The 72089-nt window shown below is 35.5% G+C and overlaps 1 protein-coding gene across 1 annotated transcript; it reads left to right on the top strand.

Annotated features, from left to right (window-relative positions):
- The first annotated feature begins 20152 nt into the window (after positions 1-20152).
- Positions 20153-67552, top strand: LOC142149647 (uncharacterized). Its single transcript, XM_075204963.1, has 4 exons — positions 20153-20451; positions 56260-56444; positions 67088-67384; positions 67488-67552. Exons 1-4 carry the CDS (start codon positions 20153-20155, stop codon positions 67550-67552), a joined length of 846 nt encoding a protein of 281 aa, XP_075061064.1.
- Positions 67553-72089: the final 4537 nt, after the last annotated feature.

Below are 72089 nucleotides of genomic sequence, written 5' to 3'. Positions count from 1 at the left end.
TTCTATCTAGTAGATAGTTTCAGCAGCTCTTCTTAGTACTGGGATTACTTCTATGACAGACAGAGCTATCAGTACTGAATATTTCTATAGGTACATTGTACACTGCCCTGTTTTACACTACATGTGCTCCTATTGGTCTATGTTATAGCCTCCGTGTTCCTTACCTCTTACTTTTCAATTATTATCTTATCTCCCTCTGTTATGATAACTATATACTCAGACAGGGTTATTTAGTAATTGTTGAATGTAAAATGCTGTTTCTGCACCCGATAACAACCAATCAGATCATCACCTTTGTTGGTTTAATCATAGCAGGCTGCTAATAGTTGATATCAAGTTGCTATGGGTTACAGCACATCCTTGTTCTTCACACCATGATATAAAATAAGTCCCAAGGAGGACACATTGTTACCCAGGGTACCTGTAAAGGTCATTGAAAAGTATTTCCTCTAAACTCTATAGTGATCGTCACCAGACATCACTGACCTGTATATAGACTGAAGGACCATGTTCACACAATATCTGTAATTACGATATTATGCTCTGACAACTGGTTATATCACACTTGATGTTTAATAAAAATCTGATATTGATAAATGTTGAGATTCTGTTTTTGATTGTGGAACTAATATTTAGTCCAGTAATAATGAATATTATACACTCTGCTACATTTTAGATGATGGAACCAGGGGTGATAATTAGGTGGTCATCCTTGCTGACAACTTGGCAACCAGTAATGAAAACACAGCAAGGACACATTAGTAACAAACAGCAAATGTATTAGCTATGTGTTTTTTTTGCCTTAACTGAAATATAAACACAGGATCTGATTCATCAAGGAACGTAAATGTCGATTTTTTTGCGTCTAATCCGAAAATTTAATCTGCACATGCCAAGAACTGGGCCATATGCAACTAAACACAGCAGTGTTTAAAGAGCTCTGTGTAAGTCACCTCTTTTTCCAACTGCAAGGTACTCAGATATCAATCCATGTTCGTGAATGCTCCCACCAATATTAAAAGTAACAAAAATAATCCATTAGGCAACATTTAGAAGCAAAAAAACTTCCACTGTCCACAGTATACTTGTTTTTGTACCTTATTTTCATACGGTCAACTGGCTTCTGTGAAGCTGAAGAAAATGTGTGTATAGTAAAGACCACAGTGAGCGTTAGTAATTGATGAGCTGAAAAATTAATACACTTACCAACGAGTATATATTCTGATGCGTTTTGTCACCTCTTTGGGGGCGGTTTCATCAGAGGTTGGTGAAACCGTCCCCAATGAGAAGGAGCTAATGTGAGCTAATTGAATATCTTTAGTTAAGAGGAGTTTGAATATGCGTATTTTGCAATTTCCCATTACAAAGTTTCACTTGCCTACACTAGGATCTATATATTGTGTTGTTAGATATGTATGATTATTTTATATTATTTAAAATTGTTATATATTATTAAAATCAATAGATTGGATGTTATACTACTTTATTCATTTCAAATAGCGCTCTTCTATTTTTTATTCTCAGTTTGACCTTTTTAGCAGTAACAGTATCTGCATATTATTGTAGCGGCGGTTAATGAAGCTCCCTAAGGAAGTAATCCCGTTAGTGCCCTATTGGTTGTTTTTTCTTTTTCTTCTATTTATGCACCTGCCTACACATAGGGACTTGTATATTTTTTCTTTAAAGCGGTGGCCTATATTTTCTTTTGTTTGCACATACACAGTGGGCTTAATTGTTCTGGCTGCACTCCTTGGTGTAACTGATCTCTAAAATGGTTTTGTTCTCTGTGGACAAAGCAGGGTGACCCCACTGGAGAGCCACAAAATGCAATTGGTAACAAATACAATTCCTTTCTTCTGCAAATATCCACAAAATATACATACACTGTATAGTAACATAACATGGCGTACACACGTATGATTGTACGCATCAGTTCATAAGGAACATAATACTGGCTATTGTGTTATAAAGTTAGTTATCTAGTTGATTCCTTGTAATTCAATGTTTATGTTTGTATATTGTCTACCTAGTGGTTACTGAAAATAAGGCAGTTGGGAGTCATAGATAATGTGGGCTTATTGTTTAATCACTGGGACTTAAGGAGCTTTCCAGATTGTGTGGGTTGGAAGGCAATTTGATTATGTTCTCAGTGAGCCCTATTAACTTGGGACTGATTGGACAAGTTTAGAAACAAGTCAGTCCAGAAAATATTGGCGCCATATAGTTCACTATGGGGAATATTACTACAGCAGGGTATAAAGCTAGGGTGCATACTGTCTGAGAGTGTGCTACTTCATTGGAAGGCTGAGCAGGAATTCTTTTTCTGTCAGTCTTTTCTTTCCATATTTGGTTTAACCGGCCATGTGATACGTATGCCAGACTGTGAGACACGGAGCTATTCCCTATTGTGACTCAGAATAATTGACTTCGTCACTACATCAAATCACTGTCGCGGACTGTTTGGCTGCTACATCCCACTAAGTCATACAGAGCGGTTATACAGACATTGTAGCGGACATTTTCCTGTGCCTTCTGTTAGCTTTGTCTGAAAACTGGAACTTTTCACTGTATTGTGTGAATTTTAAAAACAAATCAATTTCTTTCACCAGTTTGGAGATAATCCTGAGTGATTAAAGAACCCACTGGTGGATACCATCCATGGTATCTTTACACTCCCCTGAGAAATGTTTTCAAAAGAAGCCCAAGTTAAATGTCTGTGCTCCCTCATGTTTGTGGTTCTCCCAGTGGAAAGAGTTGTGAGGGGGAAGGAGAGTGTGATGTGAACATAATATACAAGTGGTACTAATATGTAAATCTACTGTATGTTATTAAGGATATTAGTAGTCACCTTGGATTTATATGTCTTGTATAAAAGTATCCTGCTTTCAGCATTGTGTACTTATATTCTTGTACAACACCTTGGTTGACTTCTAGTATCCTTATGATTTACAGTGGAGGTTTCAGAATATTATTCAGCAGAACATGGTAATCTGCTCAATCCTTTGCATCCAAGTAACTTTACACAATCCACTAGCTGCCCCCTCTAGTGGTCACTCACATATATGTCTTAACGGCCCTTATCACATTAAATTATGGATGTCAGCTGCGAGTAGTCACTATCATATACATCACCTCTGGGTTCATTGCTGTATTACATTGGCCAATTATGCCCTTTCATGGTTACTCTTTTATTTTAATAATTATTATCTTTTATTTATAAGACATAGCATGGATTCTGAAGCATTGTACACTGGTGGTTAGAACATAGAACACAATGACAAAATAACATAAGAACAAAAAGGACAATAGTATTTAAATACAAACAACAAATTGACATAATTACAAAAGGAAAACTCTAGGATTGAGGGCCCTGTTCATGAGAGCTTACATTCTAGAGGGGATGGGTAGAAACAGAATGGGTGAAACAAAGTGGGGTGAGTAGAGGTGGGGGATGCAGAGGTGGGAGAGTTAGGAGGAGGGCTGGTAGGCTTGAATGAAAACATGAGATTTAAGGAACGTTTGAAGGCTTTGACACTGATCGATTGTCTAATTGGGAGCGGGGATGTGTTCCAGAGGTTGGGAACAACACAGGTGAAATCCTGATGGTGGGAGCAGGAACAGATAATCAGTGAGGAGGTGGGGCTGTTATCATTGTTAGAGTGGAGTGGGTAGGAGGGAATGGGTGTGAGGGTGGATATGTAGGGAGTGAGGAATGTTTGAGGGTTTTGCATTTAAGGTGTTTGAATTCTATTCTGAAGGGGTCAGGGTTAACACAGTAGAAGTACAATGTGGCATTTTTAAATTGCCAGAATTACTTTATTCCACTCTGATTCATATTGTATCTGCTCTCTTCACACTATAACAGATTTACCAGCTTCAATTTCTAGTGGTCTAATCATTGGAGATCTATATCTGTGTGTTATGTCTAATTTTTTTATAGTAAATCATATTGAAATCAGAGTTACTGCTGATATGCAGAACAGGTCTTTCTCTCACGCTCTCTGCATAGACAATAGGTGAATCCTAAACAAAAGATCCATTTGTTGACATAACAGTATGTCAGAGACTATGATGATTTAATTAGAATAATTTACCTCCTGTTGAGGCCACTAACATAAAGCCAACGTTTGTTGCATAAATACTTAAGATTTTGACCCAAATAGCTTCATGAATCAACCATTGATTACATGATAATAAATATAGTTTGGCAATAATATATATTCTTTAACAGTACTGTGATATCTTGTGGGTAATATATCTATATATTCTCTGTCAGTACTGTGGTATAATGTGTGTAATATATCTATATATTCTCTATCAGTACTGTGGTATCATATGTGTAATATATCTATATCTTCTCTATCAGTACTGTGGTATCATGTGCGTAATATATCTATATATTCTCTATCAGTACCGTGGTATCATGTGTGTAATATATCTATATATTCTTTACAAGCACTGTGGTATCATTTGTGTAATATATCTATCTAATATTCTAATATATATCTATATATGTACATATATATATATATATATATATATATATATATATATATATATATATAAAATCTACTTGTACCGTGGGGTAGTTTCTGTAATATGTGTATGTCAGATTATTATGAGCGCTACGGATATCTACACCAGGGAGTAATTAATATAAATAAGAAAGCCTATTTATCAGATCATAATTTCTTTAGTACATTCTTACTTTCCTAAAAATTCGCATAAGATCCCCCTAAATAGTGGTGTATTAGTGTGTGTCCAAACTACATACCTTCAGATGTCCATAATATAATTATGTAGTATTCCATAATGTATCACTTCAATCTGAGGGAGTTACTACTTTATCTCATCCATATTCTATGTATTTGTATTAGTGATTCCCCCCATATTAGCCATAAGGGGCCACGAAAGTGACCAAATGAATAGACTGAGCAATAAAAGTCTTTTGTTTTGCTCTATATAGAGAAGTTTTTTGTGCTGTATTGAAAATCATTATCTTAGTGCTAATTATATGGAATTATGGAATAAATGGAAATCATTCTACTTACTATAGTAGAAGCTGTCAGATGTGATATAAAGTAAGAAGTGACCTGAACCCTACAATTATATAAGAGATTATTGGTGAGATAAACTACACCACTATGGTAATTTTTTGATGAACTTTAGAACACACTAATTAGGTAATGATGACCTAATGGATGATGTTGTTTCCCCTGTTTTACATTCTCACACATTTCTTCTATTACTACTGATCACATTATCATTTTCATTTTTATATGTTGCTCAGGAAAAGTTTCCTAAAAAATGACTTGCTTCATACTAAAACACACACCCAATTTTCTTTATACTGTGATATGTTTAATAATACAGACAATTAAAATATCTAAAGTCCAAAGAGTATATTGAGGTTTATTCCATATAATTCCATATTATTTATACTATGATCCTCTCTGCTTTTTCAAACATAATTCACATTGGAAATCACAAGAGCACTTTTTATGTGTTTATTTTATAGTTCGCTGCTTTAGTTACTGTGACAAAACATGTAGATATAATTTAGCATACAATAACAATACATATTTTAGATGTAGACTCCAGAGTGCCTCATTCTATTTATTACATTTCCTTCTTAAGTGAACTTATTATCTATTTTGTTCACTAGCGCACAACCTACAGCTAAATATGTAAATTGCTTCCTTAATAATGAGTAGGTGACGAGTCCATTATCTCATGTGAGGATATATCACAGCTTCTTGTCTTGTGGATGTATAGATAAACCATCACAGTGTTTATTTAAGTAAGTAATATTAATTCTTATTTTAATATCCTGGTGTTTTTACCATAATATTAGTGTTCTCCCTCGGTGATCTTTATCTAATTTTGTAGATCTGTTCTTGGCTGATCGAGGATGTACAAGATGGAGGATCTGATCCTTTTTATTTGTATTTTATATATTATATTTTATGTTATGGTTTATTTTTAACATTGGGTCATGTTGAAATCAAAGTTAGTGATATGTAGAACAGGTCTTTCTTCTCACACTCTCTGCCTAGATAGTAGATAATTAAACAAAATGTCCATTTGTTGACATAACAGGATGTCAGAGAATGTGCTGATTTAATTAAAAGATCTTACCTCCTGCTGAGGTCTAAGTAGAATTTTCTTATATAGTAAGTGGCCTTAAGAATGTTTATACCTCATTTGCAAGTCAGTGAGATTTACATGAGAGACCTGGAGACAAACAGTCTGAGAACCTTCTGGTCATCATGGGAACTATTGAAGAGAGATGGGGAGGAATGACTATAAATAGGCAGTATCAGCCCAGTGTTAGTGAGTTGGTGGCTGGAGAGCTGGAAGGATGGAACAGTAAGAATGATCAGGAGGGAAATAGATAGAAGGAGAAATCTTCAGAGTAATGTAATTATATTATATTATACATAATAATATTACATGCATACATACATATTTGGCTATATTATGTTGTAGATATTGTATTGTTATAAATGTGTTCCCCCATAATCTTATAAGCAAATTTCTATTGTACAATTAAGATTATTGTTCAAATAGTTTCATAAGCCAACAATTATATTGTTGAAATCAGAGTTAATGATATGTATAACAGGTATTTCTTCTAACACTCTCTGCATAGATAATAGATAATTAAACAAAAGGTCCATTTGTTGACATAACAGGATGTCAGAGAATGTGCTGATCTAATTAAAAGATCTTACCTCCTGCTGAGGTCTAATTAGAATTTTCTTATATAGTAAGTGGCCTTAGGAATGTTTATATCTCATTTGCAAGTCAAGGATATTTACATGAGAGACCTGGAGACAAACAGTCTGAGAACCTTCTGGTCATCCTGGGAACTATTGAAGAGAGATGGGGAGGAATGACTATAAATAGGCAGTATCAGCCCAGTGTTAGTGAGTTGGTGGCTGGAGAACTGGAAGGATGGAACAGTAAGAAAGATCTGGAAATAAAGTGATATACTGAAAAATCTTCAGAGTAAGGTATTAGCATTATGCAAAATAAGATTCATAAACACATTTTTATGTACATTATGTTTTAGATATTGTATCATTATACATGTGTGATGTGTTTTTTTATTTACAATATTTGTATAGTTAGTATTGCAATCTAACAGGATTATAAATATTAGGGTACACTACTGTGCATTGTATACCCTGTACTTTCTATTATCATTAGTAAATATTGTATTGCAAACTTAAGCTGGGTTAACTTGTCTTGAACTATAAATATCCTGATAATACACTGTACATCATATGTATCTTCTTTCCCACATGGTTGCAGTATAATTAGATATTCATGAACCATTATAAATATCAACGTACATTTATAATATCTTCAAAAATAAAAAAAGAAGCACAAACAGGTTTTTCCAAAATATATACCACACATCCAATTAATAAATAAAAAAAAATATTAGCATACAGCATAACAAAATTAAAACAAAATCCACCTCATTAAATAACAAAAATAGCAAGAGGACCCAATTTAATCATAAAATAAAATAAATGGGTTAATAATTCAATTGGTGCACACACCAGGGTATATTCCTTTATTAGTGTCTTCACAAATTGTGGAAATAGTTATTTCTCACAGATATATCCAATGCAAAGGAAGTTACTCCAAGTGCTAATTGTACGTATACTTCTGTTAGACTATTGGGGAGTACATAACAGCCCTCTTATAATTTAGAGGCATAGATGGTGTTATTCAGATCAATGCTTTTGGGACTAATTAAGATCAATGTTTTACTTAGTATACAAAAAATAGTACATTCAGCCACGTGACGTGCTTCATCAACTCATCTCCCTGTCTGTTGCCTTATCACAGCTCAATGTATTTGCCGTGTATGATTGGCAACGTTGGGACCCGGTCTATCTTTTATCAAATTCAATAAGGACATCTGTGACCATTCAGGCTCAGTTCTTCTGGCCAAATAAATCTATCCATCTATGCTTTTCTCCGCATAATCAAACTGTAGTTTCTTCAGACATGTGGAATTGAAAGCTGAACTTTCTTTTAACTTAGAGCTGACCAATCATGGCCTTCTCTATCACAGACTACAAGTGATATAATCAATTCATTGCCATTAATATGATACCAAACTTAGAATAGCAGAAATACTACATATGTCATAAAACAATAAAAAAATGTTTTATTGTTTTATGATATATGTGATAAAACTGATTTTAATTAGCCCCAAAAGCAGCAACCCGAAATATACATCTATGTCTCTGATTTATAAGAGGGATGTTATTTACTCCTTAGCAATCTAACAAAAGAATACCAGCAATTAGCACTTGGAGTGAATTTTCCTTTATGTAGGATATATTCGTGACAAAAAACTATTTACACAACTCAGGGGAAATATTAATGAATATACTCTGGTGTGTCAACTACTGGAAGTGTTAGCTCATTTATTTTATGATTAATAGTCAATTGGATTCTTTTTGTTACTTTTTTTCATTACGTGGATTTTTTTTGAAATTTGTATGTTAGTATGTTAATAAAAAAATAATTTTTTAATGACTAATTGGATGAATGGTATGTATTTTGGGAAGAGTATTTGTGATTATGGTTTCTTTTTTAAGATTTTGCGCAGCAATTTATTATTGGAGGAGCAACTCTTTTCCCAAATAATTAAGACATTGAAATAAAGAAAAAAAAAATTATGAATTAACATTTCAGCAAGATCAATTTCATCGGAGTATTTTTACGTGGTTTTATCTATAGTGTGTAATTAAGGTTTTGAATGAGTGCCCAATTAAAATTCCTTTGCAGATTTTAGATTTTTTTTTACATTTATTGTATATTAGTAAATATAGTGATAAACATTCTAGTTTTCTCCTAAACTGTATAAGCCATATATGTAAGGACAGGAATAATAGTTTCCTATAATTATAAAAGCCGACTTTTCTTGCACAATTTTTTAAGATTAAGGCCCAAATAGTTTACTGAGACAAAGATTGCATGTAAAAAAATAAAACATATATAAATATGCACTCAGCTGCCACTTTTATGGGTAAACCTATAGTACTGGGTAGCACCAACCTTAAGTTGCTTCCACTTTATATTCTAGCTCATTTTGACACTTTTTCTTCAGTGATGCACTTATTATGAATTGTGATCACAGAACCACCACCTACCACATAATATGTAAATTACTTCATTTAAAAGAGGGAAGTGGTGAGTTCATCATCTCCTGTGTGGATAAATCACAGTTGTCATTTGTATGTGTACAGATAAGCTTTCACAGTTTTGTTTTCAGTATTTATGTTTGTGTGGCAACATGGTCAAAATTAAAAACAATGGTCAATGATTGGGTTATATTTGTTAGTGTGTAAAATATTTTTGCGTTTCTTATACAATATAATATTACTACTGTTAAAGTAAATTCATTAATGTAATATTTAGGCTTCTAAAAATAAATATGCTTCTTTTCTTACAGGTGAAAATAATAAGCAGGATCCCAGTAAAAGCACAAGACGTCTCGGAAAGTACCTTGTGATTGTTCCCAAAATATCCCCTCACCAGCAAGTCATATATACTAAAGACATAAATTCTTCATAAACTCTAAAGGAATTTCATTTTAAAAGGAAGAAATAAGTTGTTGCTCAACAATAGAAGAATAACCTTATCTTAACGCAAATATCATACATCAGAGGACTCACACAAGAATGAAGCCGTTTAAATGCTCTGAATGTAGCAAGTGTTTTACCCAAAAGTCAGGTCTTGCAAAACATAACAGGAATCACACAGGAGAGAAACCATTTAAGTGTGCTGAATGTACCAAGTGTTTTACCTGTAAGTCAAGTCTTATTGTACATCAGAACATTCACACAGGAGAGAAACCATATAAATGCTCTGAATGTAGCAAGTGTTTTAAAGCTAATTCAGCTCTTTTTTCACATAAGAAGATTCACACTGGAGAGAAACCATTTAAATGCTCTGAATGCAGCAAATGTTTTACTCACAAGTCAAATCTTGTAAAACATCAAAGGATTCACACTGGGGAGAAACCATTTAAATGCTTTGAATGTAGCAAGTGTTTTAGTGCCAGTTCAGCTCTTGTTGCACATCAGAGGATTCACACGGGAGAGAAACCATTTATGTGCTCTGAATGTAGCAAGTGTTTTACCCAAATGTCAGCTTTTGAAAAACATAAGAGGATTCACACAGGAGAGAAGCGATTTAAATGCTATGAATGTATCAAGTGTTTTAGAAACAATTCAGCTCTTGTTGCACATCAGAGAATTCACACAGGAGAGAAACCATTTAAATGCCCTGAATGTAGCAAGTGTTTTAGTTCAAATTCAGCTCTTGATGCACATAAGAGGATTCACACTGGAGAGAAACCATTTAAATGCTCTGAATGTAGCAAGTGTTTTGCCCAATTGTCAACTCTAGAAAAACATAAGAGGATTCACACAGGAGAGAAGCTATTTGAATGCAATGAATGTAACAAGTGTTTTATAGACAATTCAGCTCTTGTTGCACATCAGAGGATTCACACTGGAGAGAAACCATTTAAATGCTCTGAATGTAGCAAATGTTTCACCCAGAAATCAAATCTTGTTGTACATCAGAAGGTTCACACGAGATATAAACCATAAAAGACTAGAGCAGTCTGGTAACTGGACTTGGGGTCATCTTCCCACCTGTCTTGATTTTTCTGTTATGATCTAGAGCTGTATATAACTATAGCTAGACCATGACGATGTGGCAGCCCTTGTCAAGCTCTGTAATATACGGCTGTTCTGCTCATACAGGTGCTGGGACTAGTATATAAAAGAACTTTCTATCTAGTAGAGATTTCCAGCAGCTCTTCTCAGTACTGGGATTACTTCTATGTCATACAGAGCTATCAGTACTGAATATTTCTATAGGTACATTGTACACTGCCCTGTTTTACACTACATGTGCTCCTATTGGTCTATGTTATAGCCTCCGTGTTCCTTACCTCTTACTTTTCTATAATTGTCTTATCTCCCTCTGATAACTATATGTTTAGAAAGGGTTTTTGGTAAATGTTGAATGTACTATACTGTTTCTGTATCACTTAACAACCAATAAGATCATCACATTTGCTGGTTTTATGACACCAGCTGCTAGTAGCTGATATTTGGTTGCTATGGGTTACAGCACATCCTTGTTCTTCACACCATGTTATTAAATAAGTACCAAGGAGGACACATTGTTTCCCAGGGTACCTGTAAATGTCCTTCAAAATATTTAGTTTATCCTCTATAGTGATTGTCATCAGACATCACTGACCTGTATATAGACTGAAGGACCATGTTCACACAATATCTGTAATTACCATTTATGTCACTGACAGCTGTTTCTATCACACTTAATGTTTAATAAAATCTGATATTGATAAATGTGGAGATTCTGTGTTTGATTGTGGAGTGAATATATATTTTAGTAATAATGGGTTTTGTACATTCTGATACATTTTAGATGATGGAACCAGGGGTGATAATTAGGTGGTCATCCTTGCTGACAACTTGACAACCAATAATGAAAATACAGCAAGGACACATTAGTAACATACAGCAAATGTATTAGCTATCTGGTTTTTTTTTGCCGAAACTGAAATATAAACACAGGGGACTGATTCATCAAGGAACGTAAATGCAGATTTTTTGCATATAATCCGCCAATGTATTCTTCTTGTGCCTCAACTAAACACAGCAACGTTCAAATCACCTGTGTACTGAAATGACACTTACTACAGCTTACAATTTCAGGGTGGGAACGTGGCGGGGAAGGAGCATGCCAAAGATGAGCGCACAGACCCACGTCTGATTCAAGCTTTGGCCATCTCTCAGGTACTTGTTTTACAGCCGAATCTCTTGCTCCAGCTACAGGACTACTTTAAGTCCTGATTACTGGTGATGACAGTCTTGTATGCATGCTATAACATGTGTTTGCAATCCGGTACAACTTTAAGAATGTATTTTATGTCCAGTAGACATTAGGAGCACCCTGAAAAATGTATTTAATTTGAAAAAAAAAAATATAAAATAAAACACCTTTTGAAATTATAACCACATTACTCTCTGTATGTGTGACTGGATGAATCACACCCAATGTCTTACTGCCAAACAGTAATTGCTTAGTGGAAGGAAAGATACATAGTATTCCCTGATAGCTGCTGTTTCTCCTTGTCTCCTGTCCTCCAGAGGGACAACTACTCACTGTGTAATGGTGGATAATTAAGTACACTAAACTAATAATGTCATTTCTTTATAATGTGCAAATAATTCATATTTGCTTTAAATTGAATAATGGTAACAACAGACAGATCTGCTCATAATACGAAGCATTTTAGAATTATCCCAGTAAAGAAATATAAAGGACAATGGTTAACTGAACTGGATAAATTATTAAAGGTCCATCGTATGGTAAATGAGGACAAAGAACTTAATTATTGCTTCTTTGTAAATCACACACACAATTCTCTTTATACTATGTTATGTCTATTATTAAAGAAGATTATGTACTCTAAAGTCCGATGGTGATTTTGAGGATTAACTCCATATTATTTGTATAATTACACAATATAACAGTGGAGAAAACAGAATCAGGTCCACCTTATCTAAACATTGGGATATCCTCAGAATGTACCCAGTGCTCACTAACATTCTCCTTGAAAAACCAGTTATTAGTTTTAGTACAAATTTGAATTTAAAGGATACCTTGGCCCCTCGCATGTTATCAGAAGAATGAGAAACACAGAATACTTTATAGCATGTAAACGGGTTCATTAAGTGTAATCATTGCAATATTTGTAAGTATACAAATCCTACTAAGAGAACATTTTATAACTTTGATAACAGTAAGACTTTTGTGATTAAACAACTGATGAATTATCTCTCAACTTTGGTCATATATTTATTAGAATGCACATGTGGTTTTATATGTATAGGGAAAACTAAAATACCACTGAAATTAAGGATTGAGGAACATGTCAGAAACATAAAATACAAAATAGAGAGTTATTCCGAAACATAATTCAGAAACACAGTTTTTAAATTTTTGAAGTCATTGAACATGTGAAGTTAGGGTCCAAAGGAGGGGATTACAGAAATAACTTGCGCTATGAGAAATATTTTGGATTTACTAACTGGGAACTATGACACCACAAGGTCAGAATGAGAGTTATGAAATAGCCCCAATTCTCTGAATTCCATTGTTCTAATACTAGATAGAAAAGTACTATATTTGCTTTTAAAGTAAATAGGGATTTGGTCCTTATCAGTTTTAAAGTGTATCCTTTTAGGCTTTTTAGAATGATATTGGTTTATGGTTTGCAATATTTATGAAAGAAATAACATTAACTGTGTGTGTTTTTACTTTCCACATTTAGTTTTATTAATATTAATAATTGGTGCTGTAACAGATTTTATATCGTTATCTGCCTTTTATTTAGATATTAAATTAATGGACAGTATGAATATATAGGGTTGGAAGCAGTATCACTGTTTTTATATATTTATTTACATTTCCTCTTTTATTTGTTTTACATATTGTGCTGTATTTTATGTGTCAGTTTTTATAAGATGTATTTTATATACTTATACTGCTTATTATAATTGTTTTTATAACTTCACTTTTAGTAGACTGTGGATATTTCATAGCAATAAGATGAAATTGCCACGCTAATGTTAATATTAGCTTATGGTGCTGTTATAATAGTATTATACCTATATTAAAGATCCTCCCCCTAAGCTCGCAAATAGTACAAGTCCACGCATGAGCAGTGAGTGCTCAGTAACTACTGCGCATGCGCAAGGGAAAATGAAACTATTATCAGTGCACATGTGTAAAATTGAGCCTCCCCAAACAAGAGCACATGCACAAGATGGCGCTCACCAGAGCGAGTGCGTAGGTGCAATATGGCACTGAGCACTATATTAAGATACCTAACACTATCTGGACATACTAATTTCCTCCTGCTAAAGTCTATATACTAGACGAAACGCGTTTAAACCATCAAATTTTCCAACTATACTACTTGTGTGTTTGACGTTATTTTGATGTTTCCTGATGAGCAGCAGAATGGTTGGGCTCAACCTAGGGTATTAACATCAGTAGACCTCAGCACATCTTGTATTTATCTATAACACTACAGATAAGCTTTATGATATTTAAACATTTTGGGTTAGATTTACTAAAAATCGAGCTTGGTGGTGTTTTGAAATAGTCACACATCACTGGTGGTTTTGTGCTCCAAACCGCTACATTATACTATAGGGCGGTTTGAGGCTGAGATTTGAAATGGCTGGTGATGTGTGGCGGTTTGAAAACAGGAAAACAGCCGGTGGTTTGGTTCAAACCGCCATCAAAACCCCCATCCAAAGGATAGGTTTTTAAATACCTCCTCTAATTGGCAAACTGCATGATGTTTGAGTAATCTCACCCCTCACCATAGGTACTACACCATATGTTTTTTTCTGAATTCTTTCTCCATTGGAGGTTTCCAGCTATACCATGAGGCAGAGCAATGTACAGAGTATATACAGATAAGTGAGATTGTATCTACTTCTGGTACTTCTAAGCACAATAGGTGGGGAGTGGTATATACACATCTTATACTATTTGTAAACAATACTGCACTATCTCTGGTACACTTTATCTTTTCCACGTGGAACCCATCAACTGGAAAACTTTGGAGCTCTGGATAAACACAGATGTGCCTTATTACTGCATACATCTGGTACACATAACTTATATCACCTATATCTGTGGAATAACATCCTAAAATACTACACTATCATGCACCCTGTCTCTTCTTTCCTATTCTAGATATCGTTCCGGGCTTACCAACCAGTGTTTTTTGGGAATTTGCTGTCACTGGGAATGGGAAGTATACAAAGGTGTAGAATTATGTATGGACTTATGAACATTATCTGAAAATTGAGTTAAGCACCACATTGTATCCAGTTATTGTTTGTATATTATTTGTATCTACTGTATTACATTATATACATAGTATATAATATAATATATACTATATAGATATTATACATTATATAGTATATTAACAATATACATATAATATGTAATATAACATAGCATAATACTAATATACTATATTATGCGACTCCAGAGTGCCTCATTTTATTTATCACATTTTCTTCTTAAGTGTTCGTATTGTCTAATTTGTTCACAGGAGCAGCACCTACAACTAATTATATAAATTCCTTCATTAATAGTGAGTAGTTGACGGGTCCATTAGTGTTTTTTATCTGATAATGTAAATACTTTCTTGGCTGGTTGAGGATGTACAAGATCTGAGCCTTTGTCTTGAGGATAATTTGTATTTATTGAATTTAATTTTATATTATGGTTTATTTTTAGCAGTGAATCATGTTGAAATCAGAGTTAGTGCTGCCTAGACAATAGATCCAACACTAAACAAAAGATCCATTTGTTGACATAAGAGGATGTCAGAGACTGTGATAACCTCATTAAAATTCAAGATATTACCAGGTGTGTCAAGGTCTATTTAGATTTTTCCTTTATAGTAAGTGGAGTTAGGAATGTTTATAACTCATTTACATGTCAATGAGAACATAAACATAAAAAAAATCTTGCGTCATACTAAATCACACAGTTTATTTTCTTTATACTATGACATGTTTAGTAATTCAGGTGATTATGTTCTCTAAAGTCCAAAGAGTATATTGAAGTGTATGTAATATAATTCCATATTATTTGTACTACTGCAGCCATCTCTGCTTTTGCAAACACAATTTGCTTTGGAAATCACAGGAGCACTTTTCACGTGTTCATTTTATAGTTCTCTGGTTACTGTGACAAATCATGTAGATTAAATTTGTTATACAATAGAGATTAATATATTAGATGTAGATTCCAGAGTGCCTTATTTTTTATCAAATTACATACTTAAGTGAACTTATTGTCTATTTTGTTTGTGGGAGCACCAGCTACAGCTAAATATGTAAAGTGCTTCATCAATAGTGAGTAGGTGAATAGTTGATTATACAGCTTTGTGTTGGAACAGGTTTTTTTGCTCACACTCTCTGCCTAGATAATAGATGGATAATAAACAATGGTCCATTTGTTGACATAACAGGATGTCAGAGACTGTGCTGATCTAATTCGAATCCAAGACTTTACCAAGTGTGTCAAGGTCTAATTATAATTTTCCATTATAGTAAGTGGCCTTAGGAATGTTTATACCTCATTTACAAGTCAATGAGATTTACATGAGAGACCTGGAGACAAACAGTCTGAGAACCTTCTGGTCATCCCGGGAACTATTGAAGAGAGATGGGGAGGAATGACTATAAATAGGCAGTATCAGCCCAGTGTTAGTGAGTTGGTGGCTGGAGAGCTGGAAGGATGGAACAGTAAGAATGATCAGGAGGGAAAGAGATAGAAGGAGAAATCTTCACAGTAAGGTAATTGTATTATACATAAGAATATACTGATACATACACAAACATTTATAGGTATTAAATTGTAAATATTATATTGTACATATGGGATGTGTTTTTGTCGTAAAAATATCTATGTCATTATTATTGCAATCTAACAGCATTATAATTAGAGTGCACTACTGTACATTGTATATTATGTACATTGTATTATCTATTAGTAAATATTGTATTGTGAAACAAAGCTGTGTTACATGTGTTCAACTTTATTTATCCTGATAATACACTGTACACTATATGTATCTGCTTTCTACTTATGGTACAGTGTAGTTAGATATACATGAACCATTACAATATTAATGTACATTTGTAATATATGTGTAAATATATTTATTGACATTTCTACATTTTCACCTAAATTGTATGAGTCATATAAGTATGGACAGGAATAATTTAGATCTCACATAATCATAAAAGACAATTTTTGTTGCACAATTGCTTAAGTTTAAATTTTTTCATGAACCAACCATTGTATACATGATAATGAGTTTAATGTGGCAATAATTCTATAACTAAACACACACAGATAGAGCGATAGATATATTTATGAAATGATTGGTCAATTTACTCGGTACTGGAAGAGAATTTATAACACAGCACTGAGGAATTAATTAACCCAATCCTAACAAGGATGAATTCATTAAAATAAATGTAAACTAATAACTTGATTAACTAAAGACTACAACAAGTTAATAACAAATTGCACAATTCTTGTTACACTTGTAAAATTATCATTTGATCCACACATATCACCATAAATATTATATTGCTATCAATCTTTGTTTAAAGGTTTAAATCCCTTCTTAAAAAAATCCTATTGATCACCGGCTGCTTAGACTGAGGATAGCGAGCTTATACCAATGGTTTCATCTTAACAAACCTCATTTATCACCAGCTGCTCAGACTGATAATAATGTACTTTGAGCCTTTGGTTTACATCTTATAATAACCACAGGAGACCACATATACATTGTAAGATGAGTGCACTGATCAGAAGTTGAAAAAAATACAATAATTATCTTGTTATCATCATCATCATCACCATTTATTTATATAGCGCCACTAATTCCGCAGCACTGTACAGAGAACTCACTCACATCAGTCCCTGCCCCATTGGGACTTACAGTCTAAATTCCTTAACATACACACAAACACACACACACAGACTAGGGTCAATTTGTTAGCAGCCAATTAACCTACCAGTATGTTTCTGGAGTGTAGGAGGAAACCGGAGCACCCGGAGGAAACCCACACAAACATGGGGAGAACATACAAACTCCACACAAATAAGGCCATGGTTGGGAATTTAACTCATGACCCCAGTGCTGTGAGGCAGAAGTGCTAACCCCTAGGCCACCGTGCTGTTATGTGTGGATCAATTAATACATTGTCCAGTGTAACAATTATTGTGCAACTTATTATTATTTTGTTTTAGTATTTTTTGTATAAAGTAATGAATTCATTATTCTTTCCATGAACTCATTCCTGTACAGATTGGGTTAATTGATTCCTCAGCGCTGTGTTATAAATTCTCTTTCAGTACGTGTTTCTAAGCCGCACACAGACTCTCACACAATTTATTCCCAATCCGCAGTAAATATTTATTATATACCTAATTCTCCCAGTGCCAGAGGACACAGTTGTTTTATTTTATTAGGTACCTTTCTTGCTCTGAGTAGGACAACCAGTTAAGTTGCTGCCACCTGATTCGCTGATTAGATGTGTGCAGTACTCAAGTGTGCTTCATTTGTTCGTTTTTTTTCCTTAGTGTACTCATTGTCCATTTTGTTTATGGGAGCACCACCTTCAACTAAATATGCTAATTGCTTCTTTAATAGTGAGTAAATTGCAAGTCCATTATGTCCTGTGCGAATATATCACAGCTTTGTGTCTTGTGTGGGAGTTCCGATAAACCTTAACAGTTGTCATTTAAGTATGTAATATTAATCCTACTTTTAATACCTTTGTGTTATAACTATACTATCAGTGCTCTTCCTCTGTGTTCTTCATCTGATTTTGTTAATCTGTCCTTTGCTGGTCAAGAAGGAACAATAAGGATAAGGTGAGTCTTTATCTTGATGATTATTTGTATTTATTATATTAAGGTTTATAGACATATGATATTTGAATTTATTACAAATTTCAGTAACAGGATGTCAGAGACTGTGATGATCTAATTAATTTGCAAGATCTTACCCCCTGCCAATGTCCAGTTACAATTTTCCTTTGTAGTAAGTGGCCTTAGGAATGTTTATACCTTATTTACAAGTCAAGGAGGTTTATATGAGAAGCTGCTACGATGAAAGAAAATGTAAATATTTTTTTTAGACCCTAATTTAAATTTCACCAGAGGACATACAGTCTGAGAACCTTCTGGCCATCCCGGGAACTACTGAAGAGAGATGGGGAGGAATGACTATAAATAGGCAGTATCAGCCCAGTGTTAGTGAGTTGGTGGCTGGAGAGCTGGAAGGATAGAGCAGTAAGAATGATCAGGAGGGAAAGAGATAGAAGAGATATTTAGAGTAAGTTAATTATATTATGCATTAGAAAATATTGATACATAAACAAAATTTTGAATATATTTTGTTGTAGAAATTGTAGTATTATACATGTGTAGTTTGCCTTTATCCTAACAATGTTTGTATAGTTAGTATTGCAAACTAACATAATTATAATTATTAGGATACACTACTGTGCATTGTATATTCTGTACTTTGTATTGTCATTATTACATATTGTATATCAAAACAATGCATTATAAACATCAGCATACATATATCATATATATTTGTAAATATATTTATGGATATTTCCAGGTTTTCTCCTAAATTGTATAAGCCATATATGTAAGGACAGGAATAAATTGATTATCCTATAAACTTAAAAGCCAACTGTTGCTGCACATTTGCTTAAGATTAAAGCCAAATAGTTTCCCGATCCAATCAGTGGATACGTGAATTTAGAATGGTAATAATTCAATAAATTAATATATATTTATATATCTATAAAAACTCAGTGGCGACTTTAAAAGCTGTACACCCTTTAAGTTGCTGCCATATTATTTCCTGACTCATGTTGAACACTTTTTCTTCTATAGTGTAATTATTGTGAATTTCACAGTAACACCACCTTCAACAAAATATGTAAATTACTTAACATAATAGAGAGCAGGTGGTGGGTACTTCATCTTCTATGGTGACATATCACACTTGTTTGTCTTGTGTGAGTGTAAATATAAGTTTTCAGAGTTTTGCTGTAAGTATGCATGTTTGTGTGGCAATGTACGTAAAAATTAAAACAATTGTCACTGATTAGGTTGTTTTTGCTAGTGTATAAAAAATTGTGTTTCTTACACAATATAAAATTACTACTGATAGAGTCAATTTATTATTGTAATATTTAGGCTTGTAAATATCAACATAATCTTTTCTCAACAGGCGAATTAATGAGCAGGATCACACCAAAAACAGAAGACATTTTGGTTTTATTTTTTTAAAGACTAATTTGATTTTTTTAAAAGAAGAAAGCTTCTACAAATAAGTTGATGCTCAATAATAGGAGAGAACCCCTATCTGTGCTCTGAAGGTCACAAAAGGTTGACCAAAAAATAACAACTAATCATATGTCAGAGGACTCACACAAGAATGAAGCCATTTAAATGCTCTGAATGTAGCAAGTGTTTTATCCAAAAGTCAGATCTTGAAAGACATCACAGGATTCACACAGGAGAGAACCCATTTAAGTGCTCTGAATGTATCAAGTGTTTTTTAAATAATTCTGCTCTTGTTGCACATCAGAGGATTCACACAGGAGAAAAACCATTTAAATGCTCTGAATGTAGCAAGTGTTTTACATATAATTCAGCATTTGTTGTACATCAGAGGATTCACACAGGAGAGAAACCATATAAATGCTCTGAATGTAGCAAGTGTTTTACCCAAAAGTCAGATCTTGTAAACATCAGAGGATTCACACAGGAGAGAAACCATATAAATGTTCTGAATGCATCAAGTGTTTTACAGATATTTCAGTTTTTGTTGCACATAAGAGGATTCACACAGGAGAGAAACCTTTTAAATGCTCTGAATGTAGCAAGTGTTTTACTTGCAAGTCAAGTCTTTTTGCACATCACAGGACTCACACAGGAGAGAATAAGAACTGAAGATAATTCACAAGATCTACCATAAGGATATGATTGTAACATATGTGTCATAAACCAGTTATGTCTATGTATCAAATAATATTCATACACCGGATTTATAACTTTTATTTATTCAATCTGGCAAATGTTTTATATAACATCAGGGACATATTAAATGTCAAAGAAGACTTGAGTGGTCTAACAAGGGGACTTGGGGGCATGTTCCCTCTGGGATAGTCTAATTCTTATGGCATAAAACTGCAGTACACAATCACACATTGCAGAGCTTTGTAATATACCGCTGCCCTGATCATACATTACTGACTGGAAATAGAGAAGAAAGCAAATAATGTCTCTCCATAAAACTCTGTGACTTCCACGGGTAGTCAATATGCTGTAATTCATACAGTTAGAGATACCACAGAGGTTCTGCAGAGACAAGCAAGATAATTAGCTATTTTGCCTGCAATGTAAAGATACAGTAAACGTCAAAGGTTGATAGATCATGTAAACAATATTATACTGGTGGGAATAAATAAATTATATTTCAGTGACTGGAAATATCAAAGGCAATAAGTCCAAACAGTCATAGGTCAATTTTTTTTTTTGTTCGGTAACTGGTTTATTTGTACAACTGAGTTGTACAATGCTGAATATGGATAATTGATGTTTTTTCTGCCTCATGCATTGAAAATGAAAATATACCCTGAGGCCTTTGTACTGGACACTGTATATGTTACATTTTTCTTGTTAAAATTGTAATTTTGGGTATCAGTCTTTCACCTGAGAATTTGTTCAATTCTTCTAGCCCTTTACTATGCCGCAGATTACACCACAAAGAATGTGCGTCCAATTCTGTATTTCTTTGTTTTATTTCTGTTTAATTTTAAGTATATTATTACTATTCCAGTATTTCACAGTCTAATAACCATGTTACCAATAAGCACTGTGACTAATTATTGTCATATTAAATTGGCTTAGTTCTTAGAATCATTTATTTTTGCAATAGTATTTCTGTTTATAATGCTATAGTTCTGCAAGCATAGTCTCAAAATAGTTAAATTTGGATAAATTGTGTTTTGATTGCATTTTGTTATGTTTGGGGATAGCTGAAGGCTTCCTAAGAGTGTTAGCTCTGGTACCAATCCTTGGTGCTGGTACCAATCTTGTTTTGTAAAAGTGAGTGTGAGATTATTGTAGTTTACTCATCTATAGATAGAGAGAAGAGGCATCCGCACCAAAGACAAATTCTCTACCGCCTAGTGTATTATGTACATAATCTACTTTTGATTATTTTCATGCACCTATGTATACACTTTAAGGTGAGGACTGATAACTCATCTCATCATTAAACATATTTATATCCTTCTCTAACTAAGAGGTGCTCCCCAGAATGTTTTTTAGCAATGATACAAAAGAGGACAAAAAGATTCTAATCAGTACACTATTTTACAGACTAAGTTTGATTTAAAAAGCTATTTTCCTTTCTTGAATTCATTAAAACGTTTCATATCCTATGTTCTGACAATTTAATACATTTTGCAAGTGAAATATTAAAACATAATATGAGTTTGTGAAAAGTGATTGTTGCTTTGTGTACACTAACTAAAATTGTTAAAAATTTGACTCGCTTGCTCCTTGTCAATTTATTTTGTTAACGTGTTATTATATTTCTTTAAATTAATCTAAAAATGTGATTCCACTTGAAATTATTTGTAATTAGGTCTATATTCACTGGATTCACCGAATTGTTATTCAAAACCAATTTTTAATAAGATTTTATTTTCGAGACTGTCACAAACTTCCAGCCTGCCCCAGATACAGAAATCTGAACAACTGTCCGTGACTGGCGTCATCTTCGTCACTTAGCAATGAATACACCTTTTCTGCCACCACAAAGGATTTATCATGGTGTTGTTACGTTCACCAAAACCACTTATTAAAGTTTCACACTTAAACACATACACATGTAGCATGAGCCTCCCTGGGCTTCGTAACTTCACAAAGAATCACAGAGAAAACACTAGATTAAATTTATTTATTCTGAAAAAATGTTTCCAAGGCTTATTTACATAAATTAATAACAAAGACATACAATATATTGCACAAAAGAGTTTTAGAAAATAGAATGGGAAATAAAATCAGAGTACGAGGTAGACTGGCTGTGTGTGAGGGAACATAACTGAAAAGGATGAGACATTTCTGTCTTGATAGACCCCTCATGAAATGCGCAATCTGATGTCTAAGGCAGAAGATTTTAAACAATTTCTTGTAGGCCACCTTCGGAGTTAAGCTGTCAATAAAGACACATTGATCTCCCGAAGTAAACTGAGATCGTAATGTCCACAGGACCTTGAAGTCTCGCCTCCACTCTAACTCCTCTGCATAAACAAACTAATCACAGATTGATCTGTCTCTGGGCCTGGCTACTTTCACAAGACTATTGACACTTGCCTATGTCAGACTCAGGTCAGTTAGCAAAATACACTTTGAAAGGTTACATAAAATATTCACAGTGTTATACATAAATTCAACAGAAAATATCAATCAGTCATTAGATATGCTTTCATCACAGAGACCTTATGCCATTATAATAACGGACACAAATTTCCCTTATACATATTTCTATATTTAATGTTCAGATTGTCATTAACCTGTTGGAATTTCTCAATTCCACCACCAGGGATGGGTGGTTCTGTTACGCTTTTGTATGGATGAAAAGCTGTAAATGATTGCTATGATCAATATCTGTTTTACCACTTTCTTTTTTATCACTTCTAGATAGATCAGGTAGTTTTCTTTTAATTAACCCTTTCACACTAACACGTCACACATGCTTAGGTGGGTCTTGTTGTGACATGTAATATAACACTTCCATGAAAATCTATATTTTTAAAAAGATGTCAGGAGGAAGTACTGGTCTGGGTCATACAGGGTTATGAATGTTTTGCTGTCATAGGATTGGACGACTGCAGTGCAGTATGGTGACCTCGATTATTAGACAGTAGCGGATCCTTTGTATCCATGTGCAGGGGATCCCAATAAATAATGTTTGGCTGTACACCATAGAGGGAATATTGATCTGCATCCTTCATCGTGTTATCTCTAAATCTATCACCGGGAGGTGAAGTGTATCAGCTAGAGGTGGTAAAGTCTATAATAAATGTCCCTACTAAGATGGTTAGTATCCAGTAACCTTACAGTGTTCGGATGCTCTTGCTGGTCACATCCAGATCATATATAATCCTGTTGCAGATTTGCAGTCATCGCTTTGTACGTATAGAGATGTATCCACTTTTATGTCCTGCATCTGATAGTGCTTCCAGCATCACAAGGGATTCTGCTGAGAGAGGGGACTGGGGGAATGAGAATAAAACCAGAATTGGTCCCTGCTTGTACCACGTAACATCCACATGAAGAGACATTGATTTGTTCATCCCCCTCTATCTCCTCTGCATGTGCCAGCTGCTTGTGCATTGTAACCAGCCTGCCTTACTTTCTCTTCTTTCTCTGCCAATATGTCAGTGTGTAGTGCTCTCTAGGGCATTAGTATTATGTCCTATGACATTGTAACCAGCCTGCCTTACTTTCTCTTTCTCTGCCAATATGTCAGTGTGTAGTGCTCTCTAGGGCATTAGTATTATGTCCTATGACATTGTAACCAGTGAGCTGATGAGAGTGAGATATTTACGTCATTACTTCTACTATGTTACTGGCGAGTCAACAGAGATTGATTGTAAACTGTATGTGAGAGTTCAGGGAGAATGATCCCTGTATAATATGTCTATGCTATAGTGCTGTTCCTTATGTACTGTGATTTTTGTGCTTCAGTTAAATGATGATAAATGTGCTGTGACAGCACCTTTTACTACAACACAATTACAATTTATAGCAAAACCTGTTTTGGAAGCATAGATTAGAGCAGGAGAATATAAGACCTGTATGTTCATAATATGAATAAAACCAACACTCCATGAGAACAACACATGAAGCCAGTATCTCATGTCAGAGGATTCACATGTGGTTATTATGGAGTTCCTGTGTTACAGGATACCTAGCAGAGTACAATATACAATACTATAATGTGACATGGTACTGCTGGTATATGTGCTGTGACAGTATACAATGTGATAATCCTCTATAGGTGCCCCATAACCACTTACAGCTGGGACCTGGGTATATGCTTTCTATATAAATATTTGTATGATAAATTTTTGTATCCCATGAAAGATCTATGTCTAATATTTACCTCATCCTTTCTGTCGGGCAGATACATGTAATGTACTTTATGTGTTTCCCTGGTGTACTTTAATTGTGTTAGTGTAATAGTTTGTCAAGCGAAGCCAACACTGTAATTACTGACTGATGCTGCAGTAATCCCTGAACGTTATATTGACAGCTGTCACTCACACATGTCTGAGATGTGACATGTGTCTTTTATGGCAATTTCATATTCCCTTAGTACACGTCTGCAAACCCATTAAATATTAAGTTCAGTGTCTTTTAACGGAAACTGTATCATTTTCCCTGTGAGACTGAGAGGTCAGACCGTGTTACTATAAATACTGGTAATTTTTCAACTGATGTATAATAATGAATTAACAAAACAAATATATTTCAGCCTAGGTTATCATTTAGGTTAACATTAATAAAATCTATCTAAACGGCTGCACAAACAAATTAATTCCTAAATTGAGCTCTATATGTAATAAAAGACATGCTCAATAGAGATGAAATACTGAGATGATGCATATGGAATAATAACAATAATTTTAATTAAATAAGAGGAATTATAATAATAAAAAATTATTTCTGACTCCTAGTATGTCCTATATAACACACCACATATACATTTACACTGACATTCTCTAAATGACTACACTATTCTTGGACCAGATGAAGAGCACAGATCTGAAGGTAAATCGTGTATAGTATGTACACATGTATCAGCATGTAGATTGGGACTTTTTTCCCCTGTTGTCGGTAAATCGCTAATCGTTAGAATTTCCCTGTAGTGTGTACCTAACCTTACTGCTGATACTTAGATCAGGTCTTTCTGCTCACACCCTCTACATAGACAATAGGTGAATCCTAAACAAAAGGTCCATTTGTTGACATAACAGGATGCCAGAAACTGCGATGATCTAATTAGAAAATTTTACCTCCTGCTGAGGTATAATTAGATATTTCCTTTGCAGTAAGTGACCTTAGGAATGTTTCTATTTTGTTCCAAGTCAAAGAAGTTTACACAAAAAAACGCTTTCATTAAAGAAAACTTTGACATTTTATGAAACCCTAATTTAAATATCACCTGGAGACAAACAGACTGAGAATACTTTTTTGTCACCTGGGAACAATTGAGGATAGATGGGGAGGAATGACTAAATATTAACCTACATTTGTAATATATGTATAAAAATATTGATGGACACTTCTGGGTTTTCAATTAAACTGTATGAGATATATATGTGAGGACGGGTATAATATAGGTCTCCCACAATCTTAAAAGCAGAATTTGTTGCACAATTACTTAAGATTGACACCAATTAGTTTAATGAGCCAACCATTGATTACATGATAACATAATATTATGAACACTACAGATATTGACTCCATGGGGGAATTAACATAAATATTAAAACCTGTTTATCAGATGATGTTCTGAAAACGTGTTATATATATTCTAATCTTCCTATAAATTCTCAGAAAATTCCACTTAATAATGGTGTATATTAGTGTGTGTCTAAACTACTTCCCATCAGATGTCCAAAATATAATTATGTAGTATTTTATAATGTATCATTTCAATCTCAGGTAGTTACCAAGTTATCTCCTCCACATTCTATGTATTTGTATAAGTGATTCCCCCCATATTAGTCATAAGGGGCCACGAGTGTGACCAAATTAATAGACTGAACAAGAAAAGTCTTTTGCTTTGCTCTATATAGAAAAGTGTTTTACACTGTAATGAAAATTGTTATCTTAGTGCTAATTATATGGAATTATGGAATTAATGGAAAACATTCTCCTTACTATAGTAGAAGATGTCAGATGGAATATAAAGTAATAAATCAAGTCTTTTTGCACATCACAGGACTCACACAGGAGAGAATAAGAACTGAAGATAATTCACAAGATCTACCATAAGGATATGATTGTAACATATGTGTCATAAACCAGTTATGTCTATGTATCAAATAATATTCATACACCGGATTTATAACTTTTATTTATTCAATCTGGCAAATGTTTTATATAACATCAAGGACATATTAAATGTCAAAGAAGACTTGAGTGGTCTAACAAGGGGACTTGGGGGCATGTTCCCTCTGGGATAGTCTAATTCTTATGGCATAAAACTGCAGTACACAATCACACATTGCAGAGCTTTGTAATATACCGCTGCCCTGATCATACATTACTGACTGGAAATAGAGAAGAAAGCAAATAATGTCTCTCCATAAAACTCTGTGACTTCCACGGGTAGTCAATATGCTGTAATTCATACATTTAGAGATACCACAGAGGTGCTGCAGAGACAAGCAAGATAATTAGCTATTTTAATCTAGTAATCTATCACCGGGAGGTGAAGTGTATCAGCTAGAGGTGGTAAAGTCTATAATAAATGTCCCTACTAAGATGGTTATTATCCAGTAACCTTACAGTGTTCGGATGCTCTTGCTGGTCACATCCAGATCATATATAATCCTGTTGCAGATTTGCAGTCATCGCTTTGTACGTATAGAGATGTATCCACTTTTATGTCCTGCATCTGATAGTGCTTCCAGCATCACAAGGGATCCTGCAGGGAGAGGGGACTGGGGGAATGAGAATAAAACCAGAATTGGTCCCTGCTTGTACCACGTAACATCCACATGAAGAGACATTGATTTGTTCATCCCCCTCTATCTCCTCTGCATGTGCCAGCTGCTTGTGCATTGTAACCAGCCTGCCTTACTTTCTCTTCTTTCTACACCAATATGTCAGTGTGTAGTGCTCTCTAGGGCATTAGTATTATGTCCTATGACATTGTAACCAGCCTGCCTTACTTTCTCTTCTTTCTCTGCCAATATGTCAGTGTGTCGTGCTCTCTAGGGCATTAGTATTATGTCCTATGACATTGTAACCAGCCTGCCTTACTTTCTCTTCTTTCTCTGCCAATATGTCAGTGTGTAGTGCTCTCTAGGGCATTAGTATTATGTCCTATGACATTGTAACCAGTGAGCTGATGAGAGTGAGATATTTACGTCATTACTTCTACTTTGTTGCTGGCGAGTCAACAGAGATTGATTGTAAACTGTATGTGAGAGTTCAGGGAGAATGATCCCTGTATAATATGTCTATGCTATAGTGCTGTTCCTTATGTACTGTGATTTTTGTGCTTCAGTTAAATGATGATAAATGTGCTGTGACAGCACCTTTTACTACAACACAATTACAATTTATAGCAAAACCTGTTTTGGAAGCATAGATTAGAGCAGGAGAATATAAGACCTGTATGTTCATAATATGAATAAAACCAACACTCCATGAGAACAACACATGAAGCCAGTATCTCATGTCAGAGGAGTCACATGTGGTTATTACGGAGTTCCCGTGTTCCAGGATACCTAGCAGAGTACTATATACAATACTATAATGTGACATGGTACTGCTGGTATATGTGCTGTGACAGTATACAATGTGATAATCCTCTATAGGTGCCCCATAACCACTTACAGCTGGGACCTGGGTATATGCTTTCTATATAAATATTTGTATGATAAATTTTTGTATCCCATGAAAGATCTATGTCTAATATTTACCTCATCCTTTCTGTCGGGCAGATAAATGTAATGTACTTTATGTGTTTCCCTGGTGTACTTTAATTGTGTTAGTGTAATAGTTTGTCAAGCGAAGCCAACACTGTAATTACTGACTGATGCTGCAGTAATCCCTGAACGTTATATTGACAGCTGTCACTCACACATGTCTGAGATGTGACATGTGTCTTTTATGGCAATTTCATATTCTCTTAGTACAGGTCTGCAAACCCATTAAATATTAAGTTCAGTGTCTTTTAACGGAAACTGTATCATTTTCCCTGTGAGACTGAGAGGTCAGACCGTGTTACTATAAATACTGGTAATTTTTCAACTGATGTATAATAATGAATTAACAAAACAAATATATTTCAGCCTAGGTTATCATTTAGGTTAACATTAATAAAATCTATCTAAACGGCTGCACAAACAAATTAATTCCTAAATTGAGCTCTATATGTAATAAAAGACGTGCTCAATAGAGATGAAATACTGAGATGATACATATGGAATAATAACAATAATTTTAATTAAATAAGAGGAATTATAATAATAAAAAATGATTTCTGACTCCTAGTATGTCCTATATAACACACCACATATACATTTACACTGACATTCTCTAAGTGACTATCTTGCTCTTGGACCAGATGAAGAGCACAGATCTGAAGGTAAATCGTGTATAGTATGTACACATGTATCAGCATGTAGATTGGGACTTTTTCCCCTGTTGTCGGTAAATCGCTAATCGTTAGAATTTCCCTGTAGTGTGTACCTAACCTTACTGCTGATACTTAGATCAGGTCTTTCTGCTCACACCCTCTACATAGACAATAGGTGAATCCTAAACAAAAGGTCCATTTGTTGACATAACAGGATGCCAGAAACTGCGATGATCTAATTAGAAAATTTTACCTCCTGCTGAGGTATAATTAGATATTTCCTTTGTAGTAAGTGACCTTAGGAATGTTTCTATTTTGTTCCAAGTCAAAGAAGTTTACACAAAAAAACGCTTTCATTAAAGAAAACTTTGACATTTTATGAAACCCTAATTTAAATATCACCTGGAGACAAACAGACTGAGAATACTTTTTTGTCACCTGGGAACAATTGAGGATAGATGGGGAGGAATGACTAAATATTAACCTACATTTGTAATATATGTATAAAAATATTGATGGACACTTCTGGGTTTTCAATTAAACTGTATGAGATATATATGTGAGGACGGGTATAATATAGGTCTCCCACAATCTTAAAAGCAGAATTTGTTGCACAATTACTTAAGATTGACACCAATTAGTTTAATGAGCCAACCATTGATTACATGATAACATAATAATATGAACACTACAGATATTGACTCCATGGGGGAATTAATATAAATATTAAAGCCTGTTTATCAGATGATGTTCTGAAAACGTGTTTTATATATTCCCATCTTCCTATAAATTCTCAGAAAATTCCACTTAATAATGGTGTATATTAGTGTGTGTCCAAACTACTTCCCATCAGATGTCCAATATATAATTATGTAGTATTTCATAATGTATCATTTCAATCTCAGGTAGTTACCAAGTTATCTCCTCCACATTCTATGTATTTGTATAAGTGATTCCCCCCATATTAGTCATAAGGGGCCGCGAGTGGGACCAAATTAATAGACTGAGCAAAAAAAGTATTTTGATTTGCTCTATATAGAAAAGTGTTTTACACTGTAATGAAAATTGTTATCTTAGTGCTAATTATATGGAATTATGGAATTAATGGAAAACATTCTCCTTACTATAGTAGAAGCTGTCAGATGGAATATAAAGTAATAAGTGACCTGAACCTACAATTATATAGTGATTATTGGTGGGAGACACTGAGCTTTAGATCACACTAATTAGGTAATGAGCACCTAAGGGGTGACGTCCTTTCTCCTGTTTTACATTCTCACACATTTCTTGTATTACTACTGATCACATTATAATTTTCATTTTAATATTTTGCTTGGGAAAAGAACAGTCTAACATAAAAAAGAGCTTTCTTCGTACTAAATCACATACCCATTTTTTTTAAACTATGACATGTTTAGTAATACAGATGATTATGTTCTCTAAAGTCCAAAGAGTATATTGAGTTTTAATCCATATAATTCCATATTATTTGTACTACTGCAGCCATCTCTGCTTTTTCAAACACAATTTGCATTGGAAATCACAGGAGCACTTCTCACTTGTTAATGTTATAGTTCGCTGCTCTGGTTACTGTGACAAAACATGTAGATTTAATTTGGTATACAATAAATATTTATATTTTAGATTTACCTTCTTAAGTGAACTTATTGTCTATTTTGTTCATTGCAGCTCCACCTACAGCTAAATATGTAAAGTGCTTCATTAATAGTGAGTAGGTGAAAAGTCCATTATCTACTGTGCGTATATACAGCTTTGTGTTGGAACAAGTCTTTTGCTCACACTCTCTGCCTAGATAATAGATGAATAATAAACAAAAAGTCCATTTGTTGACATAACAGGATGTCAGAGACTGTCCTGATCTAATTAAAATTCAAGATTTTACCAGGTGTCATGGTCTAATTAGAATTTTCCTTTGTAGTAAGTGGCCTTAGGAATGTTTATACCTCATTTACATGTCAATAAGATTTACATGAGAGTCCTGGAGACAAATAGTCTGAGAACCTTCTGGTCATCCCGGGAACTATTGAAGAGAGATGGGGAGGAATGACTATAAATAGGCAGTATCAGCCCAGTGTTAGTGAGTTGGTGGCTGGAGAGCTGGAAGGATGGAACAGTAAGAATGATCAGGAGGGAAAGAGATAGAAGGAGAAATCTTCCGAGTAAGGTAATTGTATTACCCTTAAGAAGATACATAATGAAGTTTTGTGTATATTATGTTGTAAATATTGTAGTATTATAAATGTGTTATGTGTTCTTGCCTTAACAATGTTTGTATAGTTAGCACTACAACCTAACATAATTATAATTTTTTCATGTGCATTGTACTTTGCATTAATATAACTAAATATTGTATAGCAAAATAAAGATGGGTCAACATGTATTGAACTATAAATATCCAGATAATACACTGTACATCATATGTATCTACTTTCCCACATGGTTTCAGTGTAGTTAGATATTCATGAACCATTATAAATATCAACGTACATTTATATTATCTTAAAAAAGAAAAAAATAAGCACAAACAGGCTACCCAAATTATATACCACACATCCAATTAATAATAAAAAATTATACTTATTAGCATCCAACATACAAAATTAAAATTGCCTTTTAATCGTAAAATAAAATAAATGGGGTTAATATTTCTCTTTGTGCGCAAACCAGAGTAACTCATTCATTAGTATCTCCACAAATTGTGTAAATAGTTATTTGTCACAGATATATCTTATATAAGGGAGGAGTCACACCAAGTGCTAATTGTAGGCATTCTGGGGAATAATAACATCCCTCTTATAATTCAGAGGCATAGATGGTGTTATTTAGATCGCTGCTTTCGGGACTAATTAAGATCAATGTTTTACTTTGTATACAGCAAACAGTATATTCAGCACCCGACGTGCTTCATAACCCAGTCTCTCCCCAGCACCACATAAAACACAGCTCCCCGTCTGTTACCTTATCACGGCTCAGTGTATTTGCTGTGTATGATTAGCAACTTCGGGACCCAGCTCTCTCTTTTACCAAATTCAATAAAGACACACGTGACCATTCAGGCTACACTTTTCTGGTCAAACAAATCTTTCCTTTTCTGTATTTCTCTGCATAATAAAACTGCAGTTTCTTCAGACATGTGGAATTGACAGCTAAACTAATTTGTAACTTAGAACTGACCAATCATGGCTTTCTCTATCACAGATAACAAGTGATACAATCAATTAATTTCCATTAGTATGATATCAAACATAGCATAGAAGAAATATAGCATATATCATAAAAGAATAAAACAATATAAAATGCTTTATTGTTTTATGATATTTGTAGTATAACTGATTTTAATTGGCTCTGAAAGCTCAATGATACCATCTATGCCTCCGAAATGTAAGAGGGAAGTTATTTACTCCCTAACAGTCTAACAGAAGAATACCTGCAATTAGCACTTGGAGTGAATGTTACTTTGAATAGGATATATCTGTGATTTAAAACTATTTACACAATTCGTGAAATATTAATAAATGAGAATACTTCAGTGTTTGCTCCACCAGAATTATTACCCATTTTATTTTATAATTAAAAGCCAATTGTTGCTTTTTCTATTTTTTATTTAATTAGATGGAATTTACTTTAATTTTGTATGTTTGGATATTAATAAAAAAATTATTTTTTAATGATTATTTGGATAAAATGCATATATTTTGGCGAGTCTGCGATTATTTGTTTCTTTTTGAAGTTTTTGGTGGTTAAATTTTTGCACAGTAATTTATTATTGGAGCAGCAAATCTATTCACAAATAATTAAGAAATTGAATTAAAGACAAAACATAATTAGGAATTAATATTTCATTAAGATAGATTTCATCTGAGTATTTTTAAGTATCTAATTTATCATGTGTAATAAAGGAATTAAGGTCATTGTCCAATTAAAATTTTGTAGATTTTAGATTTTGTTACATTGATAATATATTCCCAAATATATTGATGGACATTTCTAGATTTTCTCCTAAATTGTAAAAGCCATATATGTGAAGACAGGAATAATAAAGCTCTTCCATAATCCTAAAGCTAACTTTGTTGTACAATTGTTTAAGATTATGGCCCAAATAGTTTCCTGAGCCAAATTATATAAATATGCAGTCAGTGGCCACTTTTACAGGTAAACCTTTCTAGTACTGGATAGGACCAACCTTTCTAGTACTGGATAGGATCAACCTTTAAGTTGCTGCCACATGATTATCTGCCTCATTTTAAAAACATTTTCTTCAATTGTGTATTTATTGTTAATTTTGTTCACAGAAGCACCACCTACAAAAAATATGTAAATTACTTAATTTAATAGGGAGAAGGTGGTGAGTAATTCATCATCTGTGCAGATATATGACAGGTTTTAATTTTGTGCAGATAAGCCTTCATAGTTTTGTTTTAAGAATTTATGTTTGTTTGGCAATGTACACAAAAATAAAAACAATGGTCAATGATTGGCTCATATTTGTTAGTGTATAAAATATTATTGTATTCCTTACACAAGATAACACTACTACTGTTAAAATAGATTAATAATTGTTATAGGCTTCTTAATATAAACATGTTTTTTTCTCACAGGTGAAATAATGAACAGGATCACTCTAAAAACAAGAGACGTTTCGGAAAGCACCTTGTACTCTGAACATTCCAAAAGTATACCCTCATCAACAAGTCATATAGACAACAGACATTAGTTATTCATAAACTCTTTCTGGTTCACACAATCTAATTTTAGTTTTCAATAGAAAATTCCTTCCACAAATAAGTTCCTTCTCCATAAATGGACAGAAGCCCTATCTGTGCGCTGAATGTGACAAAAGTTATACTTATACATCACAATTGACCAAACATCAGAGAACTGACACCAAAATGAAGCCATTTAAATGCTCTGAAAGTAACAAATGTTTTACCCGAATGTCAAAACTTGCAAGACATCAGAGGATTCACACAGGAGAGAAAGTATTTAAATGCTCTGAATGTAGCAAGTGTTTTACCCAAAAGTCAGATCTTGTAGAACATCAGAGGATTTACTCAGGAGAAAAAACTTTTAAATGTTCTGAATGTAGCAAGTGTTTTACCAAGAATTACAATCTTGTTGCACATCAGAGGATTCACACAGGAGAGAAACCATTTAAATGCTCTGAATGTAGCAAGTGTTTTACCCAGAAATCAAAGCTGGTTGTACATCAGAGAATTCACACAATATAAACAATATAAATGTTCTGAATGTTCTGAATATAACAAGTTTTTCTGAAAAAAGGACAAAGCTTTGAGTACTGAATATTTCTACTGGAACACATCACACTGCCCTGTTTCACAATACATGTGAGTTTATTAGTCTATGTTATAGCCTCCGTGTTCTTTCCCTCATGCTTTTCTATTACTGTCTTATTTCCATCTGTTATGACAACTATGTACTCAGAAAAAGTTATTTAGTAAATGTTGCATGTAAAATTCTGGCTGCTGTATCCCATAGCAACCAATCAGATCATCAAATCTGCTGGTATGATGATAGCAGACTACTAGTAGCTGATATCTAGTTGCTATGGGTTACAGCACATCTTTGTTCTTCACTCTATGTAATAAAATAACTCTCAAGGAAAACACATTGTTCCTTAGGGTACCTGTAAATGTCCTTCAAAAGTATAGTATAGTAATGTATAGTGATTGTCATCAGACAGCACTGACCTGTATATAGACTGAAGGACCATGTTCACACAATATCTGTAATTGCCATTTATGTTACTGGCAGCTGTTTCTATCACACTTGATGTTTAATAAAAACTGACATTAAAAATGTGGAGATTCTCTTTTTAAATGTGGAACTAATATCTATTTCAGTAGTAATGAGCACTGTACACTCTTCTGCAGTTTCAGAAGATGGAACCAGGGGTGATAATTAGGTGGTCACCCATGCTGACGACATGACAACCAATGATGAAAACACAGCAACAAACACATTAGTAACACACAGCAAATGTATTAGCAATGTGCTTTTTTTTGCCTGTACTGAAATATGAAATATAAACACTGGGTCTGATTCATCAAAGAACATAAATGAGAATTTTATGTGTATAATCCGCAAATTTATTCTGTGAATGCCCATATCCAGACCATTCACAACTAAACACAGCAATGTTCACTTCATCTGCATATGCAAAGAACACTTACTACAGGTTACAATTTCTGTAAGGGAACGGACGGGGAAGCGGCGTTCTCCCTTATTCTATGTACAGTATGGACGTGCCAAACACGAGTACACGGAGCCATATCAGATTCAAGCTCTGGGAATCTCTCAGGTACTTGATTCTCTGCTGTATCTCTTGCTCCAGCTACAAGACTAGTTTAGGTCCTGATTACTAGTGATGACAGTCTCGTATGCATGCTATAACATATGTTTGCAATCAGGAGGAACTGTAACAATGTATTTTATGTTCAGTAGATATTACAAACATCCTAATAAATGTATTGGGGGAAAAAAACGAAAAAAAACATGTTTTAATTAATGCCTATATTATTAACAGGGGACATTAATTGAATAGGTTTTTCAGATCTGTTAATTGTTGAACTCGGGAGTCTGAAGAGCTGATTACTGGACACTTTAAATTAAAGAGCACATTGCTCTCAGTTTACATGACTTGATGAATCAGGCACAGGGTCTTACTGACAATCAGTAATTGCTGAGTAGAAGGAAATATACATAGTGTTCCCTGCTAGCTGCTGTCTGTCCTTGTCTCCTGTCCTAGAGAGAAACAACTACTCACTGTGTAATGGTGGCTAATTTAGTACACTAAACTAACATCTCCCTATTACATATATACACACACATATCCATCAACTCCAGTACCCCGCAATACCCTCAGACCACCTCCAGGCCATGCATTAAATTACTGCCCTACTTGAACTGCATAATTTGCATGAAAAAAATAAAAATAAATAATAACTATTCTGTACCCACCAAGTCTACTCCCATGTAGATATGTCCTTTATGGACCCCTTTTAATGCAGAAGATAACCTTCCCATTTTATGGGCACATTATGCAGGGCCTTTATTAACATATCATTTCATTAACAACCCACAATAATACTGAATGTGGTTGGATTATTCACTATTTTCAATTTGATCTTTAGCTCTCGATATCCATCAAAGACTTCTTTGATTTTATTACTTCTGATGACATTCATCATCTTCATCATCATCGTTTATATCTAGTGCTCCACAGATACCATAGTGCCGGACAATCAGCTTATAAATATGACATACATATTACAGATATGACAAACACCAATATAATAAATATATTAGCTCATCCATAAATACAATTAAGTATAACAACATGTACATGGATAGTCATGAGCTGGCATACAGCTAGTATGGATACAAGTATGAGTTCCATGTGTGTAAGAGTGAACAAACAACTGAAAACACTGTTCTATCAGAGTCATATGAGAATGACAGACATGAGGTTTAGGGAATATAGGACTCTGCCCATGATAGCTTACATTCTAGAGAGAGGGAGTAATGAGAGACAGTCGAAGCAGATAGGACATAAGTGAATGAGGTTGACAGAAGAAATAGTTGGAGTGGACATGATGGTCTAATAAGGAGTATGGTAGACAAGCTTGAAGAGATGAGTTTTGAAAGGAATTCCATTGGTTGGGAGCAGATCAGAAGAAGTCCTAGAGATGGGAGCGGTAGAAGGTTTAACAGCGGGAGAGAGTGGAAGGTCAGAGGTAGAACACTGTGGTTGAGCTGGGGTCTATCTCTTGACGAGATCAGAGATGTATGAAGGGGAAGAGTTAGTCATGACACTCGGATCTTACCTTCAGAGATAGTCTGTGAAACACACAAATCTATATCTGAGGTCTCTCATTAAGGCGGCATCTATGCTCTAGAAAAATATCAACCTTAGAAATGTAAAATTTAGAGAAACAACTTGGATCACTGCTCATCCAGTCCTTCTCCTGACCTCTTTATAACATAAACAACACACTTAAGGAACAATGTAACACTCTACTTTCTAAAAAGGCTGCCATTAAGCTTAAAGAACGTAGTAGCACCTCTATAATAAACCAGACTAAGCTTACTCCTTTCTAGTCAACAAGCTTAGATAACAGAAGGTTGCAGAAACTTGGACTAATTAAATTCCAACGAGGCGTACTTACTGACCTCATAAAGTAATCTTTGAATTTTGAGACTTTTATTCGTCGCTGTATAATTTACCTGTAATATGGATATTAGTAGTCACCTTGGCTTTATATGTTTTATATAAAAGTATTATACTTCCACTGTGCCACAATCCTCTAGCTGCACCCTCTAGTGGTCACTCACATTTATGTCATAATGACACTCTTCACATTATATTAGGGCTGTTAGCTGCTTTTGGTTGATGTCATATACTTCCCTTATGGGGTCTTCGCTCTATTAGCTTTGCCAATTATGTCCATTTATGGTCACTCTGTTTTTAAAATTATTATTATCCTTTATTTATAAGGCACCACAAGGGTTCTGCAGCATCACACACAGCAGGTTATAACATACAACAAAATGGCAAACTAAGATAAGTACAAATGTGACAATTTTATATAAATGCAAACACAATTTTACATAATTACATAACCTTATAATCATAATACACAAAATTACATAATTATATAAGGAAAACACTAGTACAGAGAGTCTCATGTTCTTCTATCCTTGCCCCTAATCCATGTCATCTATCAGGTATTCTGAGCTGTTCTCTGATAGTGACCTGTACAAGTGAATGAGTGGGTGACTGACTTCCTATCTCAATTTTTCTAATTCCTGTTTTTATACTGATGTATTTCAGACAAAGTGATAGATAATTTCATACATTTTCTCCATGAAGTGTAAATTTGGCACTGAAATCTATTGGTGTATATATCCTGTATGTTATTAAATGCTTTATTGTCTTGTTGTGTTGTATATCTGTATATCACAAGCAATTTTTTTAAGTCTTTTTTATTTAAATATCTGCTGCAGTGTGTGATCTAGTCTATGAATTAAGGAAAAGTGAGTAATTTCACAAAGATAACTCTCCATTATGATTGTTACCAGGGTAGAGGTAATAGTACACAGGGGAGGTAATAGTACACAGGAGAGGTAATAGTACACAGGAGAGGTAATAATACACAGGGGAGGTAATAGTACACAGGAGAGGTAATAGTACACAGGAGAGAGGTAATAGTACACAGGAGAGGTAATAGTACACAGGAGAGAGGTAATAGTACACAGGAGAGGTAATAGTACACAGGAGAGAGGTAATAGTACACAGGAGAGGTAATAGTACACAGGAGAGAGGTAATAGTACACAGTAGAGGTAATAGTACACAGGAGAGGTAATAGTACACAGGACAGGTAATAGTACACAGGAAAGGTAATAGTACACAGGAGAGAGGTAATAGTACACAGGAGAGGTAATAGTACACAGGAGAGGTAATAGTACACAGGACAGGTAATAATACACAGGAGAGGTAATAGTACACAGGAGAGGTAATAGTACACAGAGGAGCGGTAATAGTACACAGGAGAGAGGTAATAGTACACAGGGAGAGGTATTAGTACACAGAGGAGAGGTAATAGTACACAGGAGAGGTAATAGTACACATGGGTGCTAATATTACACAGGAGAGGTAATAGTACACAGGAGAGGTAATAGTACACAGGAGAGGTAATAGTACACATGGGTGCTAATTGAACACAGGAGAGGTAATAGTACACAGGAGAGGTAATAGTACACAGGGGAGAGGTAATAGTACACAGGAGAGAGGTAATAGTACACAGGGAGAGGTAATAGTACACAGAGGAGAGGTAATAGTACACAGGGAGCGGTAATAGTACACAGGAGAGAGGTAATAGTACACAGAGGAGAGGTAATAGTACACAGAGGAGAGGTAATAGTACACAGGAGAGGTAATAGTACACAGGGGAGAGGTAATAGTACACAGGAGAGGTAATAGTACACAGGGGAGGTAATAGTACACAGGGGAGAGGTAATAGTACACAGGAGAGGTAATAGTACACAGGTGAGAGGTAATAGTACACAGGAGAGGTAATAGTACACAGGGGAGGTAATAGTACACAGGGGAGAGGTAATAGTACACAGGAGAGGTAATAGTACACAGGAGAGGTAATAATACACAGGAGAGGTAATAGTACACAGGAGAGGTAATAGTACACAGTAGAGGTAATAGTACACAGGGGAGGTAATAGTACACATGGGTGCTAATAGTACACAGGAGAGGTAATAGTACACAGGAGAGGTAATAGTACACAGGAGCGGTAATAGTACACAGAGGAGTGGTAATAGTGCACAGGAGCGGTAATAGTACACAGGAGAGAGGTAATAGTACACAGAAGAGGTAATAGTACACAGGAGAGGTAATAGTACGTGGGGGAGGTGATAGTACACAGGAGAGGTAATAGTACACAGGTGAGAGGTAATAGTGCTCCATATGGACCGCAGTCAACTACTCTTCTCCACCAGGGAGAAAGGACAATCCAACCTCATTAGATTGGTTGGAGATTTTTGCAATGAATGGCAAGAGATTCAGGAAATCATGCAACGGCACTGGCCAGTTCTACTCTCAGACCCAGACTTATCTCCAGTTCTAAGTGAGAAACCCCTCTTTAGTTGGAGACGCAGTGCCAACCTAAGAGATATGCTGGTCAACAGCCATTTTTCTGAGACCCATGCCACCAGACCCATTACCGGTTCGTATAGATGTGGCGAGTGCAAGATATGCACGAATATGATTAAAAAGGTGGACTTCATCGATCGCTTCGGCAAATTACATAAAATAAAGAGCTATATTAACTGCAAAACCGTTGGGGTCATATATGTCCTGGAATGCCCCTGCAAGTTCATTTACATGGGAAAAACCAAAAGAATGCTTAAACATCGCATTCTAGAACACATGGGATCAATACGCAATGCCCATCGGGACAAACAGTGCCTCAAACAGCTGACTTCGGTGGCTCGACACTTCTTGAACTACCACAACACTGACTCTAGTCTTTTGAAATGCTATGGCATTGAGAACATTCGTTTGGGTATCAGAGGTGGTAACCTAGACAAATTACTCCTTCAGAAGGAGAGCAGATTGATTTTTCTACTTAATTCAGTCTCACCATTCGGACTGAATAAAAACAATAGTTTCATTAGCTTTCTATAAATACACCATTCTGCTTCTATACATTGAGTTACCACTCTAAATACATATGGAGTGAACAAGACCTTATGAAGTATGCTCTATACTAGACACTGCTCAGGGATGCGTGCAATTATGATAAGCATTGTATATTGCATCTAGCATTATCGCGCTTATTCACTCTGATGGTATACCAACAAATTATGTTCTCACCTTACTTTTCTTCTCTACAGATTTATTTATTATACACAGTGATATTTACACCATTTGTTATTTGGATTAATCGCTACTATCATTTATTAATGAACAACAAATTTTTTATAAAAACTTTCATGCTCTTTACTTTAGTCTATTTATCTAATTATCTCATTTTCCTTACCTTCCCCTAATCATTCATTATGGCTCAATCTCACAACAGGTATCATTTGTGACTCCTTTTGCCTATGGTTACTATCATTAACATTACAGGCTTTTACATAATAAATATTCTCATACCTACGATATATCTCCACTCAGGCTTTGTAAAGAATATTTTCTACCTAGCAACTACTGATGCTCCGAATTATTTTTCCTATTGGTTCTCCTAGGTTACACGATACATAGTTTTCTGATTGGCTCCCTCATGTGGCAATTACTGATAAGTACTCCCTATTGGTCGAGTACCACACAAAAAGAAACCTTCTCTGACAGCTCGGGTTATCCCTTGTCAAAGCTTACAGGCGAAACGTACGTCGGGAAGGTGACATCATCTCTGATGTCACACCCGGAAGTAACCACCACCACGGACATATAGTCCGTTTGGGCTTCCTAGCTCTCCCTGCTTCTGATATTACCTGATAGCAATGCTGTATCTATATCTCTAATACAGGTTTTAACTCATTCATGTTAAGTAATAACTAAGAGAGATCTCATGCATATGAATCCAGCGCATCTTACTAGCAGGGGGTATATTACAACCCACTGAGTGTGCGCTCTGAGATCAGATACACTTAAATAAGATTCTTATGCAGAGCACAATACTCCTGAAAGGCTGTTATATATGATTATTCTATAGTGTGTTACGCATAAATCCTGTATGAGTCTATTCGCAGTAGTGCACAGACACCACATATTAGGTGAACTATCGAACTGCTACTGTTACTGCTTAGATCTCTATGACACAACATGAATATTAACCTGTTGAGACATTAGTCTATCGCCACATTGTATACTGTGCAGCAGAGCTCCATGCAATTTTGATAAAGGATTGAGAGATTATCACATGTTTAAATCTCTTATAACTCTCCTTTCAGCTTGTGAATCTATACCAGACCATTATCAGGGACACTAGGACAGGTGCTCACTTTCTAATCTGCACCGATTTAGAGCATCTCCATATGTATACCAAATTGGAGAATAATATATATATATATATATATATATATATATATATATATATATATATATATATATATATATATCTCACTTTGTGATCATATAGCTTATTTATAATCTAGGCTACAGTTCATAAGCTCTATTTTTGCCCACTACCCACCACATCTTGATGTACTACTAACCTATCCCGCGGTGGTTACTGAAGGGTTAACTTATTTTAAATCTATTTTTCTATCCTTCTATGTGTTTTTATCTCTATATTTCGCCAAGTATTTACATGTGTTATAATAAAGGCATCTGCCCTGTTACATATGATATACTGACTATTTAAATTTTGGAAACCAGAGTGCCCTTGCTCTTTGAGCTACAACTTTCTCTGCTCCCCTTCCTTTTTTGGAGAGGTAATAGTACACAGGAGAGGTAATAGTACACAGGAGAAGTAATAGTACACAGGAGAGGTAATAGTACACAGGAGAGGTAATAGTAGAGCATACCTGACATTTCTATCTCTGTTGATAAAATGACCATAAATCCCACCCCACAAGCTCGCTGCCTAGGTGTAATCCTTGATTCACGCCTATCCTTTGTTCCCCACATTGACTCTATATCTAAATCATGTTACATACATCTAAAGAACATTTCCAGAATCCGCACATATCTCACACAAGACACTGCTAAAACCTTAATTCATGCACTAATCATCTCCCGCATTGACTATTGCAATTCCCTCCTTACTGGTCTTCCCAAAAACAGACTCAAGCCCCTAAAATCTATTTTGCATGCTTCGGCAAGACTGATTTTCCTTGCAAATAGCTATTCCTCTGTTGAATCACTCTGTATGTCTCTACACTGGCTGCCTGTCTTCTACCGAATCCAATATAAAATACTTTTACTAACCTACAAGGCCATCAACAAAGCTGCACCAACATACATCTCCTCTCTTGTCTCAAAATATCTCCCAACTCGGCAACTCCGTTCTGCAAAAGATCTGCGTCTCTCATCCACCCTCATTACATCCTCCCATTCCCGGTTACAGGACTTTTTTCGGGCTGCACCCACTCTATGGAACTCTCTCCCTCGCACAATAAGACTCTCCTCTGTTCTACAAACTTTCAAGCGTTCTCTGAAAACCTACCTATTCAGACAAGCTTATAATATTCCTCAACCACCATCTTAACCTCACTACCTTTAGCCTGTTACACAATTTCACACAAGACAACTACCCCCGGACCAACATTGTTGTGTGACAGGATCATTTAGCTTATGAGTCACCCTACCTTTGCAGTCTGGCTGGGCCAAGATGCAAAATGTATACTTAACCTCATGTGTCAATCTCCCATTGTCCCATAGATTGTAAGCTTGCGAGCAGGGCCTTCTCACCTCTTTGTCTGTTTTACCCAGTTTGTTTATTAGTTTATTACGTTTGTCCCCAATTGTAAAGCGCTACGGAATATGTTGGCGCTATATAAATAAATGATGATGATGATGATAGTACACAGGGGAGGTAATAGTACACAGGAGAGAGGTAATAGTACACAGGAGAGATAATAGTACACAGGGGAGGTAATAGTACACAGGAGAGGTAATAGTACACAGGAGAGGTAATAGTACACAGGAGAGGTAATAGTACACAGAGGAGCGGTAATAGTGCACAGGAGCGGTAATAGTACACAGGAGAGGTAATAGTACACAGGAGAGAGGTAATAGTACACAGGTGAGAGGTAATAGTACACAGGGGATGTAATAGTACACAGGAGAGGTAATAGTACACATGGGTGCTAATAGTACACAGGAGAGGTAATAGTACACAGGAGAGGTAATAGTACACAGGGGAGAGGTAATAGTACACAGGGGAGGTAATAGTACACAGGAGAGGTAATAGTACACAGGGGAGGTAATAGTACACAGGAGAGGTAATAGTACACAGAGGAGCGGTAATAGTGCACAGGAGCGGTAATAGTACACAGGTGAGAGGTAATAGTACACAGGAGAGAGGTAATAGTACACAGGGGAGGTAATAGTACACAGGGGAGAGGTAATAGTACACAGGAGAGGTAATAATACACAGGAGAGGTAATAGTACACAGGGGAGGTAATAGTACACATGGGTGCTAATAGTACACAGGAGAGGTAATAGTACACAGGAGAGGTAATAGTACACAGGGGAGGTAATAGTACACATGGGTGCTAATAGTACACAGGAGAGGTAATAGTACACAGGAGAGGTAATAGTACACAGGGGAGGTAATAGTACACAGGGGAGAGGTAATAGTACACAGGGGATGTAATAGTACACAGGAGAGGTAATAGTACACAGGAGAGGTAATAGTACACATGGGTGCTAATAGTACACAGGAGAGGTAATAGTACACAGGAGAGGTAATAGTACACAGGGGAGGTAATAGTACACAGGAGAGGTAATAGTACACAGGAGAGGTAATAGTACACAGGAGAGGTAATAGTACACATGGGTGCTAATAGTACACAGGAGAGGTAATAGTACACAGGAGAGGTAATAGTACACAGGGGAGGTAATAGTACACAGGGGAGAGGTAATAGTACACAGGAGAGGTAATAATACACAGGAGAGGTAATAGTACACAGGGGAGGTAATAGTACACAGGGGAGAGGTAATAGTACACAGGAGAGGTAATAATACACAGGAGAGGTAATAGTACACAGGGGAGGTAATAGTACACAGGAGAGGTAATAGTACACAGGACAGGTAATAGTACACAGGAGAGGTAATAGTACACAGTACAGCAGGTATTATATAGTATACACACAGGGCAGACTAAGAATCGTCCCAGGCAGTGAAAGCACACAGGTCCACCTGTTGTGGGGCTCCATACAATGTATTGTTACACGATGAATGACCATTGTTGGTGCAGTGTGACATGAAGCATCTCCATAGACATATGTTTCATGCTCTGTGTTCTGTCCAAACTAATCATTTCCCTTGTTGTGTAAAGCACACAAGTCTCTGTGTGATGGCACTCGGAGCACCATGAAAATCCATAATACCATAATGTTTATTAAAAAAGATATATGTAGCGAAGCTTAAAAAGCACCACACATGAAACTGATATGATTTATTCAAGGACTAAGTGATGTGTTTTAGGTCTGCAAGTATGTATAACAACTAAATGTTACTATTATATCTGTAGCGTTGCACACAGGAGGTTACATACAGCACAATGACAAAACAATAAGAACAAAGTATACAATATAACATAAATTCAAACAACAAAACAACATAATGATATAAGGAAAACACTAGGAGAGAGCGCCCTGCTCATGAGAGCCTACATTCTAGAGGGGATGGGTGGACACAGAGTGGGTGAAACAGAGTTGGGTCAGCTGAGGTAGGGGAAGGAGAGGTGGGAGAGTTAGGAGGAGGGCTGGTAGGATTGAATGAAAACATGAGCTTTAAGGAATATTTATCGGCTTTGACACTGATTGATAGTGTAATTTGGAGTGGGGATGTGTTACAGAGGTTGGGAAGAGCACGGGAGAAATCCTGATGGTGGGAGTTGGAAGAGGTAATCAGTGAGGAGGTTGGGCTGCTGTCATTGGCTGAGTGGAGTAGGTGGAAGGGAGTGTGTGAGGAAATGAGGTTGGATATGTAGTGCGTAGAGGAGTGGTCGAGGGCTTTGTAGGTAAGGAGTATGAATTATATTCTGAAGCGGAACTGTCTACTGTGAGTGTTACCAGGGGAGAGATAATAGGACACAGGAGAGGTTGGGGAAACAGCACAGATAACCTTACATCACCTAATATATATATTACCATATATTATATAGTATACACATAATAAGGGCAGCAGCACTCACTTGTATCTTGTACAGATCCGGGGCAGAGGCAGGGAGCATAATATAGTATATTACAATCAGGACAACACTCAGAGTGAGCACAAAATCATATTTATTAGGTTAATCCATTTCAGCAACAAGTTAATCCAGAGGTCGTCCTTTTGTCACTTGTTGTGGTCTTTTGTATCAACTCGTTACTCAGTTGGATTAACCTAATAACTATGATTTTGTGCTCATTCTGAGTGTTGTCCTGCTTGTAATATCCAGGTGCTTTTTACATAAACACAGGATCCTCTGCACTCACCAATGACATTATTAATGCTATTCAAGCTGTAATCTGTATTGCAAAGATGACCAACTCAATAAATATAAACATACATCACTGTGCTAAACATATTACCATAATCATTGTAGATTTATATGTGTGTTTTATGTCTAATTATTTATGATGAAATATATTGAAATCAGAGTTACTGCTGATATATAGAACAGATCTATCTGCTCACACCCTCTACATAGACAATAGGTGAATACTAAACAAAAGGTCCATTTGTTGATATAACAGGATGTCAGAGACTGCGATGATCTAATAAGAAGATTTTACCACCTGCTGAGGTATAATTAGAAATTTCCTTTGCAGTCAGTGACCTTAGGAATATTTATATCTTATTTACAAGTCAGGGAGGTTTACATGAGAAGCAGCTTTGATGAAAGAAAACACATTTTATGAGACACTAATTTAAATATCACCTGGAGACAAAGAGTCTGAGAATACTTTTTTGTCATCTGGGAACAATTGAACAGAGATGGGGAGAAATGGCAAAATAATAATGTACATTTCTAATATATGTGTAAATATACTGATGAACATTTATAGCTTTTCAATTACACCGTATGAGTCTTAAAATCCAACATTTTTCCCCAAATAAGTTCACGAACAAACAATTGATATATATATATATATATATATCTAATATATAAATGCTTAGTGGCATCTGTGTGTGTGTGGAAAAAAACAACCAAGTTGCAGCGCCACCTGCTGGGCAGAGTTATACACTGACCTACTAAATTCTTAGTGTGTGTGGGAAAAAAAATTGAAAAAGGGCTGAAATTTGGTAGGGCTCAAACTCATTTTCGTGAGGTAGTTTTACCTCATGAACACACATGTGTAGAGGCGTGCGTTAGTGTGTGTGTGTGTGTGTGAAAAAAACTATTTTCTCAGAAAGGGCTCATCCAATTGACCTGAAATCTGGTATACTGACATTATTTGACAAAAAAATTAGAAGTCAGTTAACTTCCATCATCCCCCCTTCCCCCCGTGGGAGGGGTAGTAAAGGCTAAATTTACGAGTTGAGGGGTCAAACTCATTTTCGTGAGGTAATTTTACCTCATGAACACACATTAAAAAGGGCGCTTGCGTCGGGAAGTAACGATCCTCCCCTGAGGAGGCCTGGGCTAGGTCCAAATGCATGACAAGAACCTTTTTAAGACCTTAAGTATCTTGATTTGACTAGAATGCATGAGTATCATGCACGGGTTAACTTGTATATATATATATATATATATATATATAACATATATATACACTTACACACACATATATATATATATATATACATATATATATATAAATATATACAGGGTGATTCAAAAGTCTCAGTACACCCTTTTATTTCAAAAACTCTAAAGGAATTGGGCTGATTGGCCAATTTCAAGATGGCGCCCATGTTTGGTACATACCATAAAACATAGACCACGTCACCCATACCTTACTGGAGTATTCAGGTTTCCCAATTTCATGTAGAGTTTTTGAAATAAAAGGGTATACTGCGACTTTTCAATCACCCTGTATATATATATATATATATATATATATATATATATATCATGATAAATATACAAACAAACATGAAAAAATAAATAAATATGATAATAAACATAGTTTAGCAATAATATATATTTTTTAACAGTGCTGTGGTATCATGTGTGTAATATACATATATCTATATATTCTCTATCAGTACTGTGGTATCATGTGTGTAATATATCTATATATTCTCTATCAGTACTGTGGTATCATGTGTATAATATATCTATATATTCTTTATCAGTACTGTGGTATCATATGTGTAATATATCTATATATTCTCTATCAGTACTGTGGTATCATGTGTGTAATATATCTATATATTCTCTATCAGTACTGTGGTATCATGTGTGTAATATATCTATATATTCTCTATCAGTACTGTGGTATCATATGTGTAATATATCTATATATTCTCTATCAGTACTGTGGTATCATGTGTGTAATATATCTATATATTCTCTATCAGTACTGTGGTATCGTGTGTGTAATATATCTATATATTCTCTATCAGTACTGTGGTATCATGTGTGTAATATATCTATATATTCTCTATCAGTACTGTGATATCATGTGTGTAATATATCTATATATTCTCTATCAGTACTGTGATATCATGTGTGTAATATATCTATATATTCTCTATCAGTACTGTGATATCATGTGTGTAATATATCTATATATTCTCTATCAGTACTGTGGCATCATGTGTATAATATATCTATATATTCTCTATCAGTACTGTGGCATCATGTGTGTAATATACCTTTATATTCTCCATCAGTACTGTGGTATCATGTAAAACATCACAGAATTCACACAGTTGAGAAACCATTTAAATGCTCTGAATGTAATAAGTGTTTTGCTAATTATTCAAATCCTGTTGCACATAGGAGATCTCACACAGGAGAGAAATCATTTATATGCTCTGAATGTAGCAAGTGTTTTACCCAAAAGTCAGATCTTGCAAAACATCAGTAGATCCACACAGGAATGAAGGTGAGAAACCATTTAAATGGTCTAAATGTAGCAAGTTTTTAATTGAGAGGAAATCACTTGTCACAAGAGGATTTATACATGAAAGTGACCCTGAGGATCTGAATGTAGTATATGTATCATCATCGAAGTATTTATATAGGGCCACTAATTCCAACACGTTATCTCTATGTATCAAATAATATCCATACAGGGGATATATCATTTTTATATTTAAAATGTGGCAAGTGTTTTATATAACATCAAGGCCTTGTTAAATGTCAGATAAGCCTAGAGTGGTCTAACAAGGGGACTTGGGGGCATTTTCCCTCTGGGATGGTCTAAGTGTTAAGAAATAAAGCTGCAGTACACAATCACACAATGACAATAGGGCGGCCCTTGCAGAGCTCTGCATTATACTGCTGTCCTACTCATACATTACTTACATGATATAGAGGAGAAGACAAAAAATGTCTCACTTTAAAACTTTGCCGTCCACGGATAGTCAGTATGGTGTAATTCCAGCATTTAGAGATACCACAGAGGTGCTGCAGAGACAAGCATAAGGGATTAGTCATTGTCCCTGAAATGTGCAGATGCAGAAAATGTTTAAGATTGATAGATCCTGTAAATAATGTTATATTGGTGAGAATAATCAATACTATGCAGTGACTGGAAATATCAAAGGCAATGAGACTGGACTGTACAGTCAGAGGTGACGTTCTCTGTAAATGGGTAACTAGTTTATTTGTACAACTGAGTTGTATAATGCTGAATATGGATACTTGATGTTTTCTCTGTTTCATGCATTTAAAATGAAAATATACCCTGAGACCTTAGTACTGGACACTGTATATGTTACATTATTTCTTGTTAAAATTGTAATTTTGGGTATTAGCCTTTAACCTGAGAATTTGTTTAATTCTTCCTGCTTTTTACTATGCCAAAGTATGTGCATCCAATTCTGTATTTCCTGCCTTCTATTTCCTTTTCATTTTAAGTATATTGTTACTATTACAGAAGGTCACAGTCTAATAACCTTGTTACTAATAAGTATTGTGACTGTTGTCATATTAAATTACATTTAATAACAATCTAAGATTTTCTTTTTTTTAGTGAATTAAGTATTCAGTCTTAAATGATGTTCCCCACCCACCATTAAAATATCTCCCAGTCTAATAACCATTTACCAATAAGCACTGTGACTAATTGTTGTCATAATAAATTACATTTAGTAACATTCTGACTTTGTTCTCAGAATCATTTATGTCTCAAACAGTCTTTCTGTTTATAATGTTATATTTTTGCAAGTAATGTTTCAATGATAGTAAATTTGGATAAATTGTGTTTTGATTGTATTTTGGTATGTCCAGGGCCGCCGAGAGGGGGGGGGAGCGGGTACATTTTACCCGGGCCCGGCCATGCAAGGGGGCCCGGGCCGGGCCCTTGCTGCTATTTTTTGTCATTTTTTTTTTTTATTTTATTTTTTTGTATTTTGCGTATTTTTATTTTTTTAAAAAAAAAAATTCCCGCGGGGTAGGGGGAGGGGGGGGGGCGTTGGTGGGGGGAGCTATAAGAAATAAAAAAAAATAAAAAAAAATCAATACTCACGTGACCGCGGCGCCGCGTCCCTCCTCTCCTGTCTTCTCCATTCACACTGACTGTCGGGCGTGACGTCATCAAGTCACGCCCGGCAGTCAGTCAGTGAGGAGCGCCGCAGCCTGACAAGACCAAAGAAGAAGAAAGAAGAGAAGACAGAAGAGAAGAGAAGAAAAGAAAGAAGCTGACAAAAGGTAAGGAAAGAAACTGAGAGGCACAGAGGAGGAAAAGAGAGGGACAGAGGAGGAAAAGAGAGGCACAGAGGAGGAAAAGAGAGGCACAGAGGAGGAAAAGAGAGGCACAGAGGAGGAAAAGAGAGGCACAGAGGAGGAAAAGAGAGGCACAGGGGAGGAAAAGAGAGGCACAGAGGAGGAAAAGAGAGGCACAGAGGAGGAAAAGAGGGGCACAGAGGAGGAAAAGAGAGGCACAGAGGAGGAAAAGAGGGGCACAGAGGAGGAAAAGAGGGGCACAGAGGAGGAAAAGAGGGGCACAGAGGAGGAAAAGAGAGGCACAGAGGAGGAAAAGGGGGCACAGAGGAGGAAAAGAGAGGCACAGAGGAGGAAAAGAGAGGCACAGAGGAGGAAAAGAGAGGCACAGAGGAGGAAAAGAGGGGCACAGAGGAGGAAAAGAGGGGCACAGAGGAGGAAAAGAGGGGCACAGAGGAGGAAAAGAGGGGCACAGAGGAGGAAAAGAGAGGCACAGAGGAGGAAAAGAGGGGCAGAGAGGCACAGAGGAGGAAAAGAGGGGCAGAGAGGCACAGAGGAGGAAAAGAGGGGCAGAGAGGCACAGAGGAGGAAAACAGGGGCAGAGAGGCACAGAGGAGGAAAACAGCGGCAGAGAGGCACAGAGTTATAAAAAAAAGGGGCAAAGAGGCACAGAGTGAATAAAAAGGGGGGAAAGCAGCATGGAGGGCGCAGTGTAGTTGTGATGGGGCTTGTTGCAATGTAGTGTGTGTGCGGTAGGTGGTGGCTAATTAATGGGCGCTATTTTGTTTGTAGGGTGATGGTGAGGCAATTTAATAGTGGGGATTATTAATTTAAGATGGGGTGATTTGGGGCCTATTGAATGTGGAGGTGAGTTTGGGGAGGATGAGGTCTATTTATTAAATGTGACTATGAATTATTTAATGGCAGTGATGGTTGCGGGAAATAGGTATTGCTGGGGCTGTTTGCATGACGGGAAATAGGTTTATTTATTACATGTGAATTCTATTATTTTAATGTTGGGGCTGGAGGAAGGCCTAATTATTAATCGTGGGTGCTATTGATTTAACGCTGCGTCTGACTGAAATTTTCTAAATGTAGCCATTTTTTTCCCAAATAGGTCCTTCTACATTCCAAGATCCAGGCAAGCCACAACTAAAGAAACCAGCAGCCTCGGGTGGAGAAAGTGAGAAGAACAGGTAGGACAGAGCAGCATAGTGTGTGAAATGTTGTGATTCTAGTAGGGACAATGCCAATGTTTGGTGAGCCCAGTGGGCGCAGGCCAAGACTGAACTGTTTGTGTACACACTGCATTCTTTGTATACTACACTGTGGTGCTGGATGTCTTAAAAGTCAGGAGTGCTTGGACATATGTGACGCTGTGGTGAATTCAGGACCTAGTGATTTTGATGTGCTAGCTATGCGCCCAACGGTGCATTGCCACGGCCCCAAATGTATGACCACATTCCCGAAAATTTTTGCACCGTCGTTAGGCTAGCCACGCCCCAATGGCGCATTGACACGCCCCTGAATGTAGGACGAAACCCGCGTCGTGTTTTTTGCGCCGCCGTTAGGCGGCGCAAAAAATTTTTAGGGCTTACTCAACTATGGGGGGGCCCCATGAGTTTGTTGTACCCGGGCCCTGAATTCCTCTTGGCAGCCCTGGGTATGTCTGTGAGCAGCTGAAGGCTTCTTAAGAGTGCTAGCTCTGGTACCAATCCTTGGTGCTGGTAACAGTCTTGTTTTTTAAAAGTGAGTGTGAGATAGATGTTTGTAGTTTACTCATCTATAGATAGAGAGAAGAGGCATCCGCACCACAGACAAATTCTGTACCGCCTAGTGTATTATGTATATAATCTATTTTTGAGTATTTCCATGCACCTATATATACAATTTAATGTGTGGACTGATAACTCATCTCACATATATTTATTCTTCTATAACTAAGAGCTGCTCCCCAGAATTTTTTTGGCCATAATGCATAAAGAAAAAGGGGAAAAAGATGCTAATCAGGGCACTGTTTAACAGACTAAGATTGAAAAAAACATTTTGCTTAATTTATTTTATTAATAACATTTCATATCCTATGTGCTGGCCAATTAATAAGGTTTGAAAGTGAAATATTAAATTATAATATGAGTTAGTGAAAAGTGATTGGTGCTTTGTACACGAAATAAAATTGGTAAAAATACATCTCATTAGATCCTCGTCAATTTATTTTGTTAACCTGTTATTATATTTATTCAAATTAATCTAACAATGTGATTCCACTTGAAATTAATTGTAGCAAAGTCGATAGAGGTTACTGCAGCACATAAATTATACTCCTGACACAGAGAGTCTGGACATAAGTCACAGGTGCCGGCATGATTATCATTATCAGCGGACGGAGCTGGTGTCTGACCTGCAGTCAGTCTTTGCTGAAACACTGTTATCTTATGTAGCAGTGCGGAAAGTAACATCTTAGCTTCTTACAGATCATTGAGCATTTTGCTTTATCCACTGACACCCGGGTCAGCTGTCACTTGTAGCCGATGGTTATGACAGATGAAGAGCAGAGATATGAAGGTAATTGGGTACAGTGTGTACACCTGAATCAGCTGCTGATCGGGACTTCAGTCGTTTATACAATCGTTAGAGACAACAAATTGACTAAAAGTTTTTGTAGTGTTTACCCAGCTTAAGTGTATTATCATTCTGGCGTAATTTAGATAGATATCATTAATAATCTGCCTTTACAAATCAGTTTATGTATATTTATATACTATTTGAACTATTGATACATTTGGACACCATTTACCTGCAACTTATTTTGTTGTATGACTTTGAATAACTTTGTTAAATATTTGTATCTTGTTCCCCTAACCATCACTTATCATTGCTGAGGACAACACATACAGATCATCTCTCTCTTTGGTAATTGCAGCGCTTGAGCAATATCTTTTTTTACAGTACTATATTTTGTGTTAGTTCATTTTTAAGAATGAACAATATTAAAATGAGTTACTGCAGATATCTAAAACAGGTAATTCTGCTGACACTCTCTGCATAGACAATAGGTGAATACTTAACAATAGGTCCATTTGTTGACATAACAGGATGTCAGAGACTGCGAAGATCTAATTAGAATGCAAGATCCTGCCAATCTCTAATTAGAATTTCCCTTTGTAGTAAGTGACCATAGGAATGTTTATACCTCATTTACATGATTTACATGAGAGACCTGGAGACAAATAGTCTGAGAACATTCTGATCATCCCAGGAACTATTGAAGAGAGATGGGGAGGAATGACTATAAATAGGCAGTATCAGCCCAGTGTTAGTGAGTTGGTGGCTGGAGAGCTGGAAGGATGGAACAGTAAGAATGATCAGGAGGGAAAGAGATAGAAGGAGAAATCTTCAGAGTAAGGTAATTATATTATGCATAAGAATATACTGATATATACACAATCATTTGGAGATATTATGTTGTTGTTATATTTGTAAATGTGAGATATGCTTTTGTCAGAACATTGTTTATATAGTTAGTTTTATAACCAAACAGAATTATAATTATTAATGTACATTACTGTTACATTACTGATGATGATGATGATACTGTACATTGTATATTCTGCATTTGTTGTATCTATTAGTAAATATTGTATTGTAAATCAAAGCTGAGTATACATGTCTTGAACTTTAAATATGCCGATAATACACTGTACATTATATGTAAGTACATTCATATATGGTTGGCAGTGTAGTTAGATATTCATGAATATAAAAAAGAGAGAAAGACTGTCGCACTAATCACAGAAAGCTGTATCCTGGGCTATTTCATATCATTTATCTCATGTATACTAATGATTTTCATGTATATTTCCAGATCTTTGTTACTCAGGTGCTATCTTACACTTTCTTATGATAGGATAAAGAAAAATAAGTTGTTCAGTAAGATGCACTATCAGCCTGCATGATTTTATCTATATGGGATATTCTCCAAAATAATAAATGCAAATGAACTTTTATTAGAATAGTTAAAAGAAAGAGCGAAATATAAAACCAATTATTATGTATATATAATTTTAAAATAAAATTTAATTTAAAAATTGCTATCTGCACCAAAACAATCCTCTATTTTGGTGTGTGGGATTATACTGAATATAGGATTGGAGGAATATAGTTGTTAATCCCACTTATCTCATTTGACATTTGTATCTGTAGTATAAAGTGGGTTTGAGATAATTATTGCTATATTTTTTCAATAATTAGTGCAATTCCATTTTCCTGTGAATGTTTGGCAGTTCCTCTATCTGGGATCAATGTTTCTATTTTATTCTTTCATTTATCCCATTTTGAGAAAACCATCCCTTCTAATAATACAGGGGGTGTATTCCTATCTGCCTGTATAATAACTATTCATATTATAATAAAGTATAATAAATTGTATAATAATGTATAATAACTATTCATGTTATAATAAAGTATAATAAACAGTATAATAATGTATAATAACTATTCATGTTATAATAAAGTAAAATAAATAGTATAATAATGTATAATAACTATTCATGTTATAATAAAGTATAATAAACAGTATAATAATGTATAATAACTATTCATGTTATAATAAAGTATAATAAACAATATAATAATGTATAATAAATATTCATGTTATAATAAAGTAAAATAAATAGTATAATAATGTATAATAACTATTCATGTTCATGAATAATCAAAAATATTAATATACATTTGTAATATATGTATAAATATATTGATGGACATTTCTAGGTTTTCACTTAACTCGTATGAGTCATATATTAAAGGGCAGAAATAATTTAGTTCTCCCATAATCTTATAAACCAAATTAGTTGCATAATCACTTTGGCTTACGTTGAATTTTTTATAGCATAAATTCTAAAAGTGTGTATATATATATATATATATATATATATATATATATATATATATATATATATATATGCCCTCAGTAGCAACTTTATCAGGTATAACTTTCTTCAACTGGTTTGGAGCACACAATAAGTTTCTGCCACATGATTGGCTGCCTCATTTTGAACACTTTTTCATCTTTAGTGTACTTATTCTGAATATTGGTCATAGGAGCGTCACCTAAAACTAAATATGTAAATTACTTTTGTAAAAGTAAAATAAATATGTTATCCATATCACATGTGTAAGTTGTAAAAAATTGAGGTCTATTTATTACATTTTGGGTTATTGTAATAAGTACACAGTTCAGTGTCAATACCACCTACAACCCAAGATTCCACAGCAGACTGAGAGCCAGAGATCTTTCTGCAGTTCAATAAATAAACTTACAATGGAAGGTGTGTTGTACAAATGGTGTCATCATACCCTGGTTTCAGTACATGATACAAAGAAATCACAGCAAGTTAATAACAAAGCAATGAAGAATCACCATTGTTTGATGGATCTACATTCTTGTCCATATATAGCAGCCGTGTTCATGGTCACATAGTTTATAACATTTAATAGCGTTGTACGGGCTATTCCCAAATTAAACAATAAATATACAAAAAAATACAAGTTTAAATACAAATCAGGTTGCACACTATGAATTGCATTTACTATTAAAACTTAATTCATAGTGAATTGGTAACTTGTACATAACCTCCTGTCTCGATATATATCACAGTGTTTTGTCTTATGTGGGTGCACAGATCTGATAAGTCTTCTCAATAAAAACAATGGTCAGTGACTTGGTCACATTTGTTAGTGTATAAAATATTTGAGTGTTTATTACACAATATAACACTACCACTGTTAACATAGATCCATTCATTGAATCATTATAAACATTTTATTTTCTCACAGGATTCCAACTAAAATCAAAAGACATCTCGGAAAGGACCTTGTCCTCTGAACTGCTGAGAGTTCCAGAAATAATCCTCATCCAAAAAGGAATAGACTACAGACACCAATTCTTCTTATCCTGTGGAAAATCTACACAAGCTAATTTCATTTTTGAACAGAAAAAACCTTCTACAATTAAGTCATTGCTGATGAAATACATTATGAATCGTACAGGAGAGAAACCCTATCTGTGCTCTGAATGTTTCAAGTGTTTTACCAAAAGGTCAGATCTTGTAAAACATCAGAGGATTCACACTGGAGAGAAACCATTTAAATGCTCTGAATGTACCAAGTGTTTTACCGAGAATTCAAGTCTTGTTGCACATCACAGGATTCACACAGGAGAGAAACCATTTAAATGCTCTGAATGTAGCAGGAGTTTTGCCCAATTGTCAACTCTTAAAAATCATCAAAGGATTCACACAAGAGAGAAATTATTTTAATGCTCTGAATGTGACAAGTATTTTATTTATATTTCAGCTCTTGTTGCACATTAGAGCATTCACACTGAGGAGAAACCATTTAAATGCTTTGAATGTAGCAAGTGTTTTACCCACAAGTCAGCTATAATTGAAAATCAGGTAATTCCCATAAAAAAAAAACATTTAAATAGTCTGAATGCAGCAAGTGTTTAATTGAAAGGAAACCACTTGTCACTCACCAGAAGATACATGCATGACAATTACCCTGAGGATCTGAATGTATCATATATATCATAACCAAATTATCACTTTATATCTCCATAATATCCCTACAAGGGATGTGCAATTATATTTTGAATGTGGAAAGTATTTCTGTTGCATCTCCTTATTATTTCCCTCATACCTTTCTATTACTGTCTTACCTCCCTCTGTTATGAGAACGATGTACTCAGAAATGGTTATTTAGTAAAATGGTGCAAGTAAAGCACTGGTTGCTGTGTCCTATAACAATCAATCATAAGACAATAGTTGTTGGTTTGATGACATCAGAGTGTTAATAGCTGATATCTGGTATCTATGTGTTATAGCGCAGCCTTGTTCTTCACACCATGTTTTCAAATAAGCCTCAAGGAGATAACATTGCTTCCCCGGCTACTTTTTTCTTAGTGATCCAAATCAGAAAGCGCTGACCTGTATATAGACTGAAGGACCATGTTCACACAATATCTGTAATTACCATTTATGTTACTGATAACACTTGATGTTAAATAAAAGCTGATATTAATAATGTGGAGATTTTGTTTTTGATTGTGGAACTTATATCTTTTTCAGGCCAAGAAAAGAATAGATAAACATCTCTAGGCGCTGCCTTTATACAGCCTTTAAACAATGTGTAAAAAAAGTACATAGGACTAACATATCACAAGTCCAATATACATATAGACTTATGATTTATATGATTTACTGGACTTGTGATTTGTTAGTCCTATGTACTTTGTTCACACATTGTTTAAAGGAGATGTTTATCTATTCATTTCTTGGTCTCAGTTAATTAAGAGACATGACACTTATACCTTGCAGTTGGTAGATCATTAATCATTTTTGTGAGAATTGTTTCAGTAGAATGTTGGAGGCAGAAGTCTGATTCCAGAGAGTCAAGAATGGAGTGAGAGGAGAGAAAGTGAGACAGGTGTTTGCCCATTAATTGCTCAAGCAGTTTCTAGGCAATGGGGTGGAGAGAGATAGGGGGGTAGTTGGAGAAAGAGGCTGGATTGACAGAGACACTATGTGGTAACTGGAGCTGCATTGTCTAGGACTGAAGTGAGTGTTTTGTTGTAGAAAGATGCAGCCTTACTAGGGCAGCATAATACAGGCATAGGAGAAAATAATTGTTGTAGTGATAATGTGATGTTGATTTGTTTAAAAGACTTTACGTGTTTTTGGGTCCTTGTGGATTTGGGTGCAGGGGGGAGGGGCATGAGGTAGGGTGAGCCTGAAGGAAAGGAGGTTGTGGTCAGAGAATGGGAAGGCTAAGTTGGAGAAACTAGAGCTGAAGCTGTAGCAGGAGAAGACAAGGTCAAGGGAGTATAAAAATGATAGTTAATTGTGGATTCCGTGCACAGGGTCATCAGCTCATGTCTGTATCTAACAGGGATTAACCATAAAAACCCTATAGAATAAATACTTCAAAAACAAAATAAAAGATGCAGACAATGGGCGCTGACCCTCAATGCATAGAAAGTCTAATGATTAGAAGCAAGGTAGCTGTATCAGATCCACAAACCAAGAGACATTATATGAGTCATTAATGAAAATGCAACAATAAGTGGCACATCACAAAAAGTACACTCAAAACATATATCAACAATTACCAAAGAAAAAAGTAAAATTGGCAATGATTAAATCTTATCCCATAGTCCACAATGCATATGTAAATCAATATACTTTTGCTTGGATTGTTCCTTGGTGTCTCACATGCACAAGCCTGTTCCAGAGAGACTAGAAAGGTGCCACTTCCATATTCAAAAAGGTAAGTACCATAGGCACCACTTTAATAAATGCAAAATGCGAAGGTAATAGATAGGGGTGTCCTTCACCTGTTTTCAGAGCCCCACATGACCTGTCCCCGTATAACCCCTTTTTGGAACATGGTCCTTGCACTTATTAATTCCGTATCAGAACAACAGATCACTAAGGATCCCTGGTCGTTCCTTCTCTTTCGCCCTATCCCTGATTAGAGCGGCCCTTCCAACAAGCTGATATCCCACATACTAGCTGCTGCCAAATCCCTAATAGCCAAACACTGGAAAGATCCTAACCCTCCCTCTATGCAGTCCTTACGGAACTACATCTGGCATATCGCAAGCATGGAGAGTATTACATGCTACCTTCACGATAAATCCTACAACTTTGACAAGGTTTGGGCCCCGTGGTATCTCCAGCAAAGCCGTAGCTGTTTACCCCCTTTGGCTCTCTCGTCCTCTAATTGTACATAAACTCTGGGCCATCTCCGGATCCTCCAGGTTGGTCGTCGTGCGCCATGGGTAAGAGATCCATATATCTTGCCGTCTACTTTTTATTTTCTTATTTATTTTATAGGTCGTTATTCTGTAAATATGTTGCTTACAACCTCCTTTGTAATAGATATGGTGATATACGTGCCTGTCCTTTTCCAACCCTCCCCCCGTTCCCCCTCCTTAACCCGTTTTGTTTCCTGTCTCTTTCCTACCCCTTCCTTCTACTATAAAACTTTAAAATAAGAGGAGACATCTTGTTGTCTTAACACAGTTGGTGTTTACTTGTTGTTTGCTCTTTTCTATGCTGTTTCCTCTTGTAACAAATAAAGAGTTTAAAAAAAGAAAAAAAGGGAAATAAACTAAGGATCAGGCACATACCTGAAACTACATCCAAGTGTGACCGCTTCTCATAAGTATGAATAAGAGATCAGTATGTAGTGCAATATTGTCAGAAAAAAGGATGCAAACATTTAAATTATATTGGTGCCCACCTTACAGAACACACTACTATGCTCAGTATTGGCCCTACTACCCTGGCGAGTCACCTCATAGCTGTTATATCCTTGAGTTACCGGATGGCTTATAAAAAAACTAAACTACATTCTGTATATAATCTTTCTCACTGTGTGATAAATACTTCACACTACAAAACTGTGTGTGTCTACAGTAAACTTTTTATTCTATTTTCTATCGTCTCATGGGGGGTCCCTACATACACAATTTAGTTTGCAGGACCCAATCCCCTGACAGGAGACATATTAAAGAAATATATAAATCCCCCTTGTTGGTTGAACAAGGGAATATGATAACCCTGACCTCACACTGTGCTCTCCTTTATCATAGTGTGCCACTGCCTCCGTTAGTTTACTTACCTTTGTATTGTGTTCTTCTCTTCTGTTTATCTCTTTTCTATTTTCTGTTTTCTCATCTTCTGTTCTATTTTGTTTCTTGTCTGTCACACGCTCCTCTCCTCTGTGAGTCTTGTTGTCAGGTATGATGACGTCACTGTCATACGCGCCTCTCCTCTGTGAGTCTTGTTGTCAGGTATGATGACGTCACTGTCACATGCTCCTCTCCTCTGTGAGTCTTGTTGTCAGGTATGATGACGTCACTGTCACACGCTCCTCTCCTCTGTGAGTCTTGTTGTCAGGTATGATGACGTCACTGTCACACGCTCCTCTCCTCTGTGAGTCTTGTTGTCAGACATGATGACGTCACTGTCACACGCGCCTCTCCTCTGTGAGTCTTGTTGTCGGGCATGATGACGTCACTGTCACACGCGCCTCTCCTCTGTGAGTCTTGTTGTCAGGTATGATGACGTCACTGTCACACGCTCCTCTCCTCTGTGAGTCTTGTTGTCAGGTATGATGACGTCACTGTCACACGCTCTTCTCCTCTGTGAGTCTTGTTGTCAGGTATGATGACGTCACTGTCACACGCGCCTCTCCTCTGTGAGTCTTGTTGTCGGGTATGATGACGTCACTGTCACACGCTCCTCTCCTCTGTGAGTCTTGTTGTCAGGTATGATGACGTCACTGTCACACGCTCCTCTCCTCTGTGAGTCTTGTTGTCGGGTATGATGACGTCACTGTCACACGCTCCTCTCCTCTGTGAGTCTTGTTGTCAGGTATGATGACGTCACTGTCACACGCTCCTCTCCTCTGTGAGTCTTGTTGTCAGGTATGATGACGTCACTGTCACACGCTCTTCTCCTCTGTGAGTCTTGTTGTCAGGTATGATGACGTCACTGTCACACGCGCCTCTCCTCTGTGAGTCTTGTTGTCGGGTATGATGACGTCACTGTCACACGCGCCTCTCCTCTGTGAGTCTTGTTGTCAGGTATGATGACATCACTGTCACATGCTCCTCTCCTCTGTGAGTCTTGTTGTCGGGTATGATGACGTCACTGTCACACGCTCCTCTCCTCTGTGAGTCTTGTTGTCGGGTATGATGACGTCACTGTCACACGCTCCTCTCCTCTGTGAGTCTTGTTGTCAGGTATGATGACGTCACTGTCACACGCTCCTCTCCTCTGTGAGTCTTGTTGTCAGGTATGATGACGTCACTGTCACACGCTCTTCTCCTCTGTGAGTCTTGTTGTCAGGTATGATGACGTCACTGTCACACGCGCCTCTCCTCTGTGAGTCTTGTTGTCAGGTATGATGACGTCACTGTCACACGCTCCTCTCCTCTGTGAGTCTTGTTGTCAGGTATGATGACGTCACTGTCACACGCTCCTCTCCTCTGTGAGTCTTGTTGTCAGGTATGATGACGTCACTGTCACACGCTCCTCTCCTCTGTGAGTCTTGTTGTCAGGTATGATGACGTCACTGTCACACGCGCCTCTCCTCTGTGAGTCTTGTTGTCAGGCATGATGACGTCACTGTCACACGCGCCTCTCCTCTGTGAGTCTTGTTGTCGGGCATGATGACGTCAAGCTACGTCGCTCACGCCCGACAATCAGTGGAACGCAATGGAGCAGAGAGAAGGGGAGGAGGCTGCTGGGTGACACCACAATCAGGTAATTTTTTTATCTATCTGCAGCAATTTTGGATTTTGTGGGCTGGTGCCCCCACCCCCTCCGGGCCCCCTGGGGACTGCTGGGCCCTAGGCAGGTTACCTAGGTTGCATAGCGGTAAATCCAGCACTGCACAGGAGATCCCACTAGTCCTGATAGAAATTGAATAGCAAACTCTCTGCCTCAGTGTAATTAATAGCGAACTGTATTGAAAGTCAAACAATTAATGTATTTTGAATCTTACAATAAAAACCATTAATTAGCTAAAAATATTTTGTATTTTTTATTAGAACTTTTATATTACTTATCATTAAATGTTATCATTTGCCAATGTAGACTTGTGGCTGAATGAGGATCATCTGTTTATCTGCTGCCGCTGACTTACGTGTTTATTTAGTTCATCTGACACATGTGATACATCGACGCTCCCATTGTATTTATGTGATGTAATGTGACACATTGTTGCTTCCACTTAGGTTATTGTGATACATATATGTGATACATTTAGTTGTGCCTCTTGTCACAGTTGTTTCATCTATTACTATATAAATCACATTGGTTTATGAATCTAATCAGAGTTTCTCTCTGTTCTCACAAATTTGTTCATGAGCTGATAATCAGCACCTTACTCTGAGCTGTTATTTTTCCATACGTGATTATCTGTTTTACTGATATTTTGATAGTAGATGCAAGTCAGATTAATTGCTATATATATATATATATATAATCCTTTTAATACTAATATATGTTTGAATTTTATATCTGTAATATCATAGAGCCTTGTAGTTATCCTTACAAATTTGGACATTCATCTTTCCGTTGTACAGGTGATTAGTGATCAGTTGTGATGAATACATCACATATAAATACTGAGACTGTGTCACCTGGATTCATCCTTCTGATGAAAGTCCAACAGCACAGAAACATGTCAAGGTTCTTACTACAGTCTCCATAAGGATTGGTCACATTATTTGCAGAAGTAGATCTCTGCTTTCAGCATTTAAGCTGTGTCAGCTCACGGTACCAGGAGGGACATAAGATCTGAGAAATTAGATATGTATTGTGAGTCATTTTATGCTGGGACACTTGTAATTGAAGAGTTTTAGATCTCAATGTTACTCACCCTTATACTGACTGTCTGCTTATGATCCCGGATTCCATGAATGACATTGCAAAGTGCAATCAGGTGACATTACTTTATCTGATATATTATCATTATTAATAGCTAGTTCTAATAATTGAATAACATAAAACTTTGAATCATGTTCCTGAGGGTGCTATCACCTGCTTTATAAAAATGAAATTTATTTATTTTTTATGGTGTAGAAAACAGATTTGATAGATATAAATGATATTCTGTGATATGTATCATTCTGTCTTAATTTGGAGGAATATCCTTAATAGTCTGCTATTACAATTTCATTTATTATAAATAATTTACTTATATCTTGTGATATAGGTTATTTTTAACAAATAATAATATTGATATCAGAGTTACTGTAGATATCTAAAACAGGTCTTTCTTCTCACACTCTGCCTACACAATAGACAAATCATAAACAAAAGGTCCATTGTTGACATAAGAGAGTCTGTGCTGATCTAATTAGAATGAAAGATTTTACCTCCAGCCAAGATCTAATTAAAAATTTCCTTTGTATTCAGTGGCCTTAGGAATGTTTATACCTCATTTACATGTCAATGAGATTTACATGAGAGACCTGGAGACAAACAGTCTGAGAACCTTCTGGTCATCCTGGGAACTATTGAAGAGAGATGGGGAGGAATGACTATAAATAGGCAGTATCAGCCCAGTGTTAGTGAGTTGGTGGCTGGAGAGCTGGAAGGATGGAACAGTAAGAATGATCAGGAGGGAAAGAGATAGAAGGAGAAATTTTCACAGTAAGGTAATTATATTATATACACACAAACATTTATAGATATTATGTTATAGATATTGTATTGCAATATATATGGGATGTGTTTTTGGCTTAACAATGTTTACACAGTTAGTATTGCAATCTAACAGCATTATAATTATTAGACACTGCTGTACATTGTATATTCTGCACATTGTATTATCCATTAGTGAATATTGTATTGTAAAACAAAGCTGTGTTACATGTGTTGAACTTTATATATCCTGATAATACACTGTACATTATATATATCTGCTTTCTCCTATGGATCAGGTGTAGCTAGATATACATGAACCATTACAAATATTATTGTACATTTGTAATATATATCAGAAAACATATTTATAGACAATTCTAGATTTTCACCTAAAATGTATGAGTCATATATGTAAGGACAGGAATAATTTAGATCTCCCATAATCATAAAAGCCAACATTGGTTACATAATTACTTAAGATTAAGGACCAAATCATTTTATGAGCCAAACATTGATTACATGATAATAGGTATAGTTTGACAATAATATATATTCTCTATCAGTATGTGGTATCATGTGTGTAATATATCTATATATTCTCTATCAGTATGTGGTATCACGTATATAATATATCTATACTTTTTCTATTAGAGCTGCAGTATCATGTTTGTAATATATTTATATGTTATCTACCAGTACTCTTTTGTAATTTGTGTAATATATGTACTGTATATCATAACATTATGAGTACTACAGATAATGTATTTTTTCCAAGAGGTAGCTAATATGAACAAGAATATTATTTCTGAAAATAATTTTTTTTTTATATTCTTTTCTTCCTATAAATTCCCAGAAAATTCCCATTTATAGTCATGTATATTAGTGTGTGTCCAAACTACATCCCTTCAGGTGTCCAAAATATAATTTTGTTTTATTCCAAAATCTATCACTGCACCCTGCGGGAGTTACTAAGTTATCACATCCATATTCTATGTATTTGTATCAGTGATTCCATCCCCATATTAGACATAAGGGGCCACAAGTGTGACCAGATGAGAAGACTGACCAAGAAAATAATTTTTTACTTTATATAGAGAAGTGTTTTACACTGTTTTGAAAATTGTTATCTTAGTACTAATTTTATGGAATAATGGAAATCATTCTACTTACTATAGTAGAAGCTGTCAGATGTGATATAAAGTAAGAAGTGACCTGAACCCTACAATTATATAAGAGATTATTGGTGGGAGACACTGCACCACTAAGCTAAATGTAATACAAAATTGTGGAAAAATGTAGAACACTAATTACTTAACGATGACCTAAGGGGAGACGTACTTCCCCCTGTGTTACATTCTCACATATATCTTCTATTACTACTGATCACATTATCATTTTCATTTTAATAAATTGTTTGGATAAAGAACAGTCTGACAAACAAAAAAACGTTTTACTAGATATAAATAAATATTTGTTCTAAATGATTTGTTCTTGTCACAACATTAGTGAGGATTGAGAGAGTCTTCAATATGGAAATCTTTTATCTTTTCTTCTTGTAATAGTAACACTTTGTCCTGGGAGAGCTCCTCATAGAGAAACATATCAAATAAGATATAAAGATGAGAACAACTGGGATAATTTACTGGTATTTATACCGATGTCATCTCTTTATCATGTGGGAATAATACATATTTGCTTTAAATTGAATAATAGTAACATCAGACAGATCTGCCTATACTAGGAAGCATTTTAGAAGTATCACAGTAAAGAAATATAAAAAACAATGGTTAACTTAACTTAATTATTATAGGGCCATCATATGATAAATGTCAGCAAATAGCTTAATTGCTTCACTATAAACCATGCACCCAATTTTCTTTATGCTATGATAATTCTATTAATAGAGATGATTATGTACTATATTGAGGAATTACTCCATATTATTTGTATTTATATATTATAATGTATATACATATATATATATATATATATATATATATATATATATATATATATATATATAATTTAATTTAGACTATATATAAAATAATATATTGAGTGACTCCAGAGTGCCCTCATAAGTGTACTTATTGACTATTTTGTTCAAGGGAGCACCACCTACAACTAAATATGTAAACTGCTTCATTAATAGTGAGTAGGTGATGAGTCCATTATCTCCTGTGCGGATATATCACAGCTTTGTGTCTTGTAAGGATGTACAGAGAAAGCCTTCACAGTGTTTATTTAGAATGTATGTAGGTAATTTTAATTCTACTTTTAATACCTTGGTATCTTTCCCATATTATTAGCGCCTTACTCAGTGTTCTTCATCTGATTTTGTAAATCTGTTCTTGGCTGGTCGAAGATGTACAAGATCTGAGTCTTGAGGATAACGTGTATTTATTGCATAATACTTTATATTATGGCTTATTTTTAACAGTGAATCACATTGAAATCAGAGTTAGGGCTGCCTAGACAATACATACATAAAAAACAAAAGGTCCACTTGTTGACATAACAGGAAGTCAGATACTATGATAATCTAATTAGAATGCAAGATTTTACCATGAGTCAAGGTCTAATTAGAATTTTCTTTTATAGTAATTGATTTTAGAAATGTGTATACATCATTTACATGCCAAGAAAGTGAGAGACCTGGAAAGAAACAGTCTGAGAATATATTTTGGTCATCCCGGGACCTATTGCAGAGAGATGGGGAGGAATGTCTATAAATAGGCAGTATCAGCCCAGTGTTAGTGAGTTGGTGGCTGCAGAGCTGGAAGGATGGAATAGTTAGAAAGATCAGGAAAGAAAGTGATAGAAGCAGAAATCACCAGAGTAAGGTAATTTTATTGATACATAAACACAAATGCGCATATATTATGTTGTAGATATTGTATTGTTATATATGTGTGGTGCGTCTATGTCTTTACAATGTTTGTATTGTTAGCACTGCAACCTAACAGAATTATAATTATTAGGGTAATCATTTGTTCTTTTTATATTCTGTAATTTGTATTATCATCAGTTAATATTGAAAAACAAGATTTCTTTCCTCATTTTGATCTGTTTTTCTTCTAATGTAACAGTGAGTATGTGGAGAGTACTTAATCTCCTATAGGGATGTATCACAGCTTATTGTCATCTGTGAGTGTACAGATAAGTCTCTACAGTTTTATTTATAAATATATGTGGCAATATACACAAGAATAAAAACAATTGCAAATGGTTGGGTCATAATTGCTTGTGTATAAAATATATTTGTCTTCTGTACAAACATTACTTTTGTTAAAGTAGATTAATTATTGTATAAGGCTTCTAAATATTAACAAACTTTTTTCTCTTAGGTGAATTAATGAACAGGATCACACTAAAAACAGAAGACATTTTGGGAAGGACTTTGTACTCTAAACATGAGTGTTCCAAAAGAATAGTCTCATCTATATGTCATACAGACTACAAACATCAGTTCTTCATAAACTCTTTCGAATTCTCACAATCTTATTTTATTTTTTAATAGAAGAAACCTTCTACAAATAAGTTGCTGGTAACTAATACGCTAGAAGTCCTATCTATGCTCTGAATGTCACAAAGTTTTTGCTTGTAAATCACAACTACATCAGAGGACTCACACAAGAATGAAGCCATATAAATGCTCTGAATGCTACAAGTGTTTTACCAAAAAGTCAAATCTTGATGCACATCAGAGGATTCACACAGAAGAAAAAACATTTAAATGCTCTGAATGTATCAAGTGTTTTTCCCAGAATTCACATCTTGTTGCACATCAGAGGATTCACACAGGAGAGAAACCATTTGAATGCTCTGAATGTAGCAAGTGTTTTACCCAGAATTCACATCTTGTTGCACATCAGAGGATTCACACAGGAGAGAAACCGTTTCAATGCTCTGAATGTAGCAAGTGTTTTACAAAGAATTCAAGTCTTGTAAGACATGAGATGATTCACACAGGAGAGAAACCATTCAAATGCTCTGAATGTAGCAAGTGTTTTACCCAAAAATCAGATCTTGTAATACATCACAGGATTCACACAGGAGAGAACCCATTTAAATTAACCATTAACACACTTTTTTCTCTTAGGTGAATTAATGAACAGGATCATACTAAAAACAGAAGACATTTTGGGAAAGGACTTTGTACTCTGAACATGAGTGTTCCAAAAGTATAGTCTCATCTACATGTCATACAGACTACAAACATCAGTTCCTAATAAACTCTTTTGGATTTACAATGTCTTATTTTTTTTTTTAATAAAAGAAACCTTCTACAAATAAGCTGCTGGTGAATAATGTGCTAGAAGCCCTATCTATATTCTGAATGTCTCAAAAGTTTTGCTTATAAATCACAACTGACCATACATCAGAGGACTCACACAAGAATGAAACCATTTAAATGCTCTGAATGCTACAAGTGTTTTACCAAAAAGTCAAATCTTGATGCACATCACAGAATTCACAGAGGAAAGAAATCATATAAATGCTCTGAATGTAGCAAGTGCTTTACCAAAAATTCAAGTTTTGTAAGACATGAGAGGATTCACACAGGAGAGAAACCATTCAAATGCTCTGAATGTAGCAAATGTTTTATTCAAACGTCATCTCTTGAAAAACATTGGAAGATCCAGACAGAAGAGAAATTATTTTAATGCTCTGAATGTACCAAGTGTTTTACTCATAATTCATGTTTTCTTGCACATCAGATGATTCACACAAGAGACAAACCATTTAAATACTCTGACTGTAGCAAGAGTTTTACCCACAAGCCAGCTCTTATACAGCATCAGAGGATTCACACAGGAGCAGCAAGTGTTAAATTGAAAGAAGAGCACTTGTCACTCACCAGAAGATTCATACACAAGAGTCACCCTGAGGATCTGAATGTAGCATATGTATCATAAGCAAGTTATGTTGTTCTATCACCATAATATCCATATAGGGGATATGCAGTTTTATTTTTTTTTAAATCTAGCAAGTGTTATATATAACATCAAGGCCATGTTATATGTCAGAGAAGACTAGAGGGGTCTGGCAAGGGGACTTGGGGGCATTTTTCATATGGGAAGGTCTAACTGTAATGATCTAGGGCTGCACTACACAATCACACAATGACAATGGGGCAGCCCTAGCTGAGCTCTGTAATATATTGCTGCTCTGCTCATGCAGGTAAAGGAACTAGTAGAATAAAGAACATTATATCCAGAAGAGAGTTCCAGCAGCTCTTCTCAGTACTGGGATTCCTTCTATGACAGGCAAAGCTATGAATACCGAACATATCTAAACTAACACTGCACACTGCCCTGTTCCACACTACATGTGCTCCTATTGGTCTCTGTTACATCTCCTTAATGTTTCCCTCATACCGTTCAATTGCTATCTTGGTTGCTGTATTCCCTAATAACCAATCAGATCATCACATTTGTTGTTTTGATGACACCAGAGTACTAATAGCTGATATCTAGTTTCTACGGGTTACAGCAAATCCTTGTTCTTCACACCATGTTATTATATAAACCTCAAGGAGGAGACATTGCTCCCCAGTCTACTTGTATTTTATTAGTTATCCAAATCATACAGCGCTGACCTGTATATAGACTGAAGAACAATGCTCACACAATATCTGTAATTACCATTTATTTTACTGGCGGCTGTTTCTATAACACTTGATGTTGAATAAAATCTGATCATGATACATGCGGAAATTCTGTTTTTGATTGTGGAACTAACATCTTTTTTCAGTATTAATTAATATTGTGCACTCTGCTATATTTTAGAAGATGGAACCATGTGTGATATTTATGGGGTTGTGTGATGCTGATAATATGAGAGCCAATAATAAAAACACTGCAAAGACCAGTTATCATTATTATCATACAGCAAATGTATTAGAGAGATGTAGTAGAAATGTCTACAATGGAATTTGAAGAAGCTTTGAAATGTAAAATGTCTAAATCATAATGTTGACTGAGATATTGTCTATACTGTTATAATGTTGACCAAAATAATTTATGTTATAACGACACTCTTCACATTATATTAGGGATTTTAGCAACATGTAGTCGCTATCATTTACATCACCTCTGGGTCCTTCGCTACATTATATTTGTCAACTATGCCCTTTTTTTTCACTCTTTCTTTTCATTATTATTATCTTTTGTTTATAAGGCACCACAAGGATTCTGTAGCGTTGCACACAGGAGGTTAGAGTATGAAACACAATGACAAAACGACAAGTCAAAAATGACAATATTATATAAATTTAAACAACAAAACAACATAATTATATAAGGAAAATACTAGGAGATATCGCCCTGTTCATGAGAGCTGACATTCTAGAGGGAGTGGGTGGACACAGAGTGGGTGAAACAGAGTGGGGTGAGTTGAGGTAGGGGATGGACAGGTGGGAGAGTTAGGAGGAGGGCTGGTAGGATTGAATGAAAACATGAGATTTAAGGAACGTTTGAAGGTTTTGAAGCTGATTGATAGTCTAATTGGGAGTGGGGATGTGTTCCAGAGGTTGGGAACAGAATTGGAGAAATCCTGATGGTGGGAGTGGGAAGAGGGAATCAGTACGGAGGTTGGGCTGCTGTCATTGGCTGAGCAGAGTAGGTGGGAGGGAGTGTGTGAGGAAATGAGGTTGGATATGTAGTGCGGAGAGGAGTGGTTGAGGGCTTTGTAGGTAAGGAGTATGAATTATATTCTGAAGTGGACATGTCTACTGTGAGTGTTACCAGGGGAGAGGTAATAGGACACAGGAGAGGTGGGAAAACAGGACAGTTAGCCTTACATCACTTAATATATATATTATACCATATATTATATAGTATACACATAATAAAGGCAGCAGCACTCTCTTGTATCTTGTACAGATCCGGGGCAGAGACAGGGAACACAATATAGCACTCAGAATAAACAAAAAAATTATATTTATTAGGTTAATCCATTTGAGCACCGAGTTAATCCAGAGGTCGTTCATTTGTCAATTTTTCTGGTCTTTTGCATTAACTCGCAGCTCAAATGTATTAACCTAATATGATTGTGTAATCATCCTGAGTGTTATCCTGCTTGTAAAATGCAGGATCTTTTTACATAAACATAGGATCCTCTGCACTTACTAACAACATTATTAATGATATTCTAGCTGTACTCTGTGTTGAACGACAGGGAGTGTCACATATTGTAATACATGCTAAGCTGACAAACTCACTCAGAATTCCCCCCTTTCAGGCCAGTTCCTACACTAAATATAAACATACATCACAGTGCTAAAAATATTATCATAATCATTGGAGATCCATATATGTGTGTTTTATGTCTCATTTTTCATGGTGAATCATACTGAAATCAAAGTTACTTCTGATATTTAGAACAGGTCTTTCTGCTCACACCCTCTGCATAGACAATAAGTCAATAATAAACAAAAGGTCCTTTTGTTGACATAACAGGATGCCAGAAACTGTGACGATCCAATTAGAAGATTTTACCACCTGCTGAGGTCTAATTAGAATTTCCCATGTAGCAAGTGGCCTTAGGAATGTTTATACCACATTTACATGTCAATGAGATTTACATGAGTGACCTGGAGACAAACAGACTGAGAACCTTCTGGTCATCCCGGGAACTATTGAAGAGAGATGGGGAGGAATGACTATAAATAGGCAGTATCAGCCCAGTGTTAGTGAGTTGGTGGCTGGAGAGCTGGAAGGATGGAACAGTAAGAATGATCAGGAGGGAAAGAGATAGAAGGAGAAATCTTCAGAGTAAGGTAATTATATTATGCCCAATAATATACTGAGACATACACAAACATTTATAGATATCATGTTATAGATATTGTTTTGTAATACATATCATATATGTTTTTATCTGAACAATGATTATCTGGATAGTATTGTAATCTAATAGCATTATAATTATTATGCATATATATATATATTGTATATTCTGTACATTGTATTATCTATTAGTAAATATTGTATTGCAAAAGAAAGCTGGGATTACATGTGTATCTTAACAATGATTATCTGGATAGCATTGTAATCCAACAGCATTATAATTATTAGGGTACATTACTGTACATTGTATATTCTGTACATTATAATATCTATTAGTTAATATTGTATTGAAAAACAAAGCAGGGAAAACGTGTTGAACATTATATATCCTGATAATACATTCTACATTATATATATCTGCTTTCCCCATGGTTCAGGTGTAGCCAGATATACATGAACCTATCTTTATTTTAAGAGTAAAACTTTTTTGAAGAGAACCTTCAGCCAATTGTTTGCAGAAGATGACACATATATCAGATAAGCTTTATATCTAATTTCCTTAGGTATATAAATATTGATTAGAGCACATCACTTTATATTTAAATTTGTTTGATAATACTGCACTGTTTGGTGCTTTTTCTTGTGTAATGCTTTGTGGATGTATACCTGGGACAGGTGTATATGGAAAGAGCAGTCTCCTGTATGGTGTTAATTTATTTCATTTTTATTTGTTTATTACTAATATTGTGTAATCAGTTAACACCACAAAGGTTATTCTTGTGAAGATATACATATATGTACTCCTTATTGGATACACATTTCTAGTACTGGGTAGGACCCCCTTTAGGTTACTGTCACATGAATTACTGACTATATATTACATTACTGGAGAGTGTCTAAATGTTAACACT

Source organism: Mixophyes fleayi, chromosome 4 (assembly GCF_038048845.1).
Source record: "Mixophyes fleayi isolate aMixFle1 chromosome 4, aMixFle1.hap1, whole genome shotgun sequence".
Lineage (NCBI taxonomy): Eukaryota > Metazoa > Chordata > Amphibia > Anura > Limnodynastidae > Mixophyes > Mixophyes fleayi.
Note: the sequence above shows the minus strand (reverse complement) of the source record. Positions and strands in the feature narration are given on the sequence as shown.

What these genes read in the sequence shown, in the direction of transcription:
- LOC142149647 (XM_075204963.1), top strand. Translation starts at nt 20,153, where the DNA reads ATGAAGCCATTTAAATGCTCTGAATGTAGCAAGTGTTTTATCCAAAAG. An exon ending in AGCAAGTGTTTTACCCAAAA is followed by an intron (nt 20,452 to 56,259) that starts GTCAGATCTTGT and finishes TTTTACCAAAAG; the next exon opens with GTCAGATCTTGTAAAACATC. An exon ending in ATTGTCAACTCTTAAAAATC is followed by an intron (nt 56,445 to 67,087) that starts ATCAAAGGATTC and finishes ATCTTGATGCAC; the next exon opens with ATCAGAGGATTCACACAGAA.